At 45.3% G+C, this 72,089-nt stretch overlaps 1 protein-coding gene across 1 annotated transcript; it reads right to left on the bottom strand.

The window, feature by feature from the left end:
• Positions 1 to 14,452: 14,452 nt before the first annotated feature.
• Positions 14,453 to 70,656, bottom strand: CCDC3 (coiled-coil domain containing 3). Its single transcript, XM_035127661.3, has 3 exons — positions 70,130 to 70,656; positions 66,733 to 66,907; positions 14,453 to 16,979 (listed from the first exon to the last, which is right to left on the bottom strand). Exons 1-3 carry the CDS (start codon positions 70,501 to 70,503, stop codon positions 16,704 to 16,706), a joined length of 825 nt encoding a protein of 274 aa, XP_034983552.1. The 5' UTR covers positions 70,504 to 70,656; the 3' UTR covers positions 14,453 to 16,703.
• Positions 70,657 to 72,089: the final 1,433 nt, after the last annotated feature.

Genomic DNA, 72,089 nt, shown 5'->3' with positions numbered 1-72,089 from the left:
AGGTCCTTTTCACATGTACTGCTCTCAAGCCAGGTGTCACCGATCCTGTATTTGTGCCTTTCCTTTTTTTTGCCCAAGTGTAGTACCTTACATTTCTCCTTGTTAAAATTCATCTTGTTTGCTTTGGCCCAATTGTCTAATCTGTTAAGGTCATTTTGAAGTGTGATCCTGTCCTCTGGGGTATTAGCCACCCCTCCCAATTCGTCTGCAAACTTGCTCAGGATGCCCTCAAGCCCATCATCCAAGTCATTGATAAAGATGTTGAATAAGACTGGGCCCAAGACAGAACCCTGTGGCACCCCACTAGTCACTACTCTCCAGGATGAGGAGGAGCCATTGATGAGCACCCTTTGGGTTCGGTCAGTAAGCCAGTTACAAATCCACTGAATGGTAGCATTGTCTAGCCCGCATTTTACCAGCTTCTTTACAAGAATATCATGGGGCACCTTGTCAAAGGCCTTGCTGAAATCAAGATAGGCTACATCCACAGCGTTCCCTTCATCTACCAGGCTTGTTATTCTGTCAAAAAATGAGATCAGATTAGTCTGCCATGACTTATTTTTCAGAAACCCATGCTGACTTTTAGTGATCACAGCGTTCCTTTCTAGGTGCTCACAGACTGTTTGCTTAATGATCTGCTCTAGAATCTTTCCTGGTATTGATGTCAGGCTGACTGGGCGGTAATTGTTTGGGTCCTCTCTTTTCCCCTTTTTGAAAATAGGGACAACATTTGCCCTCCTCCAGTCTGCTGGAACTTCGCCTGTTCTCCAGGAATTTTCAAAGATTATTGCCAGTGGCTCTGAAATCACCTCTGCCAGTTCTTTTAATACTCTTGGATGTAGTTCATCTGGCCCTGGAGACTTGAATACATCTAAACTAGCCAAGTATTCTTGTACTACCTCCTTACTTATTCTGGGCTGTGTTTCCCCTGCTGAATCATCTGCTCCATATTCTTCAGGTCGGGCATTGTTTTCTTTTTTGGAGAAGACTGAGGCAAAGAAGGCATTGAGGAGTTCTGCCCTTTCTCTGTCCCCTGTTTGCATTTCACCATCTTCTCCTCTGAGTGACCCCACTGTTTCCTTGTTCTTCCTTTTGCTATGGACATACCCATAAAAGCCCTTTTTGTTGCTTTTAACCTCTCTGGTGAGCCTGAGTTCATTCTGTGCTTTAGCTTTTCTGACTTTGTCTCTACACGTGCTGGCTATATGTTTTGTGTGTGAGCTCTTCAAAATCAAACATATTCTGTGCTCCTGCTCCACCACAGCTTGTACCGGTATACTCTTGCTGCCTGCACACCCAAACCCATCGGAGGTTGCATCTCACTGCAAAGACTGGTGTCCGTCTTAATGTGCTTACGTATGTTTATTTTCTGCATGTAGCTAAGACTGCAACAGGGTTAAAGAAAGAGTATTGTTAGAAAAAGTATGAAACCAAAGGAAAATCTCCAGTTAATTAAAAAGAAAAGAGATTATCATGTACTGAGGACAAAGCAGGATTCCAGTCTCAGAGATTTAAAGCATAAAAGGTCATCTGATTATTATTATTATTTTGGAAAATTCCTACCCACAGCTGCTTTGTGTGTTTAACACACTCAGTGTAATTCGATGGAAAATTCCTAATAACCTCATGTTATATGGTCTGAATTCTGTCAGTTGAACAAGGCCCTAAGTACGTGCTTAACCTGAAAGGCTTGCATAGTATATCTTGATTAAGTTAAGTGCATGTTCTAAATAGAAGTCGTCTTACAAATTTCTTACCCACAATCAAGACCTTCCAGCCTCTTTCAGGGATCAGGAACAATCAATATGGTTTCTTTCGGTTTTGTGACCCAAATCAAAAAAGAACCGCAGCTTTTCTTCAGTATAAACATGCAATTTATGTGTTAAAGAGGAGTACTGTCAGAATAAATATGGCAACTCTAGTGAATCATTGGATCCCAGTTTAAATCTTACAGGAACACAGGAAACATTTTTATACCGAGGTAGATCTGACGTGCCAGCAACGGAGGAGGAAAAATTTAAACACGTAGCCAAGTTCCAAAAAATAGACCAGAGGTAATTGTACTTCATCCAGCAGAGCTTTACTGGTACTGAAGGCAAATGAGCATCATGGTCACAAATCCAATACATTCAGGACTGGTGCTGGCCAAAAGAAACCCATTTGCAGCACTTACAATAAAACTTATAATAAGACTAAACCTTAGCACTATAGCATACAAAACAGAACACTGGAACAAAGAGAGATAGAAAACAGAAAGTGAGTAAGACCCAGGCTCCTGCTGGTCTTACTATTATAGTATGACCTTGACAAAAAGATAACAGAACCAGTTTAAACCAGCTGTACTCAGCTTCCCAGAAGAAATAATCCAAACATCAGAAACCTTCTTCCTGCTTCTTTCATATAGAAAGAAAACTTTCTAGAACTATCTTGAACTAAGCAGAACAGGAAACATCTCTACACGTCAGATCAATACTTTCTGTATTAAGAAATGCAAACTGACAAGATCGTCATCTCTTAGCTTAGTCCTGCCTCTACCTGTGGGAAAATCTGCAGTCAAAATGACAATTATGTTTGCTAAATAAGCATATGAAGGGGTTAAGACTTTTCCTGCTTCCTAGAGAAGTTGTAGAGGGTATGACATTACACAGGTCTACTCTCTGTGGTGGGAAACAGGACAGCAGAGAAGAGAGTCTTTTCTCCTTTCTCTTTTCTCCTTGCCTCACTGCCGTTCTTTCAAGCCAGCAATGTGAGCAGCTGTACATGGCTGGGCTCTGCTTAGAACCCAGGCTCCATTTTTGAAACTAATTTTGTATTTTGTAAGAAACATTTTTACCTAAATACTACTTAGAAGTACCGGTATTAGCTGCCTGCATTAAAATGTAAGTGAATCTTTTAATTTTTACTAAAGCATGAGGTTTATTCTTAGCAATGGGTACAAATTGCTCAGCAGACCACAAATAAACAGGGATAAAAGGTGTTCTTGCTTAATTCTTAGCTTCCAGTAAGCTGCAAAAGTGCCCAAGTGATCCCACTCTGCTAAAAAGGGCTTCACAGCCTGATTACTCTTGTATTTCTCCCACCATAGCTGCCAAGTTTTCGCTTTTCTCGCGAGGAAGCCTATTCAGCATAAGGGAAAATCCCTGTAAAAAAGGGATAACTTGGCAGCTATGTCTCCCACACACTTGGGACAGGAGGTTTAAATGTTAATTGACAGGTTTATTCCTCCATCCATCGCCATCATCATACTGACCGGTGGAAGCTCTCCAAGGTTCACGACCTTCTGCATGCAAAATAGGTGCTCTACCGCTGAGCCCCAACTCTCTCCAAGGCCAGAGATATTTTTACACTCTCACATTCATCTATTCATTTTAGCAAGCAAATACATTGTACTAGACTCTAGCGGGTCTTTTGCATAAGTAAGATCAGCCTACAGGAGCAATCATTGGAAGGAGATTCCTAGAGCTACTTTGCACACAGGGTTGCCTTGAGCGTTTCACATGGATCCGGAAGGTTGAAGTCAGGAAGAGATGACTGTGAAATGTTTTGCAATGGGACCACAGTTATTAGCTTCATATTTCCTGCAGTTATTGCCTTAACTTGCAGACAGTTGTCATTTAGTTAATTAGTATGATTCACTAGAATATCTAAGAAAGCATGAACCGAAGTGATTCAGCGGGAGGGAATTTTGTGGCATGACATTTACTTCAGGAATGCATTCTATGGAGCAGCACAGACACAACAGAGGGAAGTTTATTTTTCAAGCTCACAAATCAACTCTAAATGCATCCAGGGTAGAAAGTGGAAAATCAACATTAGCCATATGTAGTACAAAAATGCCTGAGGAGCAATGCAGATTATGTGGAGCTGCCACAATGTGTTTGGCCAAGACTTCTAGTTTCTGGAACAGAGCTAACCAGATGTAATCAGAGATCCCATGGGGAAGGTTGAAGATGGACTTCTTCTATCCATACCTTAGCTTCCATTCCCTGCCCCTGTGTGCTATTGTGTTCCTACAATGTAGGCCTACCTCACAGAGAGAAGCCACATTGAAAAGTGTCCATTTTCTAAGCAGAAGGATCCAGTATTGTGGGATACTAAACACCTTTGCCACCCACCCCAGGATCGCCTGAAATGCTGCCACAGAATAATGTACTGCACATAGCAGGAAATGTTGACAGACAATTATTTTCAAAAACAAAAATGACAGCAAGAAGGAAAAGAGATCCACAAAATGCCAGGTAGAAAGCAAATTGTACTTCTGAAACATGTGAACCAAGCTGCAGATCTTTTTCAAAATTCTCTCAATTTTGCAGTGCAGTTCTCCAACCCAAAAATGTGTACCTGTATACAATTGTGACACTAGATGGTGACTGTGAGCTATAGCAAATTCAGTCATAGAATCATAGAGTTGGAGGGCCATCCAGTCCAACCCCCTGCCAAGCAGGAAACACCATCAAAGCATTCCTGACAGATGGCTGTCATCCATTTTCCATATTTGTTTATGTTTTATGGTCTAAAGTTGGGATGAAATCAATTACCTGTACAAAATTCCTTTACTCCTTAGCCTTTTCCTCTGCCAAAGATATCCCACAAGGCAGCAGAAGTTAGGGTCAGAGTTTTCCTTCTAGATGAGCTCCCTTCCCAAGTTGCTGAGTTCATCTGCCCCTCACTTCCCTCACGTGGAGAAGCCGCCTTCTTGATATAATAGTCATACCTATATTTTCCAGTGAAGTCCATTCACGCATCCAACCCGATGCCACCAGTGCAGAGCAATGGAGTGTTGAACAGGTATGGACCAGCCCAGGGAGTTGTGCAGGATGAGAGCTCATCCAGTGCAATCAAATGGGCCACCTTCCCACACCCCCAAAAACCTCCAACACTGAAACATATAACAAATCACAACAAGTGCAACAAAAATGGAGCTCTTTAACTATGGAGGATGAATTAGTCCTTGAAATCCTACTAAATTCCACCAACTCTCTCCATAGATGGCTTGGGCAAATGAAGCTTTGCATATGCTGTTGAACTGGGACAGAGAAGTCAGGAAACTTGGAGAGAATGAATTGCATGGTAGCAATGGTAGGGGAAGTGCTATTGACAAAGATTCAAACAAGAAGCATATGGCACAAGTGTGCTCCATTATGTTGGGGGGATGTGCAACAGATTTTCACCGGAGCCTCACATCTTTACTCTGAAAAAAGTGGCCTCGGGCACAGAGGGAAATAGCTTTGGTCCTTTGTTATCCAAGAAACCTCTCCTGGAAGCTTCAGGAAGGAAAACAACTTGATACCTGTAGAATAATAATAAAATGCTTAACATTTCTCTGAGGCTTGGAAATCATCCTTCCAACATATTATTATTTATACCCTGTTCCTCTGACTGGGTTGCCCCAGCCACTCTGGGTGGCTTCCAACATATATAAAAACATAATAAAACAGTAAGCATTAAAAAACTTCCCTATCCAGGGCTGCCTTCAGATGTCTTCTAAAGGTTGTATAGTTGGGTTGCATAACTCCATACCCTCCTGCATTTCTCCAATGAAAATAGGGACATCCAAGGAGAAGAACATTCTGAGACCAAATCAGAAACTGGGATGGCTTCTGTAAATCTGGGACTGTTCCTGGAAAATAGGGACTCTTGGAGGCTCTGGAAGATGTGCTGCATTGCTGGCTATAGTATTGGTGGCCTCTCCTTACTTAGATTCCCTGAGGTAGTTGTTGTCATAGTGAGAGCAGAAGGGGGCTCATAGCAGAATGGGCACTGCACTGCTGGTGCTGCAGGATAAAGAAGTATTTGCCATTTTCTCAGCCTGAGGAGATCCAGCTACAGTATTGAACTTCAAGTAACTCGGGAATGAACCTTTTTTGGCAAGCTTGCAGCCCCCTCTTGTTCAGTCAATAAACAGTTACTGATCCAATTAAATAAAATTCCAAGTCTTGTTAGCATTATTCAGTTCAGTCTGAGGATGATAAAAAGTACGGAATAGTCCACTCTGAGTTTCCCTCATAAACCTTTGAAAAATAAAGCTTCTCTCCCCCTTTCCCATTGTTTTTACACACACAGTTCCATTTGATGTTATATTCCATATCTGAAATCCGTTTTTCACCACCTTTGCCTGTACCTACATAATTTCAACTTCAAACTTGGCAAAGTAAATGTACATCCATGGTTTAAACAAGTATTTCAGGGGAGGGTTGCCAATGGCTCCCCTCCCCCCACAGCATCTTTTACACCAAATGAAGTCATTTTCCCAAGTTCAAGCTGTTTTGATTGTACAGCACACATCTGTACATTAGTCCAAATTAAAATCTAATGAACAGAAGAACCACTGCTTCTTAATGGCTTAATGTGTCATAGGAGATGCCTCCATTAAGGCAGACTAGAACTGGAAGCCTCACTTCTGCCCCTTCTAAACGCCAAGTAGTTTGTGAATTTTAATGACGATACTGGGGTATGATCCTTCGGGACAGTTTAAGTTGAAAAGTTGGGAACTTAAGAAGCTGCCTTATACACAGCAAGATCATTGGTCCACCTGGCACAGAAGAGTTTCAGGCAGGGTATGTTCTCAGACCTACCTAGAGAAACCAGGGGTGGAAACTGGGAGACACTGAGCCTTGATTCTTCCCCTGTACTGCTCCCTAGTGAAATTGGGGTTTTAGTTTATACAGAACTGAGTTATATTGGAGCATCATATGAAAAAGGCTTGAAAATGCATGTGACCCCCCTCACCCCTATCTATTGGGAAGAATAATTCTTCTCATTGTCTTCTCTTGATTTTGAACTAGTGAGGAGTGTCTGGCGCAGCCCAGGATTTTTTAGGGGGGGGGGATTGTGATTTTTAAATGGATAGTGCATATTGAGAGTTCGGATCCAAAATTGGGTGAAGTCACTCCAAAGTCATCTTTTGGTCCATCATCTTGATTCCACATGGCAGCCAGCATCCAAATGTCATTGAGAAGTGCTGCATTCATTCATCTATTCATCATTTTATTTGTATGCCACCTTTCCATAGTTAAAATCATGCTCAAGGCAGCTTACATGAAAAACCGTGTGTAATTACACACATAACAAAAGTAGTCATAAACAATAAATAAAACTCATCAAAAAGTAAACAAATTGAACGTTTTCCACATACATCTAAAAAGATATAAAAATAAAGATACAAAAATATCAACCACAACCCCTCTCCCAACTTATTTCTTAAGAACTTAGAAAACTACCTTCCATCACCATCAGGCCACTAGTGGCAGAACCTATGGAGAATGGGTGGGCATGATTTACACACACACACACACACACACACACACACACACACACACACACACACACACACACACACACACAATTATTGGACGGGCATTTCCTCATTCTAGTCTTCTGCACCTTCTACAGAACTTTGCATCTTTAGGGTAGGTGTTCATTCCCTGCCCTTTCAAACGGCATGATTACATCCCAGCTCCTGCCAACCTAGCAGTTCGAAAGCACGTCAAGTGAAAGTAGATAAATAGGTACCGCTCCGGCAGGAAGTTAAATGGCATTTCCATGCGCTGCTCTGGTTCGCCAGAAGCGGCTTAGTCATGCTGGCCACATGACCTGGAAGCTGTATGTCGGCTCCCTTGGCCTATAGAGCGAGATGAGTGTCGCAACCCCAGAGTCATCCGCGACTGGACCTAATGGTCAGGGGTACCTTTACCTTTATCTCCCTACTATTGAAGTCTTTTTCCTTATTTTTTGCTGAAGTCTAAAATGATGTCTGTGAGCTGGGAGTTGGGTTCAATATTTTAAAAACAATAAGAAGAATTTAACCAAACTAGTCTCATGTACATTTGAAGATGGATTCGAAAAGCATGCAGTTCACATAAGGAGAGCATCTCAGTTGTGGCTGAATCTTTCTCTAAATATTTCAAAAAGCTAATGCTGTGTTTCATCTCAGATTTTGCCCATGTGTCTTGGGAACAGGCACTTCCTCTGGTGGTATCTTGAAAGTGAGTCCCCTTTGCTTTGAAGATTTAGATGTTCTCCTTACTTTGTAGATAGTTCAGGTGGAAGGAAAAATGTATTGAAAGGATGGATCAAATAAAGAGAGGTGGACCACTTGCTGTTCTCATCTACCTACTTTTCCCAGGCTCAGCTTTGACCATACTTCTTTTCATTATTTTGCAATATTTAATGCTTTGTGCCTGTCATCCATTCAGACAACTGGGGGACTTCATTATTATGCACGTCCAGGTGACCTGTCTATTGAGTATTCATCCTAATTTGTTTGCAAGGAGATTAGACAACACTGGCTTTTTAATGAATATTCATTTTTATTTGTTTGTGGGGAATCCCATATGATGTTGCATCAAAACAACTGCTATCACACTTTCCGGTGCATTTTCCCGTCCCTACATCATCTGATCTTTGGAGAAGTAGGTTTCTTGTGCATGACAGGAAACCAGTAAGCTCATTCAGAGCAGGCCTGCACCTCAGTGCCAGCGCATCTGACTTGCATGCAGAAGCTCCCAGGTTCAACCCCTGGCATCTCCAAGTAGAACTGGGATTCCCCCCCCCCCAACCTGGAAGCCTGGAGAAGTGCTGCCAATCAGAATAGGCCAGTGTTCTTCCCCCTTTTGTCCCCATATGTCCTAAAGTCCCTCATTTTAAGGAAAGCAAACCCTGGGTAAGCGCTTGAAGCCCCTGGAATCTCACACCGCTTGGAGATTTGGGTGGGTATGTAACAATATCCTTGCAGAAAAGGTGGGAAATGTTAGTGGCTGGAGCAGAAAATCCAAATGGCATACCCTCATGGTGATGAAAACATAATAATAAATTAAACAATCATTTACTGTGGTTCCATAGTACTCCAAAACCTGCTGTCTGGGTTAATTTGATAATTACACCTAATAGTGGAGCAGCCCAACTACAGTAGTGTAGTGAATTCTATTCCCCAAAAGAGTTTGATTTCCACCCAGCTCCCCATCAGTGAGTATTAGGGCATATGGAACTCATTGCCTCATCTAAGTCCCTTTGGTCCTGAAACCCAGTGGGTAAGTGTCACGCTCCTCTGTCTGCAATCCATTTGCTTCCTGGACTGTATGATCATCTCTCCTCTACCTGTGTGGGATATTTACATCACAAGCAAGTCCTGTGGAGAACTTGTTCAGCTCATTTGCTCCAATTGCACTCCATACGAATCTGCTGGACAGCAGAACCCTGTCTAAAATCGATGTCCCTATAAGTTATGCAGCTGCTACTGGAGGGGATTTGTTGGGGATTCAGGCCTGTTGGTGGTGGTGTGATGTAAACCATAAAACACAGTGGCACCAGTGGCAGAAAGAGGAAACACGTGGGCTTGATTTTATGGCCTCTCAGAGTGGCACGTTTTTACAAAGCGGATTAATAAAGCTTAGATGGAAACTGAACTGAGATGAATGAAGCTTTTCCCAATCTTGTGATGGGGCAGCTGACCCAAGGCCTGTGGCTCAGATACAGCAAGCGGTAGAAGTTGGCCCTCAGCATCTGTGGTGCTCAGTGTTGAGATGGGAAGATAAAGCCCTCTGTCTGATCTTTAAGCAACAGAGCTCTTCATCTCCTGATTGCAGCGCTCCCTCTGCCTGCTTGCTCCAGAATGCTTTCTAAAGGGCAGGAAGAAGGATTTAAAAATAAATTAAAAATCTCCCAGTCCCAAATTGCAGTGCAGAACACCACAGTGCTGAGATTGGAGATAAAAAAGGTAAAGGTAAAGGTAAAGGACCCCTGGATGGTTAAGTCCAGTCAAAGACGACTATGGAAATGCCATTTACCTTCCCACCACAGTGGTACCTCTTTATCTACTTGCACTTTGACGTGCTTTTGAACTGCTACCGTGTTTCTCATATTATAAGACACGTCTTATATTTATTTTTTCCTCAAAAAAACACACTATGGCTTATTTTCAAGGGATGTCTTATTTTTTTCCTCCTACTCCTGCTGTCTTATTTTCGGGGTATGGCTTATATTCCTTGAATGCTTAAAAATCCTGCTATGGCTTATTTTATGGGGATGCCTTAAATATGAGAAACAGGGTAGGTTGACAGGAGAAGGGACCGAGCAACGGGAGCTCACCTCGTTGCGGGGATTCGAACCGCTGACCTTCTGATCGGCAAGCCCAAGAGGCTCAGTGGTTTAGACCACAGAGCCACCCGTGTCCCTTTGGTTAAATATGGCTTGGACTAATGAATTGAGGATTGATCTCTTGACACCTGAATAGCTAACTGGAACATCCATGTAGAACAGCAGTGCATCTTTGAATACCCCATGCTGAGGAGAGGGGCATTTTCCAGGTGCACTCACCTGTTTACTATTGAAAACACAATGCTGCCCTACATGGAGGTGAGGCTGTAGGGCTGCCAGCTTTCCCACTCACTTCTGCAGCTTTGTCTTTAGCAGTAGTTTGATCAGCAGCTATTAGCAAATGATATTAGCAAAAATGTCTTTTCTGTTTTCCCATACATCAAACTTACATTAAAGGCAGAAGAGCAGGCCAAGCCAACTTTTTTTTGGGTGAGTTGCAAATTTCTTATGTTGGAGATTAAAGTTTGTACAGAAATCTCGACATTCCTCTCCCTCCAGTAAACTGGATTGTGTGTATATCTCTTCCCTCTAAATAAACCTCATGTTCAATGTAAGCTTTAAAAAAGGTGACAGACAGAGAACTGTGAACTAGTGTATCTCACCTTCAGCAGCTAAAAAAGCCAGTGCAATTCTGGGCTGCATCAATAGGAGTATAGCATCTAGATCAAGGGAAGTTATGTTACCAGGAGCGTACCCAGGATCAAAACTAGGGGGGGGGGAGCCATGGTAATTCAGGGGAGGGGCCAAGGCAGGGGAGGGGAGAGGTCACAAAGTGGCAATGTGGGTGGGGCTACAGGGCCAGTGAGCCCGACAACATCGTGGTGGCGGCAGCTGCAGCCGCTAAATGAACCCCCTAAACTCTCTCACACGAAATTCCCCTGCCCTGAAGACACCACTCCCATCCATTTACGGCCTAACCACCCCCCTGAAAAACCCCTTTGGGCCCCGCTTTCCCTCCTCCAGGTCCCCCCGAAGCCTTGCCAGTTGCCACCCTATATACCTGGGAGAGGAAGGGGCTCAGAGGTCTAGTCCTGGGGGGCCATCCCCCCGTGGCCTGGGAGGATACTATGGACCCCCCGCCAAGCTGAGATCCTCAAAGAAGAAGAAGAAGCTGCCTCCCCAGCGCAAGGGAGCAAAAGATGGGAACGATGGGGGGCGCAGCGCAGGCGAGCGAGCCCCCCCAGCTGCGACCCTACGGTGACGGCGACGGCTCCCCCGCCCTCAACGCCCCTCTCTCGGCAGGGGCAGCGAGGGAGAGTGGCTGTGGGGGCGCATTGTAAAGAAGGAAACAGCAGCCAATGCCTGGAGAGGGCAATGCATGCAGGGGGAGCGGACAGCTGTGCCGCCCCCCAAGGCAGCTCCTTTCCTATTGCACGGGGTGGGGGGCAGTGAGGAAGGGTTGCTGCCGCTGCGCTACTCCTGTCGCCGGCAATCCGGCGCAAACACCCCCACGCAACTTCCTTGCAGCAGCCTCCGCCTCCGCCTCGCGTGCCGCCCCCTGCTTCTCCTTTGCAGGCTTCTGCCCGCCGAGGCTGAACTGGCTCCTGTCGGTGCACTTCCTCTCCCGGCCCAGGAGGAGTCTCGGTAGCAATTCCTAACTCAGGGGGGGGGTAGGTGGGGGAAAGGGGGTGATTCCCAGGCCGTGGCGCCGACAATCGCTGTGCAGCCTACTGGGAGGCAGAGCGCGCCAGCGGCTGCAACCAATGCAGGGAGCCGCGTCTCCTTCGCTTGCCAGCCCAGCAGAACTCATAGGTAGGACAGGTTGCCGCCCGGCAGGGCTTTCTATTGGGAGGCGCGAAGGCTTTAGTGGGCGGGGATTGGTGCAAATGTAGGCAGGGCAGGCTGAGAGGAGGAGCCGCCGCCGAGGAGCCGCGGCACCAGCAGCGTTTCCTCCCCCCTACCGTGTCAACAAGTGGGTCTCCTGCGCCGGGTATTTGCTTTCCTAGTCGGGCCTGCGGTTTGGCCTTCTGGGGGGGGGGCAGCTGCCCCCCTACCTACGCCCCTGAATGTTACCACTGTTACCTCACCTGGAGTACTGTGTCCAGTTCTGGGCATCACAGTTCAAGAAGGATACAGACAAGCTGGAACGTGTCCAGAGGAGGGCAAACAAAATAGTCAAAGGCCTGGAAACGATGCCTTATGAGGAACGGCTTAGGGAGCTGGGTATATTTAGCCTGGAGAAGAGAAGGTTAAGGGGTGATATGATAGCCATGTTCAAATAAATAAAAGGATGTCATATGGAGGAGGGTGAAAGGTTGTTTGCTGATGCTCCAGAGAAGCGGACACGGAGCAATGGATTCAAACTACAAGAAAGAAGATTCCACCTAAACATTAGGAAGAACTTCCTGACAGTAAGAGCTGTTTGGCAGTGGAATTTGCTGCCAATAAGTGTGGTGGAGTCTCCTTCTTTGGAGGTCTTTAAGCAGAGGCTTGACAGGCAAATGTCAAGAATGCTTTGATGGTGCCTTCAATAGTGCCTTCAATGTGACTAGCTTCTCCTATGGATTTCAATGGGATTTGACTGCAACTGACTTACCGTACATTTTCTGGATTGGGGCCATTGCATGTATTTTAAAAAAATAAATGTTCAGTGGACAACACAGAAAACATTTAAAGAGAGACTGGAAAGGACACGACGGAGAGTATTAATGCTAATTTCTTTAAATAATGAGCACAAAAAAGAAGTTTATTTTATAGCATTTGAGAAACATAAGTACCAAATATGGCAGTGGTTTTCTGTGAATTATATTGTTGTTGAGGTGAAAACTATTTACAGGTTTCAAGTTGAGGCAACATCAAGTCAATACTCCCAGGAATTAAAGTTTCAACTCAAGTTGTGCTAGATGAGGAAGAAGCAATTTTGATGCTTGTGATGAAAATGAACTGCAGTGTTTATATTCCAGAATTAGTCAATTGTGAAAGCTTCATACTCTAAAATAAGTCAGTGTCTAACACTGAAATTCAGAATATACTGCAAAAAACTGCTGCTGATTCATACTAGTGTACACACTAACCAGTTTGTAGCACAAAATGATGTTTTTCTCAATCTGGACTCGTTCATGCTCATTCTCAACATGCTGCTTTCAATCTAGATTAATTCTAGATCCTGCTGTCCTCAAGGGTGGATGGGGTTACTTCGTAGGCATTTGAACCCACATGCCCAGGTTGGGTTATCCATGTCTTTTCTTCCCTGCCCATGCCAAAGGAGAATGAAGAACGAAGTGGCAATCACAATCTTAGTATGCACCCACCCAGAATGCCGTTGGGCAGGTGCGGATACAGCTCACCCTGCTGGGAATACCCACATCTGTTTTCAAATGGGAACACTGCAGGGTAATGCAGAATCCATCTGCAATGAGCTTTTATTTTTGGAATGGAACTAGTTTCTGAAGAAGTGACAAAAATATGCAGTAGCTTGTGTGTGGTCTATGTATGAAAAAACCAAGTATTCAGTCTCCACCGATTCTCGAATAGCAGCCTAAGTGTTGTCCATGAGGCCCATGAGATTCTCACTCTGGCCTAGGTAAAGCTGCAGATTTGGGGCTAGGTTCACACATACATCAGACTGGTCATCTTCAGCCCATTAGGATTGAAGGCATGCAGATGCCACACATAACTAGGGGTGAAGTTCAGTTATTTCAGATTCTGGCTAGAACTACAATGATCTTCTATAACGTTTAACGCTAGTTTCCTTTTGCCTCACTGCTCTGCAGCACCCTCTTGTGTCACATTGTAATAACGCATTTTAATGTTATAAACCATGAGTGTAGATCCACCCTTTGTCTTAAGGAGGTGTCCCCTTTAAATGGTAATATGTATTACTTCGCTTACTTCAAAATGTGGTAAGCCATCTGTGTTGTATTTGGGAGCCCTCCTGCTCACTGAGTGGGGCCTCGAAGGTACCACTCTGTAGTGCTGGGAACACAATGCCTATTTCTCATTATAATTGCCTCTCAGTATGCTGGAGCTGAGTGTTGGGGAATTCTGTGTAGAAGGATAGCTGGAAATTGCACATGCAATGCAAGTCCTGTCAAACGGTTATCAAAGTAACCAAATACGTATGCATTAAATACCTTTTCAAATGGGGAAAACATTTAGAGCATTTTCTTCTGCTTCCTTCCTTCCTTCCTTTCTTCCTTCCTTGCTCATGGCATCTGCTCTTACACATGTCAATTTAACTGCCCATTAGTTCACTCTATGCTTTGAAGTAACATACAGAAAGCTGGCATTCTTGTCAGTCATCAGGAATGCTACCTTAACCCAAATCCATATATGTACCAGTAATAACACAATTTCTCATCCATGTCAATTGCCCGATGAAGAAAAATGGAATTGCCTAGTCAAGAAAGCACATAGAAATGTTCACAAATTTAATTTTGAAAAAATCAAAGCTCACTTCATATTTTGTGGAATTAAGACTACGGGAAATATGTAATAAAAATACTTTCTATAGGATTTAAAAATATGTACATATATAAACCACCTTAATTTTAATGCCCTTACGATACGGGTATCAAGTGTATAGAACATAATGGAGCTTTCATGGCCTTGCTGCAGCCTGGATAGAAGTCACTTGTCAGCAGCCTGAAAGGTTTGCCAAACTGCAACCTAGACATACTCCACCAGTTCTTCTCCTGTGGAATAAATCTGCAAATTTATACATCAGACATGATGCTACAGCAGGTAGGAGAAGGTGGGTGAAGAGACCAGTGGACAAATTGGACAAGACAGGAGTTACAGCCCTTGCATCCTTTCCCACTGCCTCAGCCAAAAGCATCTCCAAGTGGCTGTCTGGCTATGCATTGATCCATTCATTCAATCAAGAATGAAGTTCATTGCCCTTCTGGCTGGAAGGGACCCAGCCAGCACAGATCTATCCCAAAATCAGAACTATATAGCATTCTGGCTGACATAGACTAGACCTGTGTCTTCTCTTCTGCACATGGCGATGAGCTTTGAAGTCTCTACATCCCAAGGTGGAATGTTCTTGTTTGAGCCAAATGATCTGGTACAGCTTGAAAAGGATCAGATCCAGATGGCCTAGAGTGTTTTGAGATTTATTTCACTTGCAATTGAGGTCTCTCCTAACCAGACTGAATTATAATTAGATAATCAATTGGCATGCTCAGACAAGATTTGCAGAAAGACTCTCACAGCTCAAGAGACTGCTGGTGGAAGTTTGAGAGCACCTTCAGTGTAACTAGCAGAGGCTGCTCAGCAGCCTCGTGATGTCAGAACCGCAAACAAAGCCATGTTTGAAAAAGAGGAGTGACCCTCCTTGCAGTGGAGAAGGAAATTACATACTCAGGTGCACGTTTATTTCAACATATAAACATTTCAGATTGTCTATATCGATTAGCATTGAAACCTTTGCAGAAATGACTGGGAGGGGAAAACCCACCCCATCCTTAAAGCAATCAGGGGGGCCAACTTGAATAAAATATTTTTTGGGGGGGTGACAGGTAATCCCTGTCCCACATAATCAATCACATGAGACAGTACACATACGCCATTTGAATGGCAAAGCCCATTAGCTGGGGGTGGGGCTCAATTATTGGGGGCGAAGACCTCTCAGCCCCTAGGAGTTGGGTCCTATGAAAACTATTAAAGGTCCCCCCCCTTAATTTTAAGGCATGAAAGGCAAAAGTGGATGGCTTCTGAGGTGAATGGGGAAAAAATGGGTAGCCTTCATCATTGGTATCATGGTATATCAGTCAATTAGATTTAAGGGTAATAATAACAAACTAAGAGACAAAGATTTGGGTAGGTAGCAGCTGAAATAAAAATAAAATAAATAAAAAATGGTCCAGTAGCACCTTATAGACCAACTAAGTTTGTTCTGGTATAAGCTTTCATGTGCATACCTGAAGAATTGTGCATGCACATGAAAGCTTATACCAGAACAAACTTAGTTGGTCTATAAGCTGCTACTGGACAATTATTATTATTATTATTATTATTATTATTATTATTATTATTATTAAAAGACAAAGATATTCTGATTGCCAGCATATATTTAAGTAAAGTTGGATTGCATTCTGGAAATGTTGGAAGAGGAATAGAAAGTTTGCATTTTAATTTTACATTAGAATCCCATATCTTTGTCTGGAAACCATGCCGCAAGCCTGTTTCAGGTCTTGCTGAAATCACTGTGTTCATGCTGAGACTTCTGTCTGCATGTCCAGGACAGAGCGCACATGTTTTTCTATATCCTGCTCTTCCTTGGGAAGCTCAGACTGGCTTCCATGCAGCTCCCTGGGGCTCTCCCAGCCAAGCACTAAACAAGCCCAAACCATGCTGACTGACAACGCTGGGGGTTCAGTGTCCAGACCATTCACTGGGCCCAGACTCAAGCAGCTTTCATATCCGCTCAATTTGTCTCAACTGGAATTTTGTTTATTACCCTCAGAGGAACATGGCATATGGACCTTTCAGAATCATGTTTATGCAGACTTTAAATGCATAAACTTGGAACAGTCAATAATGGTCTTGAACTCATAATGTCTCTTCTGGACTATAAGAGAAGGGAGGGGAGGGGAGGGGAGGGGAGGGGAGAGGTGTATGCTGTGAAGTCCCCAGCAACACTGCCTGGAGCACTAAACCTGGCTTTATACTTTAAGGTAGGTAGCATGAGAGTTTGCTTGCTTTAAGGAGTTAGCATATGGGACCTGGTCTCCTACAGAGGACAGCCTCTCACTGAGCTTTCGGTTGACCAGCTCTATGTGTCTGGCGTTCTTCCTGGATTGCCTGAGCGACCGCTTGACTTTCTTGACTCGGTCTCGCAGCTGCTTGTTGCGCTTCTCCAGGCTGGCCACCTTTTGCTGGAGCTTCTTCACGTGTTCTTCCTCGTCAAACAAGGCTTTCTGGACTGAAGAGCACATGAGCTGAAATGACATGCACAGAATGACTGCTTTAAAGAAACAATTCCAGAAATCAGTTGATGGGAGACCAATGGCCATATCCTGGCAACCCTGTTCTTTTACAATGAGGATCTTTTATTGTATTTGCTATACTCCTGTAGCCAGCTCCCAGTAGATTCCCACGTTTTAGTGATGAAAAGGTGGCAGTGGCATTTTTGAATGGGAGCCAAGCTCCACTCCAACCCACAGTAGCCACTCGACATTTTAATTTACCCAAAATGTCATGCCCCGGCCCACAGATCTATGAAAGCTATAGATTTTATAACTGTATAAGGCAGGTCTCAGACGAAGGTGTGCTCTACCAAGCCCACGTTCCCAGATGTCTCAGCGACATCTATGCTGACTTGGTCATGAACACGGAATGAAAGATGGCAGGATCCCCAAGGATGTGCTCTAGAGGTGTGAAGGGAATCTTGCTGTGTGGGAATCCCTTGACGGCGGCAGCAGTGCCTGGAGACAGACAGTCAGGTCATGTATCCATAGCAGTGACCAGAGGAGGAATAACTGCTGGGAGGAGCACAGAGAGAAGAAATGCCATGCTACACCTGCAGCAGCACAACCGGACGCCTTCATCTGCCCCACCTGCAACAAAACATGTCTCTCCCATACTGGTCTCTACAGCCACAGCAGGTGCTGAAACTCTCCAACGGTTTGACTTCACCCCCAAAGGTCCACTCTCCCATTGTCTCTCAAGACAGACAGGGTTGCCAACAACATAAGGCAGGTCATAGACATGTTTGCTGTGCCTGCCATGACAGCAGCAGCAAGGGAAAATAAATGGCAGCATTGTGCAGAGGAGCCCCTGAAGTCTGGCACCAGGCCTGCCTCCAAGTTACTGATCAGCTCTGCACCATGCTTGGCTTCTGCAGTGCGCAGCCTCAGGGCTCTCAGCTCATTCACTAAGCCCCTTAGCAGGGGAGGAGGAGAAAGAGGAAGAAGAGGAAGTCAATGAATGCTGAAGAAGGGAACCCATGAGGCCACAGCCCAATGGTTAGAGGCTTGGAAAGGGAAATCAGGCCAGTAGCCAACAAAGTATTTCAAACTACACCATAAGGAGAGGTTCTGAGAGCAACTTGCAAGTAAAATAGGGATTATTAATAGTCAAGAAATTAAACAAATACTTCAGCAGTAACTCAAGCACAAAGCAACCACCTCTGCAGCCACCTACTACTGTGACTCATTCTGTTCTGTATTACTTTTCTCTATAATTACCACATGATTCATTTCTTTCTCTGTTTTTATTTTGCACTCCTCTGGCATGCCCACAGGGAGTTTCCTGTTAAATATGTATGTGTACACACACACACACACAAATAGTAGTGCAAATCAAGGTGGGAATGCATGTTACAAGGAACATGTGGCTGCTGTTGTAAACAGCACCCCAGAGTTAAATTCTAGTGGTCAATTGCAAAGGGGACTCTGAGATCTAATTTGCACATTTTATTTGAGAATTATTTTTTTATTCTGTGTAATAAGAAGTTTTTGGTGGATTTGATCACCGTTAGGTCCAGTCGTGGACGACTATGGGGTTGTGTGCTTATCTTGCTCTATAGGCTGAGGGAGCCAGCGTTTGTCCGCAGACAGCTTCCGGGTCATGTGGCCAGCATGACTAAGCCACTTCTGGCGAACCAGAGCAGCGCACGGAAATGCCGTTTACCTTCCCGCCGGAGCGGTACCTATTTATCTACTTGCACTTTGACGTGCTTTCGAACTGCTAGGTTGGCAGGAGCTGGGACCAAGCAATGGGAGCTCACCCCATTGTGGGGATTTGAACCGCCGACCTTCTGATTGGCAAGCCCTAGGCTCTGTGGTTTAACCCTTAGCGCCACCCGTGCATATGTAGCGACTGCTTTTCCCCCTTCTCCTTCTTTGGATAATGCCATTGCTTTTGGGTAGCACAACAAAAGTTAAATTCTCTGAGTTAAATTCTCCCCCTCCTACCCAGCAACATATAGAAAGAAAATTGCCCTGTGTCTTGATGCCATCGATCAGAGGGGGCAGTTCCACACCCCAACCCCTCCCCCACAGCAACAGCTTCCAGGGTGGGCAACAGCCATAGGAGCCAACTCCTAGGGACTGAGGGGACTTCGCCCCCCCAATAAAATATTTGAAGGGGCCAGTCTCCCAGGTTGATGAGCATTGCCATTCAAATGGTGTGTATGCACTATATCATGTGATCGATTATGCAGGCTGGGACTTACCTGGCCGCCGCAATATTTTTTCAAGTTGGCACTCCTAATCACCCTCTTGCCCCCATCTGGCAGGCCTGCACTCGCCCGTTTGTGGTGGGTGAAAATCACCCACCACTCCTCTCCCTCTACGCCCGCTACTGGTGACAGATGAGCGCCGGCCATGGGGCATGGAGGATGACTTTCATCCTCCACACTCCCCACCATCGATGGACAAAGGCAGGTGCACCAGGTGGAGGTGGAACAGGTCACGTGATGCTGGCCCCCTCAATTGTGGGGGCAAGTCAGCACCCCTAGTTTGGGGAGTTTCACTTCAAGGTAAGGGGACAGGCAAGTGCAAAATTCTGCAAAATTCTCCTGGTCATTCCCTTTAATAGTTTGAGATGTACCGTTCTATGAACTCATCACTATTACAGTAATTGTTTTCATTATGACCAGATTGATCTGGGAGAGAATTCTTCTGGAAAAGTGTGTGTGTGTGAAAAACAGAAAGTCACACTTAGTATATTAAGCTGTATTGGTCATGTGACATTTTAATCAACTGTTGTGTAGGTGTGAAAAATTGCTGCTGCTGGTGCTTTAGTCAGTTTTATACTTCAGTTTAATCTCCCCCCCCCCGCCCCCCACTTACTGCCTGCCTGCCTTCCTACCAATTTCTCAGCAATTCAGATAGGCACCCTTTGGCTAAGAGATTGTGCCAACCCAAATCTCTCTTGCTGTGATGATGAATAATTGCATGTTATTAAGCCTATTTTTTCAATCATTGTTTTGCAATATTTTCTTACAAGCTGAATGGGTTGGGGAGGGCAATATATTTGTTTACCTTGAAAAATAACCATCAGCTAACAATCCTCTTGTATGAAAAGGCTGCCCAGAACTGCCATCCACAGGTGATGGCTTCAATTTGAGCCCCTATTACTAATCTGTTCTGAGTGCTCTGCGTAAATAAAGCATTTCCTCCACTGCTTCCAGCAGCTGCTTTTGAAGGCAAGACCCAAGGATATGGTGTTTCACGTGTGTGTGTGTGTGTGTGTGTGTGTGTGTGTGTGTGTGTGCAAGAGTATCTGTCAAATATTTTCTAACAATGCATGCCCATTTCAAGCAAAATCTGACTCGGACAAGATTAATTTGCCCCCTCTAAACCCGCTGCATAAAACATATGTTCTCTCCCTATAAAGCTATTTTTTAAAGAATTGCCATAAACATTTATTTATTTGCAAAACCTCTATACTATCAACGTAGAGATAAATGGCATGATTGTGAATAGCATAAAATCAACAATAAATTGCATCAATAAATAAATACATCACAAATCAGCAGATCAATTTAATACATTAACATATCTGGATTGCCCCTCAGAGAAAGCTTGTGTCAGCAGATTTTAAGCAGGCTCCTAAATTTCAGACTTAGGCTGCTGGGGAAGGGACTCCTGAGGAAGGGACTCCTGAGGAAGTCCATTCCACTGCTGAACAGCTCTTATTGTCAGAATGTTCCTCCTGATGTTTAGGGTTTGAGATCTACCCTCCCTCGGGAGGTTCCTTCCCTAGTTCCTTCCCCAGCAGCCTAAGGCTCCATCGCCTTGCCTCTCATTGCTCTGCCTTCTTCATTTCTCTGCATGTTCTCAGAGACCGCTGGTTTTGGGTGGCTCTCTGCCCCAGCCTCTTCCTGCTCACTAAACCCTGTTACCTCTTCAGGTTCCCGCCCCTCCTCCTCCTCCCAGCCTGCTCCCCTTTCTCCTTTTGACTACTCCTTCTTGTCCTCCCACCCACCTGAGCTGTGATCCTTCTTCCCTCTGCATCCAGCCAGTCCTTGACATACAGGGGAGACAGGGAATCTCCCTCTGTCTCTTTCTCTCAGACCATATTCCTTTAGGATGATTTATATCTGCATCAAGTTCAAAGGCAACTGGAAGCTTTTGGATCTTTTTGTGGGTTATATGTAAAAAGTTAATAATTGGTTCCATATATTTATAAGGATGGCCTAGTGCTTTCTATAAGAATGTAATGAAGGGAACATTTGAGAGTTGTTCTCATTTTCCTGGGTTTCTCCAGCTGGAGAATTCCCAATAATTTTCTGCTTCTGTGTATATTGCTGGAAAATGTGAGTATCATTTGCAACTTTTGGCTAGCGTGCCTATTGGCTTACCAAGATCCACTGACTCAGCAGAAAAGAAAAATTGTGGGGTGGAGAAACTCTCCCTTCATCTCTCTCCTCTGTTCATAAAAACTTGCTAGAAACTCTTTTTGAAATTATCTAAAAAGCACTGTGTTCAGCAGGCTTTGGGTTTTTTGGTGTTTTTTTAAAAAAACCTCTCTAGAAAAAGAACTAATTCATTTAAAAATATGATATTTGCTTCACTGGAATACTTCAGTGCCTAGTGAGTTTGAGTTCAATGTGGAAGAAGTATTAAAATGGTCCAAGGCCATACATAATTTCAAATGGGGAGCAGGGTTAGTAAGACTATTTGCAACGAAGCTGAAAGACCCACTGCATACAATCAAAATTAAATTGGGGGGGGGGAGAGGTTCTGAATTTATTCTCGTCATTTTTCTATTTTCATAGAAATGTTGTCAGGAGACATTAAATAGTTTAAATACAAAGGGGTCATGTGCCATTTGTTTTTCCATGGCTACTCCAGTCAGAATCACACTTAGGCTTCAGTCTTACTCAGTCTTTCCATCGGCGGAAGCCCCATCGAACAGAGTGATGCTTATTTCCAAGTAAGGATTAGGGTTGCCTCATAAGAAACCCTGCAGAGGGGTAGTCATATTTTCTTGAGGAAACACAGCACAATAATCCTGTAGCATGTAAACGAGATTAATTGTAATATAAACATCTGATGAAGTGGACTCAATCCACAAAAGTTTTCAATCAGCTGATTTTTGAGATGTCTCAAGATTCTTATTCTCTTAACAACTGTCATCTCTCAGCTTTGCTCCAGTGTTGCAAGTCTGAGAGACTTTAGTGATTGGGATACAGTGGGCCAGGCATGAGAAAGGGTGTTTCTGTGCATCTGCTTAGGTCTGAAGCTAAATGGTTGATGCCTATTTGTTGAGACATGAACCGAGAATTGCCTTGGGAAATAAATTGTGTTTGTGTGTGCGTGTGCAATGAAAGGTTTGGGATCAGTTATGAACAATTAGATTGTGGCATATATATTCCACGTACTTTGTAGTCTCTCTCACACACATACAGAGCTACCTTCTCTGTTGCACACTGTGCAGTTTGAGTCGAATGGAACAGACTTTCTGCAACCAGCAACTACTGCTGCCAATGGAGGTAAGCCACAGGCTAGACTGTAGCATTAACTTCAGATTGTGTGTCACTAAAACCTTTAAGTATGCTTAAAAGCATAGCTGTCAACTTTCGGATTTGAAAATAAGGGATCAGCAGCCTCACCTGTCCCGGGGACAGTCTACGGTATATCTAACAATCCAGGATAGCAGCGGGAAATGGCGCTGGAATAAGGGAATTTCCAGCAAAAAAGGGGAAGGCTGACAGCTATGCTTAAAAGGCATACTGCTTAAAAGGCATACTGTAGAATCTTGAGATGTATTTGTAAGAGAGACAAACCTGTCCCAGTTCACTTTTTGAACCAAGACAGAAAAAGATACATTGCATTATCTCTTTGACTTCATGCCCAGGTTTGGGGACCAGGGAATACAGATCTTCACATGACTCTCTCCAGGGATCTCTCCCAGGCTGTCTCTTCCTCAGAAAAAGCAGCCATAAACCAGATATTTATCTCCCCACTTTACAGGGTTGAATTTCTCATTCCTAGGCTGTGCTCATGCTCCCATTTACTGTACTCCAAATCCAGTGTGCTCCAACTGCTGCAATGTACACATGACATAAACACAACCCACATTTTTCTGTATCTATCTTTCATGTTTTAAATGAAATACTATGTTTTGATTCATTTTTTCCCAACCCAGCTTTGGTCCAAATTGGGGGGGAAAGAATAACCTTGTAGTGCTTTAAGCCAGTGATTTGTACACAGCTGTCTTGTGGAGACACCTTATAATAAATACCACCATCAGAATGGCATTGGAAAAGCCAGTTTGTTTTTGCCTCTGCCCAGATCCTGGCAGAAGGGGAGACCAGACACAAGTTTGATGAGTTTTTTACAATTGCCCCATGATTAGGCAAGGTGAAACAGCCCTCCTCAAGTCTCAGATCTGGGGTACTGAGAGGGAGGATTTGGTGACCCCGCTCCGCACACAGATATACAACATGTGAGAAGGAAGAGGGTTGTGAACCCTGCTCCCAGTGACCGCCACATGTGGCCAGCAAATGAAAGGGTTCTATGCATGTCCAGTTCTTTTGCCTGGTGCGGGGTGCTCTGAATGAGTCAGTCACCCTCCCTCACATGGATGGGTGTCAAATGCTTAGAGCACATTAATAAAGCACACAGATGGCAGAAAGTGTACATGAATGCTGTAAGGGGGGGGGTGGCCTGCATGGTTCCATAGTCCTCTCAAGCTTGCTTTCAGTGTGCAGTGTGTGCAGTGTGTGCCTGCAGGGTATTTCTGACACCCCCAATTATATGTTGCTACTGTTGTCTTCAGAATGCTGGAGAGTTCTTCAAGAGGTATATTCTCTGGGTGAACTCTTGTTCTTAAAAATGCTTTCAAAAAGAAATAAGCACCTTTGTACAGAGTGAAATGATATACTATTTAAAGCACGGCATTAGAAGATCACCCCCCCCCCCCCGCTTTTAAAATCCAGTTTATAGTTCAGGAGCCATGTGAAAGGAAGCAAGTAATCTGATTTGCACAGAGCCCAACGGGATTCCCTTTCAGCCTATTTTGAATTTGTGCTAGGTTAATCTCAAGTTGGTAGAACATAGTTTCCCGGCCTCACCATTTCACAGAGCAAATTTCATCCCTAAAAGCCTTTTCAAGTACTATATTAGTTTAATTTGCTGCAGGTACAAAGCACATACTTTCCCCCAGGTCCTGCCATGGCCCTTTGAGCATATATGGTTTACGACATGCAAAGCTGCCTTGAGAGCAAGCTGGCACTTGCATCTCCTTTATCTTCGGCTTAGGATGATGGCTTTGCACCACTTGTGCATGTTTTTGCAATTATCACATCATGGAGAAACCTGGAGAGAAGGAAAGAGGAGCTTTACGAGGAGTTTCAACAACCCATTAGCATGCTGAAGTCCTGAATTTTGTTTATGCAATCAATATCTGAAGGCAGGAACACAAGGAAAAGTGATTATCAGGACAGAAAGATCTCTAGGAATTAAAATGAAGGGAAACCGTATCCTCCCTAAATGAGGGCACGTGTTGCAGTGAGACCTGGAGACCGACCTCCTGGGTAAGATTGGTCAGCCACAACACCTGATTGGTAGGTCCCTTGATGTTGGGTTCAATCTGGCCAATGGGGCGCAGTCCAAACGGATCAAGGGACCTATATATACCCATGCATGTGACCCAGAGCTTCCTCTTTTGGCGCATGCATTCGGAACAAGCTAACAGTGTGTCCTCTGTGCAGCCGAGAGAGATTTACCTTCGATGGATCTATTGGATAATATATATGATAAGAATAATATTGGAGAAAACTGGATATTGAAACCTGCTTAACCTAAATCATATATCCCAGTTTTACAGCGGCCCTTTAAAGTACGCTTCATGCAGAGTATACGCAGTCAGAAGTTGACCTGGCTAAGAAAACACCACCAAGAGCATAGGGAATTATCTCCCTTATATGAAACCCCTTACTAGCTGCACACTTGTAAAAGTATACAGATGAAAATACAAACTGTTGGGTTTCTTTAACTGAAAAACAAACTGACTCTAAAGAGACTTTAAACTAAAGATAAATGCTTTCTTCCACATTCCAAACCTCCCACAAAACTCCCATTAAACTACCCGAGAATTAACAGCATTCTAGCATTATAACTAAGCAATCATACTAAGATTCAACTAAGGAATCTCTTAAACTGAGAACAACTGAGAGAGTGATCTACTTAGAGATGAATCAAACTGAAAGATCTAACTAAGAGATGCAGAAGGCCTTCTGGCAGAGCCTTATATACAAGAAGCAGAGCCCACGCCTGTGAGCAATTAACAGAAACACCAGCACCTGTTTCTCTTAAACAGACAGTATTTACATTAGACCGGCTCTAAAGTAACTTGACTATTCAAAAAATCCAACAGGATCGTCCTGGTGATTTCTTTCCATTGTCCCTTCTTTCCCTTTAATTCCTTCCCATTGTTTTATTCCCCTTCTTGGTTAAATATTCCTTTCCCTTCCTTTCCCTTCCCCTTCACCCCATGGGGCTTCACGGAGCTTGCCACTGCCCACTTATCTTTGCCTTTGGGCTCTTTGCACAGAGGCTTTTTATCTTCTGTTCCGGCTGTGGCTGCAGCTTCGGGACTTTGAATTTATTGGGAGATTTGTGAGTTTTGTTATCTGGGCTGTTCTGTCCAGCTGATCGCTTTGGGCATCTCGGAGAGTTCCCTCTCTGAATGATTTGCTTCATTTCCGTTCCTGTTCTGCTTGTGGGCTGGTGGGGGATTTCCTAGAGCCGGGAACAGACCTTTTTGTTAGCCCATTGCCATTTTACCTTCTTTTCAATTTGGGGGAAGGCTTTAGCCCCAGCTAATTTTGGCGTGAGTGCCATCTTGTCTTGGCGGGAGCGCCATTTTGATTACAGGGTGCTTTTAATTTTGTACGTTTCAGTACCCACCCACCCCATTTAATCAGGAAGGGTTAGGGATGCCTATTAAGAGGAATCCCAGTCCTGCTCTCCCTTCTAAAAGGGTGATTAGAGGCCCTTCTCAGTCACTGCGTTCAACGCCTGCCCCAGGGGTTCCTCAGCATACGCTGGATCGCTTGGGTGCAATCATGGCTGATATTGGTTCAGATCCTGCGGCCATGTCAAGATTTAATACGGAGCTTGAGTCTTTGGCTCAGCAATTTGGAAGACAGCCTGTTTCTCAGCCTGGCCTTTCCACGACTTCCACTGTTTTTGCGGCTCATGATCCTTCAGATGTGAGCGAAGAGAGCAAGGCTTATGACCCTTCTGGTGCCTTGCTCTCCCAATTCCAACCTCCCAGGATCCCAGTCCCAGCCAGCCCTAGGGGTCGTCCACCATATGGGTGCCATGATGCAGTGTGCCTTGCAGTCTGGACTGCCTCGTTCGCAGTCAGCACCCCTGGGGCCTCGGAGTCCAGGGCCTCAGTTTGCACAGCATGTGGGAGGGGGATCTTCTTCCCAGCCAAGCTCCTCACATGTTTTTAGTTCTGTGCAGGTTCAGTCGGCTCCTTTGAGGGAGGCTCTCAGCATCCAGATCTCCCAGTGCCTAGAGTCCCTTCATCTGGCGGCAAGTGGCAGAGGAGTCGTCGCTCCAAACACAGGGCCAAGAGGCGCAGAGATGGCCTCTTCTACTGGTACATCTTCTCAGACCTCTGATAACAATTCAGACGTGGCTCTGGGTCTGTATTGGGGTCATGGGGAGGGGGCTTAATGGTTGCTATGTGGATATTTTCAACCTTCCTCCTTCCTCCTAATGAATGCCCAGATAACAATAAGCAGGTTGCATCGGGCAAGGGCAAGGCCAGCTCCCTTAAAGTGGAGAGAACCTTGGAGAAGTGGCTCAGTGCTTTTCAAGTATTTGCTGAGGTTATTTCTGCAGCTGACCCCAAGAGACATTCTGTTTCCATACAATGTCTATTAAAAGGACTAAGCCTCGTTCACTTAATTTCTATCCTGTACTTCTTACTGCAATGGGAATCTGAGAAAGCAAAACATGTTTGCTGACCAGTGAATATTGCTCTTAATTGCAAAACTAATAACAACAACCATTTTTATTTAAAAACACAATTCCAGAATGCTTTCAGGAGTGGCAACATTCTCTCTCACACACCTACACTAGCCCTGTTGGTAGAACATGAGACTCTTAGTTTCAGGGCCATGGGTTTGAGCCCCATGTTGGGCCAAAGATTCCTGCATTGCAGGGGGTAACTAGATAACCCTTGGGGTCCCATGCAACTCTACAATTCTATGATTCTACACCCACACGCCCACAAACTCTGCGGACCCATCTGGAACGGATTAATTCACTTTCCATTACTTTCAATGGGAAAGTTCGCTTCAGTTTATGAACAGACTTCCGGAACCAATTACACCCATGCTTTGGGTTAAGTACGCTTCAGGTTGAGTACTCCGCGGACCCGTCTGGAACGGATTAATCCACTTTCCATTACTTTCAATGGAGGAGAAGATGGTGAAATGTGAACAGGGGACAGAGAAAGGGCTGAACTCCTCAATGCCTTCTTTGCCTCAGTCTTCTCCAAAAAAGAAAACAATGCCCGACCTGAAGAATATGGAGCAGATGATTCAGCAGGGGAAACACAGCCCAGAGTAAGTAAGGATGTAGTACAAGAATACTGGCCTAGTTTAGATGTATTAAAGCAGGCATGTCAAACCTGCGGCCCTCCAGATGTTTTGGACTACAATTCCCATCTTCCCCAACCACTGGTCCTGCTAGCTAGGGATCATGGGAGTTGTAGGCTAAAACATCTGGAGGGCCGCAGGTTTGACATGCCTGTATTAAAGTCTCCAGGGCCAGATGAACTGCATCCAAGAGTATTAAAAGAACTGGCAGAGGTGATTTCTGAACCCCTGACAGTAATCTTTGAGAATTCCTGGAGAACAGGCGAAGTCCCATCAGACTGGAGGAGGGCAAATGTTTTCCCTATTTTCAAAAAGGGGGAAAGAGAGGACCCAAACAATTACCGCCCAGTCAGCCTGACATCAATACCAGGAAAGATTCTAGAGCAGATCATTAAGCAAACGGTCTGTGAGCATCTAGAAAGAAACGCTGTGATCACTAAAAGTCAGCATGGGTTTCTGAAAGGTCATGTCAGACTAATCTGATTATTTTTTGACAGAATTACAAGCCTGGTAGATGAAGGGAACGCTGTGGATGTAGCCTATCTTGATTTCAGTAAGGCCTTTGACACGGTGCCCCATGATATTCTGGTAAAATGCGGGATAGACAATGCTACGATTCATTGGATTTGTAACTGGCTTACTGACCGAACCCAAAGGGTGCTCATCAATGGCTCCTCCTCATCCTGGAGAGTAGTGACTAGTGGGGTGCCACAGGGTTCTGTCTTGGGCACAGTCTTATTCAACATCTTTATCAATGACTTGGATGATGGGCTTGAGGGCATCCTGATCAAGTTTGCAGATGACACCAAATGGGGAGGGGGGGCTAATACCCCAGAGGACAGGATCACACTTCAAAATGACCTTAACAGATTAGACAACTGGGCCAAGCAAACAAGATGAATTTTAACAAGGAGAAATGTAAAGTACTACACTTGGGCAAAAAAAATGAAAAGCACAAGTACAGGTTGGGAGACACCTGGCTTGAGAGCAGTACATGTGAAAAGGATCTAGGAGTCTTGGTAGACCACAAACTTGACATGAGTCAGCAGTGTGATGCAGCAGCTAAAAAAGCCAATGCAATTATGGGCTGCATCAATAGGAGTATAGCATCTAGATCAAGAGAAGTAATAGTACCACTGTATTCTGCTCTGGTCAGACCTTACCTGGAGTACTGTGTCCAGTTCTGAGCACCACAGTTCAAGGATACTGACAAGCTGGAACGTGTCCAGAGGAAGGCAACCAAAATGGTCAAAGGCCTGGAAATGATGCCTTATGAGGAACAGCTTAGGGAGCTGGGTATGTTTAGCCTGGAGAAGAGAAGGTTAAGGGGTGATATGATAGCCATGTTCAAATATATAAAAGGATGTCATATAGAGGAGGGAGAAAGATTGTTTTCTGCTGCTCCAGAGAAGTGGACACGGAAAAAATGGATTCAAACTACAAGAAAGAATATTCCACCTAAACATTAGGAAGAACTTCCTGACAGTAAGAGCTGTTCGGCAGTGGAATTTGCTCCCAAGGAGTGTGGTGGAGTCTCCTTCTTTGGAGGTCTTTAAGCAGAGGCTTCCAACTCTATGATTCTATGTTCGTCCTGTCAGGTATTATGGCATTTCTGAGTGCACAGAAATTAACAGGATTATTCTAGTGTATTCTAGTGTGTTTGGAAAGTTCCCAAGGGAACAGAATTGCAGCTGCAATGTTATCTGCTTCCCTGTTAAATGCACTTTGTTATCTGCTTCCCTCAAGGCCGAACTGCCCCATGAGTTGCAGTCCAACTCATGTTATTCTCTCTCTCCCAGCTCTTTCTCTCTCTCATTCTGTACTGATTTTTACTTGCTCGGTGTATATAGTATGTTTAAGTTTTATTTTACTGTTGTATTTTCCCGCAACTGGATTATTAAGAAACTGCCAATCCATGGATCTGGTATTGAACGGTTAAGTTTATTTTTGCCTTAGTAAACCTTACTAATGTCCTGAGTCCTCTTTAGAGCGACACATCTCTTTGGAGCTGCTACTCTGTTAACAACCGAGCAGACATGCTCCTGGGGTCTTTGGGGCGTAAACTGTGACAGGCCCAATGGTCAAGAAGGAGTTTTCTGCACATACTGTGGAGGGAAGTGAGGGGCAGGTGGGGCTCATCCACCTGGGAAGGGAGCCCGTCTAGGAGAAGGAAAGCTCTTTGGGAGAAGGAAAAGCTAAGGAGTAAACCTTAAATAAATCCGGAGGAGAATCCATAAGATGGTTCGATGGCACCCTATACACTTCCTTCTGGAAACTCCTGCAGCCAAGCGTCTTGCTCTGCTTTTCTTGGGGCCATGTCAGCAAGGCAATGTTTTCTGGGCAGCCCAGAACCTCCATACACCCTGTCCAGGCTATCGCCCCAAGGAGATCACTTCAGTGCTGGTCACACAACAGTTTAACTTCACCCCCCAGAAGTTCTTCAGTGTATCTGACGAAGTGTGCATGCACACGAAAGCTCATACCAAAATAAAAACTTAGTTGGTCTTTAAGGTGCTACTGAATGAATTTTTTTATTTTGCTTCACCCCCAGATGCCAACAAGGTATATAAATATTGTATAAATAAATAAATAATACCACCACATGCATAAAAAATGGGGTTCTGTTGTGTTTGGATGCCATGATCAGGGTTCGGTAGTGGCAGCTGTTGGTGGAGGGGGCGAGGGGGCACCACGCTGCCCCCCACAGAGTGGAGCCCAGGGCGCCCCGCCCCCTATTGCGATGCACCTGCTAGCAGCAAGTGTCTGTAGCCCAGAAATGCTTATCTCTGTCTCCTCCTGATGCACATACACCAGCGTAACTGGGTGTCTTCATGCCTAGCTTTTAAAAATAGAAGTAAGAGGACTGTAAGAGGAGTCCTGCTGGGTCAGACTAATAGGACAATCCAGATCCCAGCCAGGAAGCAACAAGCAAGCACACTGGCCAATTAACAGTGAATACTTAATTGATTTATTACAACTCCTTATCTTCCAAGGAGCTCAAGGACCACCTGGTTCTCCTCCTCATTTCATCCTCATAGGCTAAGAGATAGTGATTGGTCCAAGGTCACCCAGTGAGTTTCTTGGCTTAGTGGGAATTCAAACCATTCCTGGGGTGTGGCTGCTGTCACATGCTGACAGCTTCGAGGAGCCACAGCTCAGTTCAGCTGCCAGCCATGCAGACTGGACAAGGTATATGCCGCAAAGGTTGTAGCTGGCTGGGAGCACCTTCAGATAGCCAATTATACAGATGCTTTGAAAGCATATCCAAAGAGCATGCTGGCAAAAATATGTCTTTAAATGCTGGGGAAATGTGATCTACCCACTCTAGAAGCATTTTCTCAAAGGAAAACATCTGCATCACCTGGGATAACTAAAATAACAACTGCACGTTTATCATGCAAAATGGCCTTGAGATACATTTTCCCTTTAGGTGGGGGGAGCGGTGAGCAAACACCAAATTCGGTCCTTAGCCTGCTTTCTGCAAGTGGAATTTATGAGGCATAATTTTGATGGCTCACCTCACTCAGCAAGTGCATTTGTTTTCAATTGCAAACCAAGCAAAAGACAATCTGCTCCAAGAATATATTGGAGACGTGCTCTCTCTCTGCTCCAGTGAGCAAGTCTATTTTCCCCAGTCCTTCTGAACTTGAATGACCTTTTAAGTTTATGCTTACTTCTCCTTTACAATTGTAATCTGGATGTGTCATATATGATTCCCCCCCCCCCCTGGAGAAATGCAAATGGGTGAAGCTGACTTAAATTGAGTTAGATCAGGGATTGGGAACCTGTGGTCCTCCAGATGTGACTGGAATTCAGCCAATGGTCATGGGTGATGGGTGTTGGCTTTCAACAACATATGTAGGGACACAGGTCCTCCACCCTGCTCCACTGCTGTGTTTATCCCAGTATCAATCAATCCTTGGCTAGAAAGGAGAGGCGTCAGAGATGATGGGAGCTGAAGCTCAACAACATCCAGGGGCCCAAGGCTGAGAAGGGCTAGTACTCTGACTACCAATGGATCTGTGTCTAGGAATAGGTTTTTCCCATCATCTGCTACCCAAAATCATTTAATGTAGTGTAGCCAACATTTGAAAGTGTGACTTTCTGCATGCAAACCAGGTGCTATATAATTGAGGTACATCCCCCTCTACAATTAAAGGATTGAAGATTCCTGGAAGAAATATCAGCAACCTCAGATATGCTGATGACACAACCTTGATGGCAGAAAGTGAGGAGGAATCAAAGAACCTTTTAATGAGGGTGAAAGATGGTCTGAAGCTCAACATCAAAAAAACTATGATCATGGCCACTGGTCTCATCACCTCCTGACAAATAGAAGGGGAAGAAATGGAGGCAGTGAGAGATTTTACTTCTTGGGTTCCATGATCACTGCAGATGGTGACAGAAGTCACAAAATTAAAAGACGCCTGCTTCTTGGGAGAAAAGCAATGACAAACCTAGACAGCATCTTAAAAAGCAGAGTCATTACCTTGCCAACAAAGGTCCGTATAGTTAAAGCTATGGTTTTCCCAGTAATAATGTATGGAAGTGAGAGCTGGACCATAAAGAAGGCTGATCGCCGAAGAATTGATGTTTTTGAATTATGGTGCTGGAGGAGATTCTTGAGAGTCCCATGGACTGCAAGAAGATCAAACCTATCCATTCTGAAGGAAATCAGCCCTGAGTGCTCACTGGAAGGACAGATTGTGAAGCTGAGGCTCCAATACTTTGGCCACCTCATGAGAAGAGAAGACTCCCTGGAAAAGACGCTGATGTTGGGAAAGATGGAGGGCACAAGGAGAAGGGGACGACAGAGGACGAGATGGTTGGATAGTGTTCTCGAAGCTACAAACATGAGTTTGACCAAACTGCGGGAGGCAGTGCAAGACAGGAGTGCCTGGCGTGCTCTGGTCCATGGGGTCACGAAGAGTCGGACACGACTAAACGACTAAACAACAACAACCCCTCTACAATAAAAATGAGCATCTCAAAACATACAATATCCTTCTTGCAGTGGGACACAGTAGTTTTGATAAACTCAACCCCCCACTCCCCAAGTGAACATGACGTACAACTTTAGTAGTTAGACCTTAAATTAGTTATAACATATCACTCTTGCCTTGTGTAATTCTTTTCATATTCTATGTTCCTCCAGGAGAAGCTTATTCCATTTGGAGGCTTCTTTGCAAAACATTTTTCTAGAAAAAAGGAATATTGTCTCTCAGAATGGTAGTATTTTCTGCATGTTAATGTTGGTAATATCTGCTTTTAATGCTTTTAAAAATCTGAGGGTTTTTAAAAAGCAATTTACAGCATTTCCTATATCTTGCTTCAATTGACATTCTTAAGTCTAATCAATGCACGAAGGGGTTAAGGCCATAGAGCAAGCTGTCCTGCCAGGCTTAGCTCCCTTGGGAGGGACTGAGGATTCAACCCTTTGTTCCCTTTTCAATCTACCTGAGAAGCTCAGCATATCACATGCTGAACCTTGAACTGGTTGCTCCAGCTCCAGCTTAAGCACATGGCTCTTACAAGCCACTCTTGAGTTCCTAAACTAAATAACTAAGCCAAGTTTTACTGCCTGTGCAACTTTTTTGCATGCTGTACATCAGGCACATCCAACAGGTAGATCACTGAACATCTGAGGTAGATCAGTGGTAGATCACTGGCTCAACATTTTTGCCCTGCACCCCCCCAAAATGGGGCTTTCCTCCTCCCTAAAAAAAGCTCAACAACTTTGACCTGAACCCCCCCAAAAGGGGGTAGATCACTGCCAGTAGATCACAGTCTCTTGGGAGTTGGCCACCTCTGCTGTACAGAAAAGCTGGATCTGACCTTTGGAGACTTTGTAAGAAAACCATTTTTAACTTACCTAATGTGTAAGAGGGGATTTTTAGGATGTACAGGGGCATATTTTAAAGATCTAACAGCCTATATTTCCATGCTTTACTTTGCTGCATGATTTGTGGTTTTAAATCTCTGCTAGGTTTTGGCTTCCAGGAATTCTCCTTTTATATACATACCTGTATTTTCATTGCCACGAACACTAAAGTGGCATTCACCACCTACAAGGGGGAAATAACCATGTCTAAACATGCTATGTTCCACACATTTCTATCCAATAAGCATAGGAAATGCCATGAGTTTCGTGGTCAAGTCGCCTTTTTAGAGGTACCACTTTTGGATGAATATAATAATAATAATAATAATAATAATAATAATAATAATAATAATAAATGTTTATTTATACCCCGCCCTCCCCAGTCAAAAACCGGGCTCAGGGCGGCTGACACCAACAGAACCACAATAAAACATAAAAACAATTAATTAAAATACAGATTAAAATACAGTATTAAAATTTAAAGTGCAGCCTCATTTCAAGTAGGCCATAAGTGGCTGACACCAACAGAACCACAATAAATCATAAAAACAATTAATTAAAATACAGATTAAAATACAGTATTAAAATTTGCAGCCTCATTTCAAGTAGGCCATAAATCCAAGCCATGAGGGAGAAAAACACAGGGGTCAGGCTGAGTCTAACCCAAAGGCCAGGCAGAACAGCTCTGTCTTGCAGGCCCTGCAGAAAGATGACAAATCCCGCAGGGCCCTGGTCTCCTGGGAAAGAGCGTTCCACCAGGTTGGTGGAATATACCTCCAATCCATCTATCTGCTTGGATGAATGTAGATTAAGATAAAGTACCGATAGTTTGGCAGCAGGGCTGCTCACCCCATTTCCCCAAGCAGTGGGGTCCTCCTTCCCTTCCAAAGGGCTTGTTTCCTTGCGAGGAAAAAGCCCTAGGACTTAGGGGGCCTTCTGTATATCTGTGTCTACCAGCTGAGCATAGAAAAGCAGGCACACCGCCAGGTAGCATTAGTCAGTGAAGTGGCATCTCCAGAGCAAACAGCAGGCCTTTGGAAACCCTCCAGTACCAAAATTCTTACTTTTAAGTCAGCTGCAGTCCGCTTTCCTTCTCCAGCTTATGTTCCAACTGCGGTGGATGGGGGTGGGAACCCACTTTCCCCTGCTACATAGGGGATCTGAGACCCCATTTAGGAAGCTTGGGAAGTCTTTTTGCACCGTTGCCTTGGGGCAAGAGATACAGAACAATTAAATCAAGAACGAATAGATTAAAAAACAGTTTCTATCCGAGAGCTATAAGCATCTTAAATGCTGTAACTAAATAATATGATCCCGGGAGTTGTGATGGGTGTATATGTAGATGTATGTGTGTGTGTGTGGCTGTAATTGTGATTTTATATTGTTTTTTAATGGGATGGCATTCAATTTCATTGTACTATGTACAATGACAATAAAGTATCTATTCTATTCTATTCTATTATGTCCTGTTGAGAAAACATCAGCCAATCTTTTTTTGTTTATCCTTAGCGAGATCACCACCAAAAAACATCTAGTATTAGATTCTCTACTATAGAGTTGCCATGTCTTCTGAGGCATAATATAATGATAGAGGACTGGGAAAGGTTATGGAAGAAAAATGTGGAGTTTACTGCGTGTAATGCTCTAAGAGAAAACATTATGAAAATGATGTATAGATGGTATCTCACACCAGTAAAACTAGCCAAGATTTATCATAAACAAGATAATAAGTGTTGGAAATGTAAGAATGTTGAAGGAACCTTTTACCATATGTGGTGGACCTGTCCCCAAGTGAAGAGCTTCTGGGATAAGATTTATAATGAAATGAAAAAAGTGTTGAAAAACACATTTATGAAGAAACCAGAGGGATAGTTAGAGATGAAATACCCAAAAAAGATATTACTTTTTTTTTGTATGCCACAACAGCAGCGAGAATTTTATTAGCAAAAAATTGAAAGACTGAAGATTTGCCTACTGTGGACGATTGGCAGTTGAAGATGATAGAATTCATGGAGCTGGCCGAGCTGGCCGGGAGACTTTGTGACCAGAGGGAAGAGTCGGTGGAAGAAGATTGGAAGAAATTTAAAGTTTATTTAAAAAATAAATGTAAGATTGGAAATAATTAATATAAGATCTGGAAGTATATGGAGGTTGTAGAGGAGGATTGGTTGAGAATTTACAGATATTAAAATTCAAATATGTGTTATAATTATATTGTTGAGTTAGCATTAGATATAAATGTCAAGGTAAAATTGATTGGTATGTTAAGGAAGTAATAATCGATATTATTTGACAGTGAAGTTAAGCAGAGAAGGATATGTTTATATAACCTATAAATAAGATTGGAAACAAGATGTAGAAAGTACTAAAGATGATATACATTGTAACGCAGTTGGGAAGTACTGGAGGAAGTCAACAATGTAAGAACATATCATAGATAATTAGTCTTTTTCTTTTTTCTTTCTTTCTTTTTTCCCTTTTCTTTTTCTCTTTTTTATTGTTGTTGTTTTGGTTTCTATATATTTTTGTATGCTTGTATTGTATTCATTTTCAGGTTTGTGCTTTTGGTGTTCTTTCCTTTTTGTATTTTTAAGCTTATAAAATAAAATAAAAATATTTCTTTAAAAAAAATAGAGTTGCCATATCTTGAAGAGCAAAAAGAGGGCAGCCTGAGCCACTGCCAGCCTGAGCTGGGGAAAGAGGCCTGTGGGTGCGCAGGGCTGCTGCTCACAGGCTGTCCACTCAAATGGAAACAGGAAGGTGCTGCATTCTGACACTCTTGTCTTCTGACACAATGCCTTGCTCCTCTGACACAGTTTCCCATAAGGAAATAAAACGTGTTTTCATCTCAAGCACTAATCAGATGTGCAGACACGCAGCCTGTCATATTAATGACAGGCATTTAGCTAGTTAGAAAGTGAGTTGTGTTTGAAAAATCTAAAGCAGAAATCATCTTTGTAGAGCCGTAAGAATGCCTTGGGGGATTTTTCTATAACTATCTTGAGTACAATGGGGGAGGGCGCTTTACTTCTTCATCTCCTTCACATCTGTTAAGTGTTTTCAAAAGCAGAGATAATTTATAATGGGGGAGATGGATTCTGGTGGCGAAAGAATGCCACTGACTTGGAGAGAATGAAGGCTTGACATGTTCATATGTCAGCAGTTTAGTTTAATATAGAAGGGTTTTTGTTTGGGAGCATTACTTTGAATGTTTTTTAAAGAAGGAAAGGGTGAATATAAAACTCTGTTCTGTGGATATGTCTAATATCCAGCCCCAGTCTTGAAATGTAGCAAAGCATTAAGAAAAAGTATATTTTTTTCTTTGCAGAAAAACATCCTATAACCACATTCTCTGCAGTTTTAAGTATAATCTTCAAGTTGGATGGAAGGGGAGCAAAGTATAATTATAGAAGGGGCAGGAAGATAACCCTCCCACCTCCTGCAACTTCAGAAGCGGGGGCCTAATTAATATAACCTTCCCTTCCAAGTACAAACTCATTTGGCCTGAAGCCAGTTTGCATGGAATGATAGGTTATGGTTCATTCTATTAGCAGGATTGGGGAGCTTGCTAATGCGCATGGCTCAGCCACTCCCTTCCCTCCCACTTCATTCTCCCCCAGTGCAATCAGGATCAACAAGTCTCGGTTGGTAGAGCATGAGACTCTTAATCTCAGGGTTGTGGGTTTGAGCCCCACCTTGGGCAATAGATTCCTGCACTACAGGGGGCGGGACTAGATGACCATTGGGGTCCCTTCCCACTCTGCCATTCTATGATTCTAAACCATGATGCCCAGCATTGTTGTTATGTCCAAACTGGGATGGTGGTTTATTTCTCTCTGACAAAACATCCTCAGCAAGTCAACATTATTGTAATGGCTCATTGCAACATGAAAACAATGAGTGCGCAGGAGGTGGATAACAAACTATATGTCAAAAACTTTTTGGCTTTAAGAGGGCAGCCTAGAAGGATGACAGTGTTGCTTAATAACCATTTTTCTTATGTTACAAAAGCCATCCAAAGCAGGGAAGTGGTCTGCCTAATCTCATTACAATTTTGTACTTGCCATTGTAAGCGATTTCCTTCACCCTTTTAAGACTACTAAAAGGACAAGTCGGTCAGCACACAACTATGCAATGTAGTTGAGTTACATACAGTTGTCAGCCATCTCCATAGAGGCATGAAATCCTATGGCACTGAAGACCTGGGACTCAGCTACGCTCAGTCAATTATATCATTATAACTGCGTTAAAAACATCCGACACCAGATAGCACTGTAGAGCACAAAACTATGCAGTTTTACATTAAGGTGTTTTTTTCTTTTGTTATAACAATTTAATTTATAAATTATTTATAGTGTTTTTTCCTGTGTGTAGATCCAGCCACAGACCACCCATTTACAAACATATCTGCCAAATATATCTGAAGTGAATCTTCAGGCAAAATAGCTTAGGAATTTCTAAGAACCTAAAAGTGTCAAACTTTTAAGTAACATATGGGAAATTTCTTAGGTTTTGAGCCACTATTCTCCAGCGTGTGTCTTCCATGTATAGAAGGAAAAGGGATTTACATTCTTATGCTCTCCATGCCTGGGCTTTTTTGAGCTGTGCATGAGACACTGAAAAAGATGCAAATGCTCTTCTCTAAATTTCCTTTACTCTCTAGTCAGCAGGTTCTGCAGAGTTTTGAAGGCTCTCTAAAAAGCTGTAAAAACTATTTTACAGTCATACTTCATGTTGCGTCCACTGTGGGTTGCGTTTTTTGTGTTACGAACGTGGCGGACCCGGAAGTGTTTACTTTTGGGTTCCGCAGCGCGCGCATGCGCAGAAGCACTCTAGCACACTTTCGGGCATGCGCAAAAGCGCCGCTCTGGTTGCGGACTTTTCGGGGTGCAAACGGCACCCCAGAACGGATCGGGTCTGCAACCCATGGTACCACTGTATCTAGGACCACTGTGGGTTCTTTATAGAAAAGGGGGGAAATGTGTACAAAATACATGCAACAACAGCATTCTCCCCACTTGTGATCCTAGCAGCTGGTATTGAGAGGCCCTTTTGTTGGCATCCGTCTGCCTCAAGAGACCATGGAGTGCATGGACCTGGGGTGAACTCAAACCACTGGAGAATCATCACACCTGCTGTGGATGCAGAGACTGGTAACGCCTACCTGCTGCCTCCTGCCTGGCTGGGCAGCATGTATGGAGGTCCTGGGCTGGCCAGACACCAAGACCTTGCTGATGAGGTCCAAAGGGAAGTAGAGCAATAAATTTGGCAGTCCAACCGCCTTAGGGACTCCACTCTAGATTTGTCTTAGGGTTTACTCCTTAGTTAGCCTTTTCTTCCCCCAAAGATGTCCTGCAAGGTAGCAGGTACAAATTTTTCCCACAGGATTTACTCCCAAAGCCTTTCTCACAAATGGGTTTAGCCGCAAGCTAGCAGAGGTTTTGGATCAGAGTTTTCCTTCTTCTAGAATCTAGATAGACTACCCTCCCAGGTTTATGAGCCCATCTGCCTCCAATATTGAAGATAGTACACAATCATCCATGAATTTGCCTAATCCCTTTTAAAAGACTTTGAAAGCCATCCAGGTTGCTGCTATTACTGCATCTTGTGGTAGTTTTGACTAGGCACAGTATGAACTTCTTTTTGTCTGCCGTGATTCTTCCAATACTCAGCTTCATTGTGTGAGCCCAGGCTCTAGTATTCTGAGAGGGAGAAAAGGTTCTCAAGATCCCAATATCTACCTTATCCACCCTCGGCATAATAATATACATTTCTATCATGCCTTACAATTTTCCCCGAAAATAAGACACTGTCGCATATTTATTTTTCCTCTAGAAGACACACTATGGCTTATTTTCAGGGGATGTCTTATTTTTTTATTACGCGTCCGGCCTCACCTCTTCCTTGGCGCCCTCCAGAACTGTGCCTATCAAATATGTCTTATTTTCGGGGTATGGCTTATATTGCGCAAATACTTAGAAATCATGCTACGGCTTATTTTACGGGTATTTCTTATTTTCAGGGAAACAGGGTACTTGCCTTTTTTTCTAAGTAAAATGCCCCAAATGTCTCAGTGACATGGCAAAGTATGCTTTCCTAGGCACAAATGCTGATGCTTAATTCTTGCGGTTGCTGTCCTTCAGTTCAAGTCTTTGTTTTGTCCTTTCTGCCTGCATCACGAGAACCAGCAGGACACGATGTCTCTGAAAACTACTGAAATCCTGCCAGTTGCTAGTAAACAAGACCTGCAGTGTCGCCTGTAACCCAATCATTTTCTTGTGGCTTCGGGGAGATGCAATCTTTCAACCCCAGACATATTTTATCCTGCTCTATGTATTTTGACATTTATATAAACCTCTCACAATCCAGTTTGGCAAACATGTGAAATGGCTAATGGAAGATACAGACGGAACCTCTTAAAACCTGGAGCACACTTCACTGGAGGACAATGGTTCCAAATTCACCCAAAGTAATTTCCTTTTCCTAATGTCCTCAGATAGAAGCAAGGCACATAACTCCATGATCTTGGCTGCATTCTTTGCATCTCCAAATTCTCGGCACATTAAAAAGGGCAAAGCAAATCATGGAAAAATATGATAAAGTAGGACAGAAGGGATTGTGGTAATTGGGATTTTAAGTCTAGTGGAATCCCAGTTTATTTTCACATCTGGATATGTGTGTTTCTGCTTGCCACTTGAGCCAATCTTGTTTTTCAAGATCTCTGTTATTTCCTAACAATCTGTTAAAAGAATAAAAAAGCAAGTTCTTTTCTTTAAATAGACATATCATGAGGAGCTTCTTCTTCTTACATAAATGTAAGAAGTGCAGCGACTGAGGAAGGAGCAGAAGGTGAGCTGAGCTTGGGAGACACTCTGTAGGTTTTGTGGTTTTGTCTTTTGGGGCTGTGTGTGAGTAAGTTTGTGTGCTTATTTGTTTTCTTACTTGTTTGTGTGCTTGTGCTGGTTTTCTAGGGCTGCTGCCTCTTGGATTTGGGTGACTGTCCAGGCTTGTGTGGGTGTTTGTTTCTGGCTGTGACCTTGTTTGTTTCTGGCTGTGACCTTTCACCTAGAAGTGTGAGTCAGGAAGTTCAGGTGATTAGCTGTGGGCGGAGCTAGTCAGAGCTTGGAGTGCAGCGACTGAGGAAGGAGCAGAAGGTGAGCTGAGCTTGGGAGACACTCTGTAGGTTTTGTGGTTTTGTCTTTTGGGGCTGTGTGTGAGTAAGTTTGTGTGCTTATTTGTTTTCTTACTTGTTTGTGTGCTTGTGCTGGTTTTCTAGGGCTGCTGCCTCTTGGATTTGGGTGACTGTCCAGGCTTGTGTGGGTGTTTGTTTCTGGCTGTGACCTTGTTTGTTTCTGGCTGTGACCTTTCACCTAGAAGTGTGAGTCAGGAAGTTCAGGTGATTAGCTGTGGGCGGAGCTAGTCAGAGCTTGGAGTGCAGCGGCGCGCGCCTGACGGCGCGCGCAGTTTGACCCATCTTTTTGACCTAGGGCAGCAAGTCTCATACGTTTGTTAGGGGGGACCTAGGCCTCTTCCTCTTTCCCCCTTGACCTCAAGGTTTTCAAGATGGAGGTGGAGGGAACAACCATTGTCACCTGCAATTCCTGTGCAATGTTTGTTTTCTTGCCAAAGGATGTGGGTAGCTACACCTGCAACAATTGCAAGTTGGTTGCCCTACTAGAAAACAAGGTTGCCCTTCTGGAAGAGAAGGTGCAGCAGCTTCAGGGGCGTGTATCTACGCTCCAGAGAATTAAAGAGCTGGAGCTTTTCTTGGATGCAGCAGAGCACACTGTCTGCACCAAGGAGGAGACAGGGGATCTCCCTGAGGAGGAGGTCAGTTCCCCAACACAGCAGCCAGATGTATGGAGGAACGTGACTCATAGAAGTAGAAGGCCCAGGGATCGCTCTGAGTGCTTAGAATTACACAACCGTTTTGAAGTGCTCATGGAAGACGAGGAACAGACTCCACCTGAGGATCTCTCCCTCATCACAGTTGATGAGGAATATGAAGACGAGCAACCAAGTCAGTCCTCTGGAAATATGCAGGTAACCTTGGAAGGGACAGCACATAGAAGAATCCCAACCAAGCCTATGAAGAGGCGTGTAGTGGTGATTGGGGATTCCCTACTGAGGGGTACAGAAGCAGTGATCTGTGGGCCTGACAAGATGTCTCGAGAGGTGTGCTGTCTACCTGGGGCCAAGATCAAAGATGTAACAGAACGGCTGCAAGGAATCATAAAACCCACCGACAAATACCCCTTCCTTTTGGTGCATGTGGGAACCAATGACACTGCAAGCCATAGCTTACAGAAGATCAAAAATGATTATGAGGCTCTGGGCAGGAAGTTGAAGCAATTAGATGCACAAATTGTCATCTCTTCTGTCCTTCCAGTTGAACGACATGGCCCAGGGAGAGAGGGAAAAATAGGGGAAGTGAACAACTGGCTTCGCAAATGGTGCAAACAGGAACGGTTTGGATTCCTAGATCACGGTCTGCAGTTTCTTGAAGATGGACTTCTGGCAAGTGATGGACTGCACCTCACAAAAGTTGGGAGGAATGTTTTTGCCACAAAACTCAAAAACCTCATCAGGAGGGCTTTAAACTGACTTATGTGGGGGAGGGAGACAGTGGTCCTGAAGGTAGGAGTCTATCAAATGCTGAAAATGATCATCCAAATGTCAAGGACCAAATGGAGCAAGCAGCATGCAGACCTAGTGGTGGGACGAAAATATCCTTAAATAAGAGACATGGGGGAATGATCAACGGTCTTCAATGTCTGTATACTAATGCACAGAGCATGGGAAATAAACAAGATGAACTTGAGCTCTTGGTACAGCAAACTAAATATGACATAATAGGCATCACTGAAACCTGGTGGGATGAGTCTCATGACTGGAATGTAGTAATAGAGGGATACAATCTATTTAAGAGAAATAGACCAAACAGGAAAGGAGGAGGAGTAGCTTTATATGTTAGGGATATGTATACCTGTGAAGAGATCCAGGATTTAAAACTTCAAAGCCAAATTGAGAGTATCTGGGTCAAAATTAAGGGAGAGAAAAACAACAGTGATCTCATTGTGGGAGTTTACTATAGATCCCCAAGCCAAACTGAGGACACAGATGATGCCTTCCTGGAACAGATGGCCAAGCATTCCAAAGGAAGTGAGATAGTAGTAATGGGGGATTTCAACTATCCTGATATTTGTTGGATGTCAAACTCAGCCAAGAGCATAAGGTCGAACAGATTCCTCACTGGCCTTGCAGACAACTTCATTGTCCAGAAAGTGGGAGAAGCAACAAGAGGATCAGCCATTTTAGATCTGGTCCTAACCAATAGTGATGACTTGGTTAGTGGGGTAGAAGTGGCAGGATCATTAGGTGGGAGTGACCATGCTCTTCTGGAGTTTATTATCCAGCGGAAAGGAGCAACCAAGCATACTAAGGTCCAAATTCTAGACTTTAAGAAAGCCGACTTCAGAAAACTTAGGGAAACGCTGGGTGAAATCCCATGGACAGTAATACTAAAAGGGAAGGGAGTTCATGATGGTTGGGAGTTTGTTAAAAGGGAGATATTAAAAGCACAACTTCAGGCAATACCAATGAGACGGAAACATGGAAGGTGCCTAAAGAAGCCAGGCTGGCTATATAAAGAACTTTTGACTGAGTTAAGATTTAAAAGGGATATGTACAAAAAATGGAAAAGGGGGGAAATCTCCAGAGAGGAATTCAAACATATAGCCAGCACATGTAGAGACAAAGTCAGAAAAGCTAAAGCACAGAATGAACTCAGGCTCGCCAGAGAGGTTAAAAGCAACAAAAAGGGCTTTTATGGGTATGTCCGTAGCAAAAGGAAAAACAAGGAAACAGTGGGGTCACTCAGAGGAGAAGATGGTGAAATGCAAACAGGGGACAGAGAAAGGGCAGAACTCCTCAATGCCTTCTTTGCCTCAGTCTTCTCCAAGAAAGAAAACAACGCCCGACCTGAAGAATATGGAGCAGATGATTCAGCAGGGGAAACACAGCCCAGAATAAGTAAGGAGGTAGTACAAGAATACTTGGCTAGTTTAGATGTATTCAAGTCTCCAGGGCCAGATGAACTACATCCAAGAGTATTAAAAGAACTGGCAGAGGTGATTTCAGAACCACTGGCAATAATCTTTGAAAATTCCTGGAGAACAGGCGAAGTTCCAGCAGACTGGAGGAGGGCAAATGTTGTCCCTATTTTCAAAAAGGGGAAAAGAGAGGACCCAAACAATTACCGCCCAGTCAGCCTGACATCAATACCAGGAAAGATTCTAGAGCAGATCATTAAGCAAACAGTCTGTGAGCACCTAGAAAGAAACTCTGTGATCACTAAAAGTCAGCATGGGTTCCTGAAAAATAAGTCATGTCAGACTAATCTGATCTCATTTTTTGACAGAATTACAAGCCTGGTAGATGAAGGGAACGCTGTGGATGTAGCCTATCTTGATTTCAGCAAGGCCTTTGACAAGGTGCCCCATGATATTCTTGTAAAGAAGCTGGTAAAATGTGGGCTAGACAATGCTACCATTCAGTGGATTTGTAGCTGGATTACTGACCGAACCCAAAGGGTGCTCATCAATGGCTCCTCTTCATCCTGGAGAGTAGTGACTAGTGGGGTGCCACAGGGTTCTGTCTTGGGCCCAGTCTTGTTCAACATCTTTATCAATGACTTGGATGATGGGCTTGAGGGAATCCTGAGCAAGTTTGCAGATGACACCAAGTTGGGAGGGGTGGCTAACACCCCAGAGGACAGGATCACACTTCAGAATGACCTTAACAGATTAGACAACTGGGCCAAAGCAAACAAGATGAATTTTAACAAGGAGAAATGTAAAGTACTACACTTGGGCAAAAAAAATGAAAGGCACAAATACAGGATGGGAGACACCTGGCTTGAGAGCAGTACATGTGAAAAGGATCTAGGAGTTTTGGTTGACCACAAACTTGACATGAGTCAGCAGTGTGATGCAGCAGCTAAAAAAGCCAATGCAATTCTGGGCTGCATCAATAGGAGTATAGCATCTAGATCAAGGGAAGTAATAGTACCACTGTATTCTGCTCTGGTCAGACCTCACCTGGAGTATTGTGTCCAGTTCTGGGCACCACAGTTCAAGAAGGATACTGACAAGCTGGAACGTGTCCAGAAGAGGGCAACCAAAATGGTCAAAGGCCTGGAAACGATGCCTTATGAGGAACGGCTTAGGGAGCTGGGTATGTTTAGCCTGGAGAAGAGAAGGTTAAGGGGTGATATGATAACCATGTTCAAATATATAAAAGGATGTCATATAAAGGAGGGAGAAAGGTTGTTTTCTGCTGCTCCAGAGAAGCGGACACGGAGCAATGGATTCAAACTACAAGAAAGAAAATTCCACCTAAACATTAGGAAGAACTTCCTGACAGTAAGAGCTGTTCGGCAGTGGAATTTGCTGCCAAGGAGTGTGGTGGAGTCTCCTTCTTTGGAGGTCTTTAAGCAGAGGCTTGACAGCCATCTGTCAGGAATGCTTTGATGGTGTTTCCTGCTTGGCAGGGGGTTGGACTGGATGGCCCTTGTGGTCTCTTCCAACTCTATGATTCTATGATTCTATGATTCTATGATTCTAAATCTATGTGAAACTATACAAAATAAAATGAGAACCAGGCTTGTATAAGTTTGACTGAACCTGATCATGCAATTCACATTTCCATAGCCCAGTGCCAAAGTGGATGCTTGTCCAATCAGCACAGTCTGAGTGGTGGCCGACTGCCCTGTATCCTTTTGGTAATGTGGAATACAGTCTGTGGTTTCAGCCACAGGTGGGGTGCTGGTGCACAGGTATATCGCAATACACCAAGCCTGTTTACAGACCCTCCAAGTGTCACTGTTTTCTAGGGACAGTCCTGGATTTACAGAAGCCATCTCAGTTTCTGATTTGATCCCAGAATGTCCCGTTTTTCCTTAGGATGTCCCTATTTTCATTGGAGAAATGTTGGATGGTACGGAGTTATGCAACCCCCAAGCCAAGGAGATAAGTAACTATGCAACCTTTAGAAGACATCTGAAGGCAGCCCTGTATAGGGAAGTTTTAAGATGTTTCATTATGTGTTTATGTATGTGTTTAAACCAGTACAAATTTCCCTTGCTCCAATAGTCTGCATCAAGTGAGAATGGAGATCAAGTAAAGAAGTGGTAACAGAAGAAGCATGACTGACTTCTGCTTCTTCTCCTACATGGCTGGGATGGAGAAGGAGATGGGTAGATATGTGGGGCCTCTCAACGTGGGGCAAGGCAGGCATCTTTCCACATTCACATAAGAACCAGAAACAACAAGAAAGGAAGCAGTTGCTACCGGTACTCATGTCGGATGTTTGAGGCCCAGTACTCTTGTCACCCTAGTGCAGGCTTCCTCAACCTCGGCCCTCCAGATGTTTTGAGACTACAATTCCCATCATCCCTGAGCACTGGTCCTGCTAGCTAGGGATGATGGGAGTTGTAGGCCAAAAACATATGGAGGGCTGAGGCTGAGGAAGCCTACCCTAGTGGCACGCAGGGTGTTTGGTTGCCTGAGGTGAAAGGCGAGATGGCACCTGTCACAGTGGCCGGAGTGGACTACTTCAGAGTAACAACGCTACGCAGCTCTGCATTTTATTCTTTTATTGGTGCTGCGTATTTACAGTGCTGAAGTCATTGCTATTTACACGGAGTGATGTGGTCAGTCGGTTTCAGAACCTCCTAATGGCTTTTGGCGCGTCTTTCTCCAACACAAAAGCTTTGGCAGACCCATCCTCTTTCCCCTCCTCTTTCTGCGTAATTCCGGAGTTGGGGGGATGGGTCTCCCCCCCTTATTCGCCCCTTCCTGTCCCACCTGGGACCCTGGCTCCTCTACCTTGCCTGAGCCTCGGCCCCGACTTCCTGCTTCCCCACTGGCATCGGAACTCTCTCTGCTTTCCCCTGTGCTCGGGGATGGGCTTGAACTCAGGAGGGGAGGGACTTCGCGATATCCCCTGTCCCTCACATCCACCCCCCTCCCAAGCTCTCCTTCACCCCTCCCCAGGTCCCCCCCAGGTGTCGGTGACGACTGGAAGCCTAAGAACTCAGTACCTTCCGAGCCCGTTGGTGTGAACACCTCCCCCCAGTCCTGCGAGCCCCCCCCTTCCGCCTGGGAGGACGGGAATCCCAAAAAGTCCGTGGCGTCAGAGCTGGTGGGGGTAAAAATGTTCTGCCAATCTGCTCCTTCCTCTGACTGGGTGGATCTCGGCGACACCCATACCTCATCCTCTGGTTCCTCAAACTCCGCTTCCCAGCGCCATGGTGAACTGCTCTCCCGTGCTTCCACCCCCTCCCCCTCCCTTTCCATGTGCCAGGGCTTGGGTCTATGGGGAAAGAGGGCGTGAAATTCTTCTACCAGGAATTCCTCCTGTATCTGAGTGGCTGGGACCCATTCATTCTGCGACGGTGGAGCATCCTCCCATGCCATGAGGTACTCCAGGCCCCCCACCCCCCACCTTGAGTCCAGGATGGCCGTGGCCTCATTGAGTTGCTCCCTGCCTTCCCTCTCCCCCCCTCCCTCAGGGGTTTGTTCGCTGCCTCGGAGCCTGCTGCTTTCCCTGTACGGCGACAGCAGCGATCTATGAAACACTGGGTGCACCCTCATGTCCTCTGGCAGTGCCAGCCTGTATGCCACCGGGTTGACCTGTTGCGTGACCGTGAAGGGGCCCAACCTTCTGGGCGCCAGCTTTTTGCACCTCCCTCTGATGGGAAGGCCCTCCGAGGACAACCAAACTTTGTCCCCCACCCTAATGACCTCCCCCGGTCGCCTGTGGCGATCTGCCCCCTTCTTGTACGCTTCCTTGGCTCTCTCCAAGTGTTCTCTGAGCTGCTGGTGCACCGTCTCCAGTTCCTCTGCCCAATCCTCAGCCTGTGGGCCCTCCTCCTCCTCCTCCCCCTCCCTCTCTGGGAAAGATCTGAGGTCGCGCCCGTAATTGGCCTTAAAGGGCGACACCCCTGTGGAGACGTGCACCGCATTGTTGTAGGCAAATTCTGCCAGTGGCAGGCGATCCACCCAGTCCGTTTGCCGCTGGCTGACGTAGCATCTCAGGTACTGCTGCAGAATGGCGTTGACCCTCTCCGCCTGTCCATTGGTCTGCGGGTGCCGAGCCGTAGACAAGCTGACCTCCACCTGCAGGAGGTTCATGAGCCGCCGCCAGAACCTGGAAACAAATTGGCGGCCACGATCCGAAATAACCCTTAAAGGTAATCCATGCAGTCGGAATACGTGGTCAACAAACAGTTTGGCTGTCTCTTCTGCAGAGACCGCCCTGGCACACGGTATAAAGTGGCACATTTTGGACATGAGGTCCACCACCACCAACACTGCGGTCTTGCCCCTGGAAGAAGGCAGATCTGTGATGAAGTCCATGGACACCACTTCCCACGGCCTGTGTGGTGTGGCTAAGGGCTCCAGCAATCCTGCTGGCGCTGCTCTGACCACCTTTGCCCGCTGGCAGGTGTCACAGCCCCGTACATAGTCTCGAACATCTTCCCGCACCCCTGGCCACCAGAAGTGTCTCATGACTAGGTGAGCGGTTTTGTCCCTCCCAAAATGACCCGCCGTTGGGTTGTCGTGCATCTGCTTGAGGACCGTACGTCTAAGCTGGGTGGTGGGCAGGTACAGTGCACCCTTGTAGAAAAGCAGCCCCCTGCGTGCTGCAAAGTCTTTTGCCTGCTCCCCCCCCCCTCTCAGTTCTCTGAAGATGCGGTTGGCAAATTCATCCGCTGCCGTCAGTGCTGTGAGTTCTGCCTCGCTCACCACTGCTGCTCCGCAGGACCATGCTGACGGGGGGAAAATGTGCCTGGGTGCCGGTGGCGCCTCCTCCATGTACTCTGGCTTGCGGGAGAGGGCATCCGCCCTGACATTCTGCTCTCCCGGGATGTAGTGTATGGAGAAGTTGAAGTTCGCGAAGAACTCTGCCCACCGTATCTGCCGCTGGTTGAGCACCCTGGCAGTTCTCCAGAACTCCAGGTTTTTGTGGTCCGTGCACACCTGGATGGGGTGCTTGGCGCCCACCAGGAAGTGTCTCCAGTGCTGGAACGCAGCGTGGATCGCAAGAAGTTCCCGATCAAACACCGTGTAGTTTCGCTCTGGCTGGGTCAACTTCCTGGAGAAGAAGGCACAGGGTCTCCACTCTCTGTTGGCGTCCAGTTGCAACAAAATGGCGCCCACAGCTTTATCAGAAGCATCTGTCTCCACGCGTAGGGGCGCGTCCTGAACCACGTGGAACAGGTTCTGGTCTGAGGCGAACACCCTCTTGAGGCTTTCGAACGCTGCTTGCGCCTCTGGTGTCCACCTGAACTTCTGCTTGCCTCTCAGGCAGTCAGTGATGGGAGCCGTAACGCGAGAGAAGTTCTTGATGAACTTCCTGTAGAAGTTGGCGAAGCCTAGTAGGCGTTGGGCATCTTTGCGCGTCCTGGGGCTGTGCCAGTCCAGGATGGCCTGCACCTTGTCCTTGTCCATCGCCAGCCCCTTGTCTGACAGCTTGTAGCCCAGGAAGTCCACCTCCTTGGTGTGAAACTTGCACTTCTCCAGCTTCACATACAGGTGGTTCTCCTTCAGGCGCTGCAACACCTCCCTGACATCTTTCACATGCTGCACTGGGTCATCGGAGTAGATAAGGATGTCATCCAGGAAGACCAAGCATTTCCTGAAGAGGAGGGACCCCAGGACGTGGTGCATGAAGGCCTGGAAGCATGCTGAGCCCCCTTGCAACCCGAAGGGCATCACCAGATATTCAAAAGAGCCCAGAGGCGTGAACATCGTGGTTTTCCACTCATCGCCTTCCCGGATCCTGATCAAGTTGTACGCCCCCCTCAGGTCTAGCTTGGTGAAAATCTTGCCCCTGCGTGCCGCTGTCAGGAGATCATCCACCCTGGGCATGGGGAACGCCACTGGCTCTGTCACTGAATTCAGCCGTCTAAAATCCACCACAAGACGGCGCTGTTGCGTGTCTTTCTTGTCCACCCAGAAGACCGGGCTGCCCCCTGCTGCCTTGCTTTCTCTGATGAACCCCCGCTTGAGGTTCTTGTCGATGAAAGCGCGCAGATCCTCCAGTCCCTGGTCTGACATGGCGTACATCTTGGCTGGGGGTATAGTTGCCCCTGGCACCAGGTTGATCTGGCAGTCAAAAGGCCTGTGCGGGGGTAGGTGGTCGGACTCCGCTTCGCTGAAGACCTCCTGCAGGTCCCAGTACGGCTTGGGTATCGCCTCACCCCCTTTGACGTGCATGGTGGCCACCGTGGCTATTGGAGGCCCCTCCCCTGGTTGGTGCTGCATGCAATGTTCCAGACAAAAGTCCGACCCAAACGTGATGCATCTCTGGTGCCAACTGATGGAGGGGTCATGGCGCGCCAGCCAGCTCATGCCCAAGACGATGGGGGGGTCTGAGATGGTGGTGACGTTGAATGCCAGTGTCTCTGAGTGCCTTCCCACCGTCATTCTCATGGGGGGGGGTTGATGAGTGATGGCCCCTCCCAGCAGCTCTCTGCCGTCAATGGTTGCCACGTGCAGAGGAAAATCCAGCTGCAGAAGCTGGATCTGGTGCTCTTCTGCAAAGTTTCTCGAGAAGAAGTTGGCTGAGGCACCACTGTCAATTAGGGCGAGGACCGTCAGGGGATAGCCATTTGGGAGCGTGAGCGTCACTTCTAGAACCACTCCTGCTCTGGGAGGGGTGGGCTGGCTCTGCTCCTCTCTGTGCGGGTGGGTGGGCTGGGGCTGTTGTCTGCTGACTGTGCCTGGCTGCTGCCCCTTGTCTCCTGCAGCCAGGCTTTCCCGTTTCCCTGCTGTGGTACTGCGTCAGTGGGGGAGGGCACAACCGTTCCCGCCTTTCCTTGCCACTCCCTGCGATGTGGGCAGTCTCTGACGAGATGCTGGGGGGAGTTGCAGAGAAAGCAATTCCCACCCCTTCCCTCCTTGCGTCTTGGCGCCGCTGGGGTTTGAAAAGCCCGCGCGCTATCAATCTGCATGGGTTCCTGGTCCTGGCTGGCCCCAGGCGTGGCTTGAAAGGGTTGTTGGGGGAGTGGCTTCTCCTGCGACCGTGGGAACCAAGCCCGCTTTGCGCGCGTTGCTTGCTTGTCGCTCCACCGGGATTCCTGTCTCACCCCCACCGCCAGAGCCGCTTTGCTCAGCTGATCCATATTACTGGGCTTTGGACCTCTCGAGAGCTCATCCTTCACCTCCTCATGCAACCCCAAGTAGAACGCCGCTTGCATTGGGGGTGACTCTAGTTCCCACCCCAATCTGTGCACCAGCATGGTGAATTTCGCCCAATACGCGCGAACTGTCATATTTCCTTGGCGTAAATTATGAAGTTCCTCCTTAGTCTGGTCCATATGACTATCGGACGAATACATCGTTTTCAAACCTTCTAGAAACAGTTTGACATTCTTCATGCAAGGATTCTTTGTTGCGATTAACGGTCTTAGCCACTCCCTGGCTGCCCCGGTAAGGTGCTCCACAATAAACGCTACCCGGTGCTCATCATCAGGGAACTCATCGTGGTGCAGCTCAAGAGCATACACAATCTCAGTCTCAAAGCCCTGATATTCCCTCGGGTCTCCATTGAACTTGCTTACTAGGGTCCCGGCTCTCCTTCCTGGCAGCACTTGGACTTGGGGTGCCCCTCCCGCCTTGTTTTTCTCTGCATCCAGCTTGTTTTGGAGGTCTACCGCCACCGCCCTTAATTCCTGCTCTCTTTCCTGTAGCGCTCTCACCTGTTCTGCAAGTTGTAGCCGGTCGTCCTAGACCTTCTTAGTCTCTTCTTTAGCTGCCTTCAATTCCCCCTGCGCCTGCAGCGACAGCTGCTGCAGTTCTTGCTGGGCTTGCTCCGCGATCTGCCGCCATCTCTCCGCCTCTGACACGCTCATCCCGGCAACTCCAAAGTAGCCCAAAAAAGGATTAGGAGGTTGCTGTCACAGTGGCCGGAGTGGACTACTTCAGAGTAACGACGCTACGCAGCTCTGCATTTTATTCTTTTATTGGTGCTGCGTATTTACAGTGCTGAAGTCATTGCTATTTACACGGAGTGATGTGGTCAGTCGGTTTCAGAACCTCCTAATGGCTTTTGGCGCATCTTTCTCCAACACAAAAGCTTTGGCAGACCCATCCTCTTTCCCCTCCTCTTTCTGCGTAATTCCGGAGTTGGGGGGATGGGTCTCCCCCCCTTATTCGCCCCTTCCTGTCCCACCTGGGACCCTGGCTCCTCTACCTTGCCTGAGCCTCGGCCCCGACTTCCTGCTTCCCCACTGGCATCGGAACTCTCTCTGCTTTCCCCTGTGCTCGGGGATGGGCTTGAACTCAGGAGGGGAGGGACTTCGCGATATCCCCTGTCCCTCACAGCACCCCTGTTGCAGATATTAATATTGCACAGTTTGAAGCAACTGGAAGTGTAAGAACTGACTCCTTTTGGAATAAATCATTGTCCAAACACATAACAATATTATTCAAACTTTTACTGGCCAAACTCTTTGAAATAAAGCAGTATACAGGCAGCAAGCCCATTTCTCTGTTCATGCCCTTAAAAAAGAATACAAAGCCCTGATGACCCGCCAAAAGAACGTCTATAGCAGAAGATGCTGGTCAGAATTAATACTGCAGCAAAAGCAAAAAACCAGACATTATTTTGGAGACTGGTTACTTCTGGCTCTCACAGGGTCGCCTCCCCTTTGTCCTCTCCTATCCCGCCTGACCGCTGGGTCTACTTTTTCCAATCTATGTACGAGGACATTGAACATCCCACTCAGGACCATGAAATAGAGCAGCTGGCCAAATGGCCGGCAGTCTCGGTAACAGAAGTGAAATCACACATAAAGCAATTGAAAATGGCCAAAGCCCAGATGGTAATCTCCCCGAAATGATAAAAACTCAGGCGGATTGGGGGGCTCCTTTCCTAGCCACCCTTTTTACCCATATAGACGATACTGGCCGCATCCCAAGCGACTGGGGAACAGCTATAGTGGTGCCATTCATTAAAAAGGGCAACAGAGGAGATCCATCAAACTACAGGCCGATCAGCTTATTGAGTGTGATTAGTAAACTTTACACAAAGCACTTACTTGAAAAGCTCACAGAGTGGCTAGAAAATGAAGACATCCTAGCAATAGAACAAGCAGGCTTTAGATCCGGCAGGTCCACGATAGACCATTGTCTAACGTTACAACACCTAATAGAAAATTACTACTCAGGGGGGCAGGCCTCACTCTACGCTGCCTTTGTAGATCTAAAAGCAGCCTTCGACACAGTCCCCAGAACCAGACTCTGGGACAGACTTTGTGCCACCACTATCAACAGAAGGCTATTGTATTTAATACAGGCAATCCACTCAAACGCGGCTCTCAGAGTCAGGTGTAGCCGTCTAGGGCACCTAACAGACCTGATTAAAACCTATAAGGGAGTTAGGCAAGGGTGGCTTTTGGCCCCTTTACTATTTAATATTTATTTAGACAAAAATTATTTTATTTAGATAAGATAGCAAATTGGCATATTATCACGGTTCTGTTATACACCGACGATGCGGTAATACTCTCTAGAACCCCCATAGGGCTCAGAAGAGCTTTAAGAAAACTAGCAGCCTATTGTGAAACAGAATGCCTTAAAATAAATTATCGGAAGACAAAGATTCTTGCTTTTGGGGGAAAACCAAAGATCAAAAACTGGGAACTCCAAGGCCACAAATTATAACAAGTTTTGAACAATAAGTACCTAGGAATGGCGGTCCAGGCTTCAGGATTCAACAAAATCCATATAAATTCTATTGGGAGTGTTGGGGAAATATCTGCAAACTGTATCCTCAAATGTTTGAGAACCCAAGCAGGCTTTTATGTCCCCATGGCCTTAAAATTATACACGGCCAAAACATTGGCTCAGCTCCTCTATGGATCCTTCTTGGGTCCGCCATCCTCTTCTTTCGCTCCCCTTGAAAGAGTTCAATCCAAACTCCTCAGAGCCCTCCTACAAGTCCCCAGATGCATTTCAAACACATGGGTCGGACAAGAAACAGGGTTTAATGAGAGTCAAGGCTTACATTAGCGTAACATCAATCTATAAATGGCTAACACTGAAATTGCACCCCCGAGGCATAGCTCCACTGATCCTATGTGACCGGTTCCAGTCTGGTTGGCAGACAGAAGTCCTGAACACTCTCCAGAAATTGGGCTTTGCTCCTCAACCCCTTTTAAATTTGGGCCTGGGTCAAGCAAGATCTGAGGTCAGGCAAAGAATCACGGATTCCGAGAGACAACAGGACTGCTTGAGGGCCCCTGATTTTATAATCGCAGAAAACGAGAGGTACGTTGCTGCCCCGGCAGCATACCTCTATTTCCTTGAATCCAGAAACACAAAAAGGGCCTTTACTCTCGCCCAAAGTTTGGTGTTGCCCTCGCTGGTTTTGGAAGGATCTTTTGGAAAAGTCCCATATGCCCAGAGACTTTGTGCCTGCCCACTAGGGGGAAATAGGAAGCCCCAAACATTTGTTTTTTTAGATCCCCCTTTTATGACGAGGTACGCAGAGATACCATTGCCCCCCAACTGGAGAGGCTTGCTGACCTTCCGGACAAGCCTAAACTTAATGCTCTCCTCTTAGGCAAAGATCAAAAGACAATCTACTGTAGATGGTCCCCAGATTCTGTGCACAGACCATCCTCCTGGAACAAATTAGTCTGCTGGGAAAACAGTTGAAGTGAGCCTCCAGGGTGACAGGGCCAATTTATATAGTATCTCAAACTTTAAATTTTAGTTTCTCAAGTGTCTACGTGTTTAACTTAATTTTAATTCTTAAGCTCTTCACTGTATATTGTTTTAAATGCATATTTTATTCTTGTGAAAGCTGTCCTAGATGTGCCTTTCGAGCTGGTCTATAACCATAATAAACATATAATCATAGAATCATAGAGTTGGAAGAGACCACAAGGGCCATCCAGTCCAACCCCCTGCCGAGCAGGAAACACCACCAAAGCATTCTTGGCATATGCCTGTCAAGCCTCTGCTTAAAGACCTCCAAAGAAGGAGACTCCACCACACTCTTTGGTAGCAAATTCCACTGCCGAACAGCTCTTACTGTCAGGAAGTTCTTTCTAATGTTTAGGTGGAATCTTCTTTCTTGTAGCTTGAATCCATTGCTCCGTGTCCGCTTCTCTGGAGCAGCAGAAAACAACCTTTCTCCCTCCTCTATATGACATCCTTTTATATATTTGAACATGGCTATCATATCACCCCTTAACCTTCTCTTCTCCAGGCTAAACATGCCCAGCTCCCTAAGCCGTTCCTCATAAGGCATCGTTTCCAGGCCTTTGACCATTTTGGTTGCCCTCTTCTGGACACGTTCCAGCTTTTCAGTATCCTTCTTGAACTGTGGTGCCCAGAACTGGACACAGTACTCCAGGTGAGGTCTGACCAGAGCAGAATACAGTGGTACTATTACTTCCCTTGATCTAGATGCTATTCTCCTATTGATGCAGCCCAGAATTGCATTGGCTTTTTTAGCTGCTGCATCACACTGCTGACTCATGTCAAGTTTGTGGTCTACCAAGACTCCTAGATCCTTTTCACATGTACTGCTCTCAACAAATGGAATAGAAAGCAGAATACAGCAAATGAAACATCTAAAATATCCATACAAAATATGAAGGTCTCGGTATCTCTCTCTCTCTCTCTCCATGGCCTGCATTCCAGCCTCCAGGAGAGCTGGTGGAAAGGTGTGGCCAAGGGAGAGTCTCAAGGGCTGGATAAAGAAGATGGACAGGTGGCCTTGGCCGCCGGATCTGAGGGTCCCTGCTTTTGCTTGTCAGCTTCCCTAGGTTATCTGGTTGGCTACTGTTGGAGAAAGTGTAGGGCTGGAAGAACTTTTGGTCTCTGTTTAAATTTGGGGTGATATCGAATGTTTAGAAACTAAAGTAGGAACATCCCTTGTCATCTGCAGCTTAGCTACCCCAACTATTGTGGTTGTGAAAAGGAAGCCTGCTCTGTGTGAATGAGATATGTAAGCCCTGGTGGCATTCCTAAAGGCTTCTGGGAAGATCAGATACAGCAGATCCTTGATTGACATAGTGCGCATTTGGCAGGATGTGTTTAAACTGCAGCTCTGTATAATTAGCAGCAGCCTTAAGCAAAGAAGCAGAGTGTCTCCAGTCCCCCCTGGCTTATGAAATAGTTCCCAGTTAACCCCTTGGAGCTGCTGCACTGCTATGTGCATTTGAGCGCCTAACATTTGTACAATGTTATCTCTTTGGCTGCTGGCTCTGCAAATTGCACACATTCCAGAAGCGAAGCATTGTTTAGTGTGCTGTGCCTGCAGGCTAACTTCTAAGGAGGCTGCAGATTTTTTGCTCAGCCACATTTGAGAAGTGGGTAGCAGTGATCTTAGTGCCTTTCACTTAAGAAATGTTTTTTTTAATCCTGGTTACAGGTAGGTAGCCGTGTTGGTCTGGATCGAAGTAAAATAAAAAAATTCCTTCAGTACACTGAAGTGTACTGAAGAAGTGTGCATGCACACGAAAGCTCATACCAAAATAAAAACTTAGTTGGTCTTTAAGGTGCTACTGAAGGAATTTTTTTATTTTACTTCGATCCAGACCAACACGGCTACCTACCTGTAACCAGAACTATGGAAGGCACCACATTGAGCCGCATGAAATGGAAGTCCATCAACCTCACCAAGAAACTTGCCCAGGTACAAACTGACATCCTCTTTCTATCTAAATGCAAAAACCTGGACATTGTACCTAAGGGTCTTAGAATTAAGAACCCTCTTCAATCAACTTATCCCACAGAATATGCCAGAAAACTATGCCACACTTTATCTAAGAAACTTCTGAAGAAGTGTGCATGCACACGAAAGCTCATACCAAAATAAAAACTTAGTTGGTCTTTAAGGTGCTACTGAAGGAATTTTTTTATTTTTTTAATCCTAATTGCATTTACTTTAGGTTCTGACAAACCTGTTTGAGATCTCTGAGAGTGTTAAGAGGCATATAAGTAAGAGGTGGTCTGGTTGACTGTGATCTGACTGTCCTGCATTTTGAAGTCCAGGGTATAGGAAGCACATCCCAATCCTGAATAAACAGCTACTATGTTTGCATGATATCATCCATATATTTATATTTCAGGAATAATATAGCACTGCTTGCAACCATGTTGGTTGAACCATGAGGAATGAAGGGCACAAATTGGAAATCCCAACGTTCCAGTTCCTCAGTTAGCTCTTTGCTGCCGGATACTATTTGAGTCTGGCTGGCATTGCAAATGTAAGGAGTGGGGGCAAAAATGGACATGAATAATATCTGACTACCATTAATAACTAGTTTTCCTGTCTGAGGCTGTTTACACATTAGCGGCTTGCAATGCAATGAGGTTGTCCACCCCACCAGTACATTTCAAGCCACTTTCTTACACCTGAGAATGGAAGAGGATGTTTTCCGCCAATGTCCATTACTTGATTTGCTTCCCAGCCCTGAACTCCAGTTCACTGACACTGCCATCTGCACATGCTCAACAACCGCCTGAAATGTACACACTTCAGCTTAACCATGGCTTCTGTTTTCCAATAGGATTGAGGCTGGTTTGAGGGAAAGTGCCTCAAGAAGCTACAGGATGCAAGGGGTCAGGCCAATGTCACCTGCAGCAAGAGTCCACTGGAGGCAAAGCAGGTGGAAATACTAGAGACAGCCTGAGTAGCATCTCACACAAAGGTGCATTTGAGCTTCTGTGGTATCTGTTTATATAAATGTCTGATCACAGTTCATGCCAAGGAGACAGATAGGTTTAAATCCCAACTTGACCATGAAACTGATTGAAATGGCATCACACCCATCCCTCCCCAACTTGGTCTCCTCCATATTTTTTTGGACTACAATTCCCATCAGCCAGCACAGAGCAGAGAAGGTTGGGAAAGGCTAGCTAGCCCTATCTGACTGTCATTCTGAGCATCTCCTTGGAGGAAAAAGTGGGATGCAATTCTAATTAATAATACAGGAACACATGCAGGGTAGAAAGTGCGAGGAAGGCATTTGTAATGCAAATTAGCCTTCTGGTCAACAGAGACTTTACATTTGTATTACAAGGTGAGGAGAGCACTTCATAGCCTTCTCTGAAAACAGCAGCATTGTGTAGGAAGAATCAGCTTGGGCAATCCCATAAATTTTAATTATCTCCATCTGTGAATGCAGATGGAGATATAAATAAATGCAGCATTCACAAAAGGGAACATCCAACTATATAACTCGTATGTGGTCTACTTTGGGGCTTGATGCAGATTCCAAACATTCATCAGAAGGCATCCATTTTTGCTAATGTTAAGTGGCTACGTTTCTAAAGTTAAGCATAGCTCATGAAAAGCAGGTTATTTTAATTATGGAAGAAAGGGCAAGCACACTCCAGTAATATAATACATTTACACAACCAGTTTAAAGGGATGTTGTGTCATCTTAACTTTCATGGGTTCCCTGGGAATTACATGGTGTTTGTTTGAGGTGCTTTTGGGAATTCTGTGTAAGTGACCCACAGTACCCTCGGGGAATCAAAGAGGTTCTAAGCAGAATTTGGCAATGTAAAACAGGATTTTTTGCAGTCTTGCAACTAAAAATGTATTATGCTATTAACAATCATGTAATTACGTATCCTAGCACCAAACTAATAAACAAAATATAGATGTACGTATCCGTAAATGAAGAGGAGGAAAGACACTGGATCATGGTGCTGCAAGAGATCATATCTTATGTAGCCCTTGGCTCCTCTTCTGCGCCACAACATGTAATTTGCACACACAATTTGAATAAAATGAAAATAGTAACCTTTAATATCTAGAATAGAAATTATTGCAGAATAATGCACATAATCCCAGACCTTTAAATGAAAAAGAAAGAAATAGAATTAGGATATGTAGCATTTTATTTTCTGAGAAGGAGGTAATCATCTCTGTAAATCTCTTCCTCTACTGGTATTGCCACATCTTAAGAGTTCAGATTGATGGTGGTGGTTTTGAAAGCATAACAAGCTATAAAATGTATGGTATTAAATGTGTGGAGCTTTTATTTGCCTTGTGGTTTCTGAGCCTTCTGGAAGACACTAACATTGTGTATTCTCCATATTCTTTATACCCATGCCAGATTTGATTCTGGCTATCCATTGACACAAAATCTTGCCACTGGCTTTTCGATTGCTGTCCTTTGTCCCTTCCTTGCACTCCAAAGTTGACTCCCAGTTGGTTATCAATACATCTAAGAACTTCCTCACCCAATTATTCGGCTGTCAGTAATTATGCCTTTTGCAATATAAAAGGTCCCTTGTCTACTGCATCTCTACCAATTATCAGTACCCATATGTGAGAAGATGTGTAATGAATGAGCAAACATATGTCAAGGAGAATGTGGGGCAGAACGGAAGGATCTAGCTATGAAGGGGAGCTCTTGCCTTCAGGCCCTGCTTTGGGCTTCATGGGCATCTGCTAGGCCACTATGGGAAACCGAATGCAGGACCAGATGGGTCTTGGCTATTCTTATATGGTTAGATTCTCCAGGCATTTGTGCCAGAGGTTTTGAAAACCTGTTCTGGGGTCCTATGCAGAGCTAACCCTGTTCACATGCTGAATACATGGAATAATCATCTCATGAGGCAGGAGACTGTAGCTGTGCATACCCACCGCCATGTCCCCATATGCCAGAGGAATGGTGGGAAGAAGGCCAAGAGCTAAGAGCCCAGGGAGTGAAAACTCTCCAGGTGTCCCTATTTTCCAGAGACATCCCTGATTTAGAGAAGCCATCCCGGTTTCTGATTTGATCCCAGAATGTCTCACTTTTCCTTAAGATGTCCCATTTTCATTGGAGAAATGTTGCAGGGTATGGAGTTTTCTGACCCCAGATCCATCTGTAGTGTATAGGGATTATTATTATTTTATGCTTAATGTTTTATTATGCTTTCATATGTGTTGGAAGCTGCCCTGCATGGCTGGGACAACCCAATCAGATGGGTGGGGTATAAATAGTAAAATTATCATTATGGAATGGGATGTCCCTATTTTTATCTGAGAAATGTTGGAGGGTATGGAAGTGGTGGTGGGAAAACAATGAGTGGTCAGAGGGAGAAGGCTGGGAAGAGGAGGTATTGGAAGCTGAAGGGGAAACAGGACTTAGTGGAAAGAGAGAAGTCCAGAATCAGAGGCATAAACTGAAGCAGGCAAGTGGGAGGAAGGAGGGAGGGAGGCCAAGAGACACAGATGAGTCAGGCTGGTGAAGAGTCAGGAGTGTCTTGCAACAAGCTCCGTCCCACAAGAGGCGTGAAAAGGGCAGAGGAGAGGTTGAGTTGTCAGTAAGCTACACTGCTACAGACATCAGGGCCGGCTCTAGGTAGAGCCCCGGTGGCGCGGTGCGCCAGGGCGCCGGGCCAATAGGTGGGGCGCTGTGCAGCGAAGCCGCGTGGAAACCATGCTGCGCCCTGCAGGGGCGCCAGAGCGATCTCCGCCCCTCAGCGCTAGGGTGCCCGACCTGCTCGAGACTGCCCTGACAGACATGGTCCCTAACTGCCACTGAACCCTGGGGTGGGGGGTGGGTTGGTGCTGCATATAGGCATGAGCCAAACGTACACCTCTCTTATGTCATTCAATTATTGTTAAAATTTCCTCCCCCCCCTTTTTTGAGTTTCAAACTTCTGAGCAAATTAGGAATGTGCAAGCAACTGCAGCATCCTGGTGCTGTGGTGAATCCTGTGTGGATCAGCTGCACAGACCTCCCTCCCAGTCCCAGGCATCCTCTCCCCTGGGACTCCCCTTCACCCAAATGCACAAAATAGGGAGACTCATCAGATTTCAGAAGTCATCACCAATTCAGCTCAATGCCTTTTCCCCATCCATGTGAGAATCCAGATAGGAAAGGGCTTTGCAGGGCATCGTTTTTGCTCCAGTGGACCCCTCCCCATCTCCCCAAATCCCCTTCCTCTCTAGGAATCTAGTCCAGTTCATTTTAAGCCACAGAGAGAGCCAAGCTTTGGGATAAGAAGATCTCTCTGCATCTCTTTCAAAGCAGGAGCCAAAGAGGAAATGCCTGCTACACACACAGATGGCAGTGGCAACGAAGGGCAAGGCAGCAACGCAAATCAATTTGGCAGGAACCTAAGAGGTTTGGACCCAGAGCAGACCCAAATGCTGGCGTAGCTCAATCAATAGGGGGAGCACAACACTATATTTGGCAATCTTTTATATCATTGCAAATGTTAACTTACTGTAGGCTGCAGTCCTAAATAATCGTACTTCCATGGGAGCAAGTCCCATTGAACTGTTAAAGAGACACGTACAGGATGGCACACTTAGGCAATACCAACTTACTTGGTAGGAAGCCTCATTGAACTCACTGAGACTTACTTCTGAATAATCATGCACAGGATTTGGTTGCATGATATCTCCCTGATCGGTGGGTCTATGCAGCCACAGTGTTGAAGACTCATTCATTTCATGCATGGATAGAAGCTTCTTGAAAGGGTGAATTGCATGGACATATTGGACAAGGCAATGATTGCTTTTAGTTAATACATAGATTATCTAACCAAAATTTAATGGAGGGGGTGTTTCTTACTGGAAAAATTCAACAGAAGCATTTTGGATACCGCATCAAGTCAAAGTCATATCAGAAGGATAATGAAGCTAATGCCAGCAATTTTGCTAATACTACATCATTGCTGTGCTTTTGGCTTTTCAAGCTAGCTGTTTTTACTTTTGTGAAAGCTAAGGTCTCCCTAGAACTGCCGCATGAATGCACTGGCCCTTGATCCATTGGACAGCACATATGCCAAGTTTGTTTAGTTCAGAAGACAAAAGAACATCAGTAAGACCGTTAGCATATTTATGAACAGAGAGAAAAAGGTTTTCAGGCTTTGCCTGGTGGTTTGGCCAACGGGGTATTGCCCAAGCATCTGGAAAGACCAAGCCAGCCTCTGCTACTGAAGCAAATGCTGCACTTTAGAGATGCTCTCTTTCCATTCAGAACATCTTCTTACAGAGAAATCCTAACCCCAGCTGGTCAGGAGGGGGGTGTAGTGGAACAGCACATCCACTGCCATATCTGCTCACACCAGTCAGGTCAAAAGCTGCTGGGGGGGCAGGGGGCAGGCAAAACCCTGCTTTATGCTATACCAGCCTGATCCCCTCAAATAATGACAGTGGAGCGGTGCTGCCTCAGCCCTGCCGGGGAACTCCCCGTTTTTAGACCTTCAGCAGGATACTGCCAGTGGGATCGAGTAGAAAAAGGGGAGGCTTAATGCTGGGGCAGTGGTGATAGGTAGAGGTAGAGGCCAGGGAAGGTAGGTCAGGGGTTCAGAGTGCAGCCTTAGAGACAAGGATAGGCAATGGGAAAGACCAGGGGTCAGCAACCTTTTTCAGCCATGGGCTGGTCCACCGTCCCTCAAACCATGTGGGGGGCCAGAGACTATATTTTGAAATAATAATAATTAATACTACTAATAATAATTTATTATTTATACCCCGCCCATTCCTATGCATTTTAAATAAAAGGACACATTCTATTCATGTAAAAACACACTGATTCCCGGACCGTTAGCAGACTGGATTGAGGCGGCCTTAGGTTGCCCACACCTGGAAAAGACACTTTCTCCAATTTCATGTATGTGCAGTGTAGCAAAGCAATATTGTGGTTGGAAACAGCAACCATGAGGAGCAGCAATATAAGCTACAGGGCAGTGGGAAGTCAAGGGAAATGGCAAAGAATTAGCAGCCTGGTCAGAGAAGCTCATTGGGCCATTTACAAAGCTCATACTTATTAGGTAATAGAGATCTGTGAGCTCACGAGAGAGCTGATACACATAAACGTTTCATGGCTGGATTCATTATAGCAGAGGTTTTCAACTTTTTTGAGTCCATGGCTCCCTTGACCAACTACATTCTTTCTGCAGCACCCCTGGGAGGCTCAGGAGCCCGGTTATGTCCCCTCTTGCCTGCCGAGCTGGCAGCTTCTCACCCTTTTTCGGGTGAGGAGTGTTCCTTCAGCCTCCTCTGTCCTCCAAGCAGCCACTGCTGCCCCCCCTGGTCTCCTGCCCCTGCCCTGCTCCAAAGAGAAGCGCCTCCTCCCCCTGCCTCACAGGGGCCTCAGAAGAGGACACCCCCAGCCTTAGGAAACAGATCTCACCAAGCCTTCCTTCCAAGAACCAAAAAAGTTTCTCCCAGCAGGGCTGATGCAGTCTGATTTCTAATTTATTTCATTTCAAGGTTACTTCTACCAAACCAATCTCTTCCAGTTCTCTCCAGTTGGATCTTCTAACAAGACATCTCACCTAAGAACAGGGGCACTTTTTTGCTTCTGTGCAGATTCTGATGCAACCTTGTTGTAGTGGAAATACAGAAGACTAAGCAGAGATGTCACCTTGCCAACAAAGGTCCGTATAGTTAAAACTATGGTTTTCCCAGTAGTGATGTATGGAAGTGAGAGCTCGACCATAAAGAAGGCTGGTCGCCGAAGAATTGATGCTTTTGAATTATGGTGCTGGAGGAGACTCTTGAGAGTCCCATGGACTGCAAGAAGATCAAACCTATCCATTCTGAAGGAAATCAGCCCTGAGTGCTCACTGGAAGGACAGATCCTGAAGCTGAGGCTCCAATACTTTGGCCACCTCATGAGAAGAGAAGACTCCCTGGAAAAGACCCTGATGTTGGGAAAGATGGAGGGCACAAGGAGAAGGGGACGACAGAGGACAAGATGGCTGGACAGTGTTCTTGAAGCTACAAACATGAGTTTGACAGGAGTGCCTGGCGTGCTCTGGTCCATGGGGTCACAAAGAGTCGGACACGACTAAACAACTAAACAACAACAATTGTGATCCCAAGGAGTTAGGTGACATTTTCCTTTCCCTTTAGCATCCCTGGCTTAAGATCTGCTGATAGCCTGTGTTCCACACACCTGTGTCAGGAGTCTCGTGTGTTGTAAGTGTTGACTGGATGCCCAGTTGCAGGGAATGGGAGGCTCTCAGCTACACTGTAGTGATTACATCCTGGGAGTCTGGGCTGAATGCCAGGTGTACCCAATTATAGCAGAGCTGGCTATAAAGGTTGTGTGTGGGAGGGGCTCAGGGGGCTTCTCCGCAGATCAAGGTACCTGATGTTGCAGGGCTGAAGGTCGGGGTCTCTCCTGCTGCTCTATTCTGGAGCCCCAGGCAGCTGGTGGAGAGATTGGGTAGCTCCTGTTAGGTATGTTTTATGTTGTGTTCTGCATGTCTGCTATTTGTTTGTTAACCTTATACAAATAAAACTGCTCTTCCTTCACCCACTGGTGTGGTTATTGCCTCCAGATCAGGGAAAGAACCATGCCCTTTGGCAGAACACCTGTCTACTTTCAACTTTTCAAAACACTGCACAAACTAAAACACAGCAATCCCAAACCCATCTCCAAATTTTGTGATGCAGTTTTCCAATCCAACAGCATGTACACAAATGCATAAATTAGGGGAATGTATGCATAAAAGGGACGTGGGTGGTGCTGTGGGTTAAACCACTGAGCCAAGGCTTGCTGATCAGGTGATTGGCAGTTTGAATCCCCATGATGGGGTGAGCTCCCGTTGCTTGGTCCCAGCTCCTGCCAACCTAGCAGTTCAAAAGCATGTCAAACATAGCTGCCAAGTTTTCGCTTTTCTCGCGAGGAAGCCTATTCAGCATAAGGGAAAATCCCTGTAAAAAAGGGATAACTTGGCAGCTATGATGTCAAAGTGCAAGTAGATAAATAGGTATCGCTACAGTGGGAAGGTAAACAGCGTTTCCGTGCGCTGCTCTGGTTCGCCAGAAGTGGCTTTGTCATGCTGGCCACATGACCTGGAAGCTGTATGCCGGCTCCCTCGGCCAATAATGCGAGATGAGCGCTGCAACCCCAGAGTCGGTCACGACTGGACCTAATGGTCAGGGGTAATTCTTACAATAGCCTTGTAAAGTACAATTATTCCTAATACTGTGGATGGAATGCTTTGGCTGAAATAACTATTGTCTCTCTGAGGTTGACAGGAGGTTTGTGGTTGACAGGAGTTTTGGGCTGGGAACGATACATTTGAATCACACTTCTCCTCTGCTGAAAAAGGGATCCTTGGAACTGTAGTTTACCCCTCACAGAGCTACAGTTCCCAACACCCTTAAATTACTGTTCTCAGTGTGCTACCAACCCTACCCTGGAATCTGCCCCTGGGAAATATGATGGTAACACTTATGGTAAGTCATACACTGAACCCACTTTTAAAATGGCGCGAAAATATTCTTGAGTGCAGGACATAACACGTTTAGAAGTGAGCACTAATATTTCATTATTCAAGGAAACTATTTGGAAAAGGAGCATGGCCAATGTGCTTTAAGAACTACAAATATGTGCCTCAAACCCACTACGATGTATTTAAATATCAATTCAAACAGCCGTTTTGCTGCTCTATAATCTGCTCACAGCTGCAAGAGATCTGGGAGGAAGACAGCTGCGATTCAGCTTGTAACACATTTGTTACTCAGTTTCCAAGGTTGCCATTGGGAGTTTTGACATGTGTCCTTCTATTAGGAGAGTTAGTATGCCTGATTCATTACTAGTACAGAGCCATCACTGTGATACAGTTCAGTCCTTAAGGTACCATTTCCCCAGGAGGGCTTTGGAGGACAGCAGATGACAAATAATGAGCAGACCTGGGTTTATTAATTCTAAGGTTCATTTTAAATTGGGAAGGTGAAGAATATTCTCTTCTTCCTCTCCACACACCTTGTCTAAATGTTTAGACTGCAAGGAACCTGACATGTCTTTTTTTGCTGCTGTACTACATACTATAAAGTGCCTTCTGACACAAATGGTGCTATATATAAATAAGAACATGCTTACTGGAACAGATGCAGTTTTACAAATAAGCATACCACAACAGTTCTTTCACTACAATTCCAAGCATTTCTCCCTACTTCTCTGAACCCTCGGTTCCCCTGATTTAGGGGGAGAGGGGAGTATATTGAAATCAGATGGTATAAACATTCCCACAACTGGTATCTGTTCCAAAAACATGTTGATGAAAAAATACATCCGATGTCTGCAACCCTCAAGGTTACAGCATCCGGGAGCAGCCACAATAAGGGGGAGATGATAAAAGGGAAGGGGGACCCTTTGCCATTCACTGTGGCCCTATCTGCACAACACATGTTAAAGCAGAATTAGTCTCCATTTTCTTTTCTCATCGTTGTTGTGTTTTTTACAGCGCGTTTTTACTGTTTAAAAGGAAAGCTTGACAATGAGGCAATGTATACTGAAATCTCACAAACCAGAGAAGTGGCTACATAAGCTGCTGAGGAAGGGTCCTATGTAGCTCCTTGCCCCTTCCCAGCCATGACAAGCAAAATCAGAAACTTCATAAATTGTGTTTTTATTTTGTATTTTTATCTTGTGAACCACCCTGAAATCTGCAGATACAAAGTTAATAAATACAACAAAACAACAACAACAAATGTAACAAAATAAATGATGCCGAATTAGTGATCAAAGTAAGGTAGCCTTGAATGAAATCCAAAAGCTCCACCTCTTCCCAAGTCATGCCACACACCCCAGCATTCTGAAAGTAAGCTAAGGCGCTGTAACAATAGTACGATGTAGTGGTTAGACTGAGGCGCCACCCAGAGAAGGAGCTAGCTGCTCCGGTGCTGTGCACCTGGGGGCGGGGCAAGCATCCCCGGGGGGTGCGGCGATGTCACCCCCCCTCAGGGATGGCACCTGGCTGGACTACACCTACCGCATCCCCCTTCCTCTGCCAGTGGCGCCACCTGCACTCTACGTTTCAACCAGTATCATACCATTTTAAGTAGGTGTGGCTTCCCCCAAAGACTCCTGGGAACTGCAGCTTGTTAAGGCGGCTGAGGTGTGTTACGAGAAGACCCCATTCCCCTCACCAAGCTACAATTCTCAATTCCTTTTCCCAGGTAACTCTGCAAATTGTAGCTCGGTGAGGGGAGGGGTGCCTCAGCACCTTTAACAAACTACACTTCCCATGATGCTTTGGGGAAGTCATGATTGTTTAAAGTGGTATAACACTGCCTAAAATGCATGGTGTACATGGGCCAGTGTTCAAGCTCCCTGTCATAAGATAGTGTGGAAGTTGACTAATAAGATGTTCCTTTCCAACACAGGACTAAAAGCAAAGCCAGCTCAACTGATCATAGTCACCTCCTGGGAGAACACAACACCCAAATATCTTACCCTGCTGTCCTCTTGTATCTCCCAGTCACTAGAGAAGGCCATGGAATGCTGTGCTTGAGTGCAGTTGGAAAACTGGAAGAGGCTCGAAAACATCCGTCTGTTTTCTTGGGTATCTGGAAATATTGCATCCTGGAAATTTACTCCATGTGGAAGGAGGTTATAATTCTCATCCATTCTGAAAAAGAAAACCAAGGATAAACAGTAAGTAACTTGCAGCACAAGTCATCCATCTCTAGATAGTCTAATGAGCGCTTTATTTCAAGAGATTGACTTTCGGCAAGGCACACACTGCCCTGGTTGACACATCATGATAATCCATTATGACTGAAACCATGGTTTATTGTGAATGTGTATCTCCCACCCCTCTCTGTGCAGGGTCTGCTGTGTCACCCAACCCAAATTGTTTTCTTCCTGATTTATTTCTGTTTTGCACCTGGTGGTTTGCTTGAAACTAACACAACACAGTCCAGGTTCAGGTGAGAAGTGGTCTGACAGTTCCACCATTGGTTGGTCTGACAGTTCCACCATCGGTTCCCCCATAAGCTGACACACAGCCGGTGGGTCGAGTGTCCTGGGCCAGGAGTCAGATTCAGCTGCTGAGCAGCAGCTGGAAGGAGCAGAAGGCGAAGTGACTCCACCTGCTGCTGATCAGCTGCAGCCTTCTTGCTCCTGATGAGAACCAGCTGGCTCCATCTTTCTTAAGCAGGGTTTCTAGCCTCAGTCAGTTGCTGGAAACAACTTTCGTTCTTCCTGGCCAGACCTTGCTGCTTCTTGCTTCTCGTAACCTTGGACCCTCAGCTTTCTTGACCCCCGGATCACCTGACTACATGAACTGAGATACTCCTGACCTTTGGACTGGACTGGGCCTTGCATACGGACTCTGCCACCAGGCGAGTACCTCCCTGAGACTACAACACCCACTAACAAATCAGAGGGAATGCTTATTCATTAGCCAACATGAATCTCTCCACAAAGAAATCTGTTGTGTATTATCTAGTTGAGATTCCTGCATTGCTGTGGTTGGACTAGATGACCCTCGGATGTCCCTTCTAAGTATACAATTCTCTGATTATGTGAAATAAGGATGATGATCCAATAAACAGGCAGTCTGGGATCAGCCAGTGGTGGCTTACTGTTTTTAGATGCCCGGTTGCAAAACTCTGTCATGGAACATCTCAAACTACAATTAAAGAACACATTCATCACCTCAGATAATCTTTAAAAGGAAATGCTGCTGTTGAGTCACCAGGCATCACAAACACAGAATTCCATGTGTGAGCAAGAGCTGCTTTACGTGGATAACCATCTAGTTACTGTCTTTTCCTTTCACTGCAGTCTACAAGAATTTCAGGAATTGTGTTTTCGTCCACTGATCTGTTGGCTAACTTGCAACAGTTGCGTAGCAGAGAGGGTTTGGACAGATGACGCTCAGCAGGTGAAAAAAGAAAAGAAACCAACCAGGCACCTGTTTTAATTCATCCTTTTACACAACCATCGGAGAGACAGGAGTCCTGTCTTCCTTTGCAGCTGATCACCACAGTAGAAATGGTTTGGTGGGAAGTTGCGATTCACGTAGCTTGCTGAAGGACAAGCCCAGTCATGGGGTCCTACATTCCTTTCCAAACCAATAAAAACCCTGCATGGGTTGACCAACTGTGACATAACATCTGCCATGTGCTGGCAGTCACAGAACCATTTCCCAGAGTCAGCTTATGTATTGAAATACTGCATCTCCACTGGCCCATTAATAAACGCAGGATAAGGAAATTAAAATTAGCAAGGTTTGCCACCTTGGGCTCCTTTGGGAGAAAGGGTGGGTTATAATAAATTTAATGAATACATAATAAATACAATCTAAGTATACAATCTTCCTAGGAGAACAAGAAGTATACTGTACTGAGCTTAAGTTTGAAGTGAAATATATGATGAATACAACAACTTTTTGAGACTGACCATTTTTAAATGTTTCCCAGACACAAAAAACTACAACTGTACTAAACAAACTTGAATAAGTTGTATTTATTAAATACTCTCTCACGCAATGATAACACTGAAATGAATTTATAACAAGAGAAGTCTTGTGTCCCAAGCCTGCTTTTGTTAGCCTTAAGCACTGGAAATCCTTATTGTAATGGTGTGGAACTACGATGGTGGTGTCGAATTCAGTACAGTTAGCAAAGAGACAGGAGACGTTCCCTTTGCAGCTGATCACCTCATTTGAAACAGTTTCATAAAACAATTACACTCGGCACATGTTCAAAGGCACACTTCACCTGCTCAAAGACACCCATTTACTCACACTTAGTTTAAGGCAAGCTGAAGTGACTTGCCTAGACTGGTCCTGACAGCCAAAACTTCCTAATCTTCTGACCTATTTTTTTTAATTGTTTCTATAGGCAAGTTGGGTAAGGAGAGCAAAATGGTGGATTCTTGTGGATCTCATTTATATCCTATAAAATTTGCAGTATAAATCTTTAATCCCATTTTATCCTCCCAAAAAGCCAGGGAGTTAGGTAAGGCTGAGAGTAAGCAAGTGGGGTCAAGCAGTGGGCACATCCAGGGTGCCTATTGCCCCCCCTCCCCTGGGAAGCTCACCGGGTAAACATGAGCCAGACACAATATTTCAGCCTGGCCTATCTCACAGGGTTGCTGTGGCCATTTCAGCAGAGGGGATGATACCCCCTTGATCTCTTGGGAGGAAAAGTGGGATATCTGTATTCATAGTTAAGTACATCCATAAATAAACCAAATGGTGGCTGGACATGGAGAGCCATGGAGAGATCAGCTCTGCATCTCACATGGCATGAGATGCAAACTAAAGTGGTAAAAGCAGAGTCTGTCACACAAGAGGACAGTTGTGCATATCCTATTTTGGAATGCTCCATTATGTTTTTAAAAAACAAACACCTCACTACCTGTAGTAAAACTTGACCCTCGAGGAGAAAGACAGAGCTCTCCCTGGTATGTTGGCTTTATTACACACAAAGAGCTGTTTACACATAGAAATGTTTAAAAATTGCAACACCCCAACACACACACACACCTGCAGCTTGAAGTGGCCCAGTCCATCATTCTATCACCTTGCCCTGCGCAATATGGTCATAGTTCTAACTCACCATGCATGTGTCCTCCCCCACCCCCGTCAAGCCACTCTCTCAGCCCCCCATTTCCAACGCAGAGATGATATTGATCGGCCTTACAGGGTTGTTGTAAGGACTACTGCAACAAGGTATGTGAGGTGTTTTTAACATTCTAGAGCGCTACCAACATGCCCAGCATTAGTAATATTAAATCCATGTGTCATTTAGCAACATTAGGCAACATTATCTTTTTAACATCATTATTACTACCATATTAATTATTATGAGGTATTGGTGAGTTTTCTAGGGGTACTCACCTGAGGAAGAAGAAGTAGGAGTAATCCTGCATGACTGTGTGAGAGTGGCAGGAGAAATATCCCAGTCCTGTCAGGTTGAGCCGGGATCCCGCAGGGACTTCCAGCATGCTTCCCCAGGCCTGATCACAGAGCATCTCAATCTCGGCTGAGTAAAAGAGCCCCCCTTCTGGGGCTTCATATTGCCAGGGCAAATAGTTGAACATGCTGTACATATCCTGATGCAGCGCCAAGACTTTGGCATAGACGATGATTTCTGCCAGCTCAGCCCTGCAGCTCTCGCTGAGGGGTCTCCACTCTGACGGCAGCTGACAGCCCAGGCTGGGACTGAGCCGGTTCCCAAGGCACAGGAGCAAGAGCAGCCGGATTTGCAGCATGATGGATTAGAGAGGAGGCGGATGCAGGCTTCGCACACTGGATGCTAAAAGTTTCCCCTGTGCCTTTTTTTTAAAAAAAAAAACGCAGCACACTCACAAAACCTGAGGCTAGGTTTATGAAACAAGATCCCTATGAAATGAATCAACAGATTGGCAAGAAGCTGGGGCCTAAGGCTCATCAGTGGCTCAGATTTTGCCCAATAGGAGAAGTTCTTCAAAGGGAGGGAGGAGCAGTAACCAGAGAAAGGAGAGTTCTGCTGTATACACACTCTCACTTGAGCAGCAAACTGTTGCAGTAGCTGCAGCAGAGTTAGAGGTGCAGGGCATCTGCATGACCAAACTTAATACTGTAAACTCCCGGAGCCAAGGGCTAGGAAATAATTCTGCCCTGCTTGTGCAACTGAAAAGAAAGGGAAGTTTCCAACAGCAGAAGAGCATCTTGTGAAGCTGCTTGTTGGGTAGTGTTCATCACCATCCTATTTATATATTCATCACCATCTTGTAGCACTTAAGCTCTAAGCACCGTATGCCCGTGAAAAGAAGTCAGGACCTGCTGACAGGCTGTCAGAGTGACAGGGATGGATGAGAAGCAGAAAGAGAGGGAGGCCAGAGAAAGCCATTTGGACAAAGACGCAGTTTCAGACACTGCTTTAAAAACAGAAGAGGCAAGGTGATGATGATGCACAGTTAGGAGTCAGCAAGGGAGATGGAATTGCATTGATTGCCCAACCATGTCACAAATTTCATGAGCAAAACGTTGCTGGAATTGGGGATGGGTAGAGTCCAAGGTTTGATGGTTCAGTGGTTCCGTTCAGATGTTTTTTGAATTATGACGGCTGTGTCAGTCCTAAGCACTGGCCATGCTAGCTAACTGGAACTGACAGTGGGTTGCAACTATTTAAAAATACAGTATTAAAAACAGTTACAACAGGTTGCAATCAAGAGAATAAGGTGGGTCCCAAAATATATATATTGCAGATGCCAAAGGTCCAGCAGCATCTGGCAACGTGGTGGGCTAATTCTTATGTGTATTGCAGGGGTATGTAAGAAAAAAATGAGATCTCTCTCTCTCTCTCCTCCCCCCCCCCACCCAAAGCTTTGTTGCTGAAACAAGTGCAAAAGACCTAAATGCATTGTGGAATGAAGTTTTGTTCACAAGATTATAAAATGGAATCTTCTTCATCAAAATACATTTGTTTCTCCTTAAGATGGCCCCAGAACCCTCTGATATCTACGGAGCTATCTCCGCAGCACATATAGAGCAGACCATACTGTTTCCTTCCCTGACCCCCATGTTAACCAGGGATCCTAGGAGAAACTCCTTGAAAGGCTTTGAGAAGAGCCCTGCAGCATTAGACCAAAGGTCATTTGGCCCAGCATCCTGTTCCCATTTGGCTGCCCTCCCCTAAGGCATGTGCAGAAGCCATTTGGATTGGCAGTTGATTCTTACTCCATTACTGTTGAAAGGAAAGTCTCTTCCACTCTGTTTCTATCAGCAGCCAGCAAGATGCCTCTGTGCCCTAGCCAGCAAAACAGGAATGTGGCTGCCTCCTCTGGTTTGTCCCTTGCATCTGGCATTCAATAGT

The sequence above is a fragment of the Zootoca vivipara genome, chromosome 9 (genome assembly GCF_965207765.1).
Source record: "Zootoca vivipara chromosome 9, rZooViv2.hap1.1, whole genome shotgun sequence".
NCBI classification, from domain to species: Eukaryota; Metazoa; Chordata; class Lepidosauria; order Squamata; family Lacertidae; genus Zootoca; species Zootoca vivipara.
The sequence above is the reverse complement of the archived record's forward strand: the minus strand, read 5'-3'. Positions and strand labels throughout refer to the sequence as shown.

Coding starts and splice junctions, on each gene's coding strand:
- CCDC3 (XM_035127661.3), bottom strand. CDS start 70,503: ATGCTGCAAATCCGGCTGCTCTTGCTCCTGTGCCTTGGGAACCGGCTC. Junction 66,908..70,129: donor TCCTACTTCTTCTTCCTCAG/GTGAGTACCCCT, acceptor TTTCTTTTTCAG/AATGGATGAGAATTATAACC. Junction 16,980..66,732: donor AGATACAAGAGGACAGCAGG/GTAAGATATTTG, acceptor ATGTCATTTCAG/CTCATGTGCTCTTCAGTCCA.